At 47.3% G+C, this 72,089-nt stretch overlaps 1 protein-coding gene across 1 annotated transcript; it reads left to right on the forward strand.

Moving 5' to 3' along the window:
* The first annotated feature begins 18,760 nt into the window (after window positions 1-18,760).
* On the forward strand, window positions 18,761-59,581 carry msraa (methionine sulfoxide reductase Aa). The gene is made up of 6 exons (XM_056294504.1): window positions 18,761-19,159; window positions 24,454-24,522; window positions 41,192-41,311; window positions 44,780-44,884; window positions 49,054-49,160; window positions 58,983-59,581. The coding sequence occupies exons 1-6, from the start codon at window positions 19,006-19,008 to the stop codon at window positions 59,145-59,147; spliced, it is 720 nt and encodes a 239-aa protein (XP_056150479.1). The 5' UTR covers window positions 18,761-19,005; the 3' UTR covers window positions 59,148-59,581.
* Window positions 59,582-72,089: the final 12,508 nt, after the last annotated feature.

Below are 72,089 nucleotides of genomic sequence, written 5' to 3' on the forward strand. Positions count from 1 at the left end.
CAGCTCATGTTGTTTCCTCTGGTACAGCTCTGGTGCGACTGACACGCCAAAAGGGAGCTTCAGCCATCGCTTTCTACCCCACGGCGTCCAGAACGTTGTCATCAGGCTGCTCTCCTCATCAAGGCGACACTGCAAGAATGCGTCGCGCGCATCCACCAGGGTGAAGATACGTGCCTTAGGCAGCTTGTACAGCACGTCTCTAAAGTGGGCATGAGGTAATGGGACCTTTTCAGGGCTCGGTTAAGTGGCTTGGGGTCGATGCAAAGCCTCAGTTTGTCCGGCTTCTTCACTATGACCAGATTGCTAATCCAGTCTGTGGGCTGAGTGACTGTGGTTAAGTGTCCATCCTTTTCATATTGGTCCAGCTGCGCCTTAACAGCTGCCTTGAGGGCCACCGGGACATTTCTTGGTGCGCACTGGACAGGGGCCACAGTGCTATCCAACTCGAAGTGAACATCACCCGGCAGTGACTCGACTGGGCTGGTGAACACGTCATTGTAAGTGTTAATGAGACAGCCTTTGGTTAGCTCACCTGTCTTGCAGTGCTCCACTTTATTCAGCTCTTCGGGAATGGTGAAGCGTATCAAGCCAAGTCTCTCGCATGTCTCCCCTGAAAGCAAGGGCTTCTGGCTGGTGCGCATGACCTCAAAGTCCAGTCTGTGCGTCTTGCCCCTGATGACACACTGTGTGCTGTACACGCCCATTGAGCTCATCCACTCACTGTTGTAGAGTCTCAGCCTGGTGAGACTTTTCTGAAGAGGCACTCTAGGCGCCAGTCTCATCTTGTCTTTCAAGCTCATCACGTTGCAGGTGGCTCTAGAGTCAAGCTGGCACCTCTGGACCCCTCTGTGCAGTGGCAGGTTTACAAACCACTTTTTCCTTTGAGTGTTCACAGCCCCCACGTTCTCAGCCGTGTACACATCCCTCTCATCGCGGTCGCTGTCCTCCGGGTCCCCTAGCGGCGGGTCATCCACAGCGTTCAACTGACGTGCTTGCTGGCCTCTTTTCATGCATACTTTGGCAAAGTGATTAGCAGTGCCACACAAGCGACATGACTTTCCAAATGCGGGGCACAGGTCTCGCCCCCGTCTGCGCGGTGTGCCACAGTACTTGCATTCACCTGTGCCTCTCTGTGGCTGTGCAGATGTGTTGGTGGGCTCGGATGGCCTGCTGGTAGGTCTCCGTCCTGGTCGCTGTCCATGTGCTACATCGATGCTCTCCGCAGTCACAGAGCTGCTAAGTGACATGGATTTTAACTTATTGTCCAACACCTCCGCTGCACGGCAAATGTCAATAGCTCCCTCCAACTTCACCTCCTTTTCTCCTAGCATGCGTCGTCTGGCGCCCTCATCAGTTGTTCCCAGAACAAGCCTGTCCCTTATAAACTCGTCTCTTATAGCTCCATATTCACACGTGGCAGCCTTTTCTCTCAGTCTCGTGACAAAAGCATCCACAGGTTCTCCTTCCTCTTGTTTAAGGTTGCCAAAAACATACCTCTCAAAGATGACGTTTTTGGTAGGTGTGAAGTAGCTTGTCGAGTATCGCTCCGGCGTCTTTCTGCTCTTCCGCTGTGAGTCCCAGGTTATGCACGTAAACATGGAGGCTTCCTTCCCCATTAGCCTCCGGAGCGTCGCTGCCTGCACCGGCTTCTCTGCCTTGTCGATCCCGGTCGCAAGCACATAATCCTCAGACTCTGATGGAAAGCTAGCCCCGTTGCTGGGAAGATCCCCAGTCATCTTCATGGGCTCCGGCGGCGGAATATTGGAAGCCATCGTCTTGGCTCGATGCTAATGCTAGCAGGCTAACTGAAACTTCTAGCTACGCTTAGCAAACAAATAAACGCACACTGTTCAAGCAACAGGCAACGTAAGACTCACGTTGGGTTCCAATACAGCTTCTGACACCATGTTGCAAGTGTAGGTGCATATAAATAACAGACAGAGTCGGGCTGTGTCGCTTAGTAACATGTATTCACCGGCTGTGCCCATAACGCAACTGAGCCATGTTACACAAGGCAAGTATACATCAATCCGTGCCCCCAGGGGGCGCTGTTGGCTGCATAACATTACCCTACAACAATCCACGCTGGCCTCACGCCGTGTCTTCAACGTGTCAGTTGAAGCCGTTCCTAACACGCAGCACACGGGGGCTATCTCTTCCACGTGTGAGACCAGCGCGTCGTTGTTGCTCGTGGTAGACAGAAGGTTATAGTCATTGCGCAGCAGCTGGAATGGCTGAATTTGTTGGAAAGAGGGTGTGAGAGCTGTGCAGTGTGTGGGCACCTTTAGAGCCATGTCCCAGAATTCGAACTTGTTACCTGTGACGGTCTTTAACAACTGGAGGCTCTCTAGTCCCGGGACAAACAGTACCTCTTGCACAAAGTATGACTTAACAATACTTTTCGTGGTTGTTGGGATACCAACGGTATATGTTCCGATCAGAGACCTGCTGCTGTCGTAGTAGACAAAGTTGTGTTTTTCAGAGTACTGCGTGATCACCGGAATCACTTTCTTACCATTAGTGCTTATCAGCCCTTTATTTGGTATGTAAAAGGTATTGTAGTTCACGTAAGCTAGCAGCACGTGTTTAACACCGGCCCTGTCAACACTTGCCACCGACTCAAAGTCGTTCCCACCTTCAGTGTCCATCAGTGCAAGCAGTAGTGAACGGGAAGGTTGTTGGTGTATAGTCTCCGTGTCCTGAATCACCATGCTTCGGATGGTCTTGTAGATGGTTTTCGGTTTGTACATTTTCTGTCTGTCAGACAGTTCCTCTTGCTTACATATCATCAGCTGGACCACTTTATCAAACAAGCCATCTGTGGTGGCACAGCTGAAAACATCCTTACATTCAGAGATCGAATACCACGGAGGGTGTTCTGTTACAATGTATGTCACTTCAGGTTCCGCCATAGCACAGTGTAGAGAATGACTCTCCCCCCTCCACTGATGGTTACACAGCGTTGTGTGGCAGGTCACAGCTGATACAGCACCTCTTGAAGCCTTGCAGACTGCGCTGTCCCTGTGGTCCGTGTATGGGCTTTTATACACCAGTTTCAGCAGCTTGACATTGGTTGGCTGAAATGGAGATGGTGACCTCAGATGTAACACTGGGATTGTCCAACCGTGGCTGTTTGTCCAACCACCTCTGTATCTGTCAGACGAAACCCTCCCCGTCAGACGAAACCCTTCCCGTCGGACAAAAAACCTCACGGACGAAACCCTCCCCGTTGGCTGAAACCCTCCCCGTCGGACGAATCTGATTCGGTCGGACAAAAACGTCACAGTCGGACGAATCTGATTGGTCGGACAAAAACGTCACAGTCGAACGAATCTGATTGGTCGGACAAAAACGTCACAGTCGAACGAATCTGATTGGTCAGACAAAAAAAACGTAACAGTCGAACGAATCTGATTGGTCGGACAAAAACGTCACAGTCGGACGAATCTGAATCAGGCGGACAAAAAAAACGTTTAACCTCACAGTCGGACGAAACCCTCCCCGTCGGACAAAAAAACCTCACGGACGAAACCCTCCCCGTCGGACGAATCTGATTGGTCGGAAAAAACGTCACAGTCGGACGAATCTGATTAGTCGGACAAAAACGTCACAGTCGGACGAATCTGACTGGTCGGACAAAAACGTCACAGTCGAACGAATCTGATTGGTCAAAGACGTCACAGTCGAACGAATCTGATTGGTCGGACTAAAACGTCACAGTCGAACGAAGCTGATTGGTCGGACAAAAACGTCACAGTCGGACGAATCTGATTGGTCGGACAAAAACGTCACAGTCGAACGAATCTGATTGGTCGGACGAATCCGACTCGGTGGGATGAACAGGCTCCCCTCCCCGTCGGACGAACACTGCTCCCTCTGACTTGACGTCAGCCGGATGTTACGGCTGCGGGCGGGCGGACGGTTGCTAGAGCCGCCACGGTTGGCTAATCCCCAGGGCTGCTGCTTCTTCAGCTCTAGAAGCAGCACACCCAGCACTGCTACATGCCGTTCTGTGATTGTCTACCTCAAACAACACGTCTCATAGTCTGGTCTCTTGCAAACAGTTGGCATGATGGAGTCCATACATGTCAGAGGCTATTAGATGGCGCTGCACACCGCAGCCACACATCGGCTTCTTAACCGACGACGTCACGCACCGGTACGTCAGCAGGTGTACATATGAGGACTCGGATATTCAACATTTGACACTCATCTGTGTTCGTATAGCGTGTACAAATAGTACAAAGTATATACAGCGGCTTTTATGTGTTCTGCAAAGTCTATGGGTAGACCCAGGACATAATCACATGACAAAGGGAGCCTTTGATGCTGCGTTGGACCGTAGACACGCGTCGACTGCCCTTATCGACAAATACAGCATCACGCACACAGCCCTTAGGCCAACAGTCCGCTTTTACGCTCATGTCAGTGCCATGGTAGCATTAGCGAAAGGTACAGGTGGATTCTACAACGGCACTGTCAACGCGGTCGCCTTGTGCAGTGTAATGATCTGTGCCCTCTGGCTACGTTAACTTATAACATTAATAAAGCAAGGACGACTTCTCTCGTGCTGGGTGTTTCTTCACCGACCGGATTCCCACTGACGTTGTTACGTACATCACGTGACTTTGTTGTGGCGCTACGGAAAGCCGTAAGGGACATTAGCAAATCAAATATTACTAGCAAATATTACATCTCCCTTTTTCTGAAAAGTGCTGCTTTCTCTGCAGAGATACAGACCACGTTGAGCACGTTTATAAGCGAATACAATCTTAATAAGAAAGAATATGAAAGTGGAACTCATATAACTGGACTGCAACAAAGTAGTGTAAAACATTTCCTTCACTGTCTAAATGTGACACCGTAATAACATTTCATCTTTTTTTTTCCATTTCATTACTGGTAACTGCAAACAGCAGGTAGCTACACAAGGTAAGTGAACGCTGTAAATATTTCTTTTCAAAACATAGCAGGTATAGTACAGGTTGGTGTAAAATTCTCACTTTTTTAACATTCATAAGTCAAGGATTTGTCTTGGTTTGATCGTGCGACCTGACCTCGTGGTGTAACCAGGCTGTGTGTCTGGTTGTCGCTGATTGTTCGTGTCTGGAGGTTCAGCATGCTCTTGCTGATGGGCTTGTGTGTTGTTGTTAGCGCTGGTAACAGTCTGCTGTGAAGTGTGTGTGTGTGTAGTGTGAGTGTTCACTCTGCTTTGTCGCAGGTGTTGACGGTTGCGTTGGTAGATCTGACCTTCTTTGGTTTGGATGTGGTAGCTCCTGTCTGTGTTCGCTGGTCTTTCCACAGTTGCAGGTCTCCAGGATCCATCCTCCTGCCGGAAGCGGATTGGTGTGCCTGCGGGCAGGTGGGGCAGAGGTTTGGCTGTTCGGTTGTAGTACGCCTGCTGGCGCTGTTGACATACCTCTCTCCTTTTGTGAACATCCTCCTGACTGGCGATCTGTGGCTGCAGGTGTTTTGCTGTTGATGGGAGAATGGACCGCAGCCTCCGACTCATCAGTAGCTGTGCCGGTGATTTCAGGTTGTCCACCGGTGTGTTGCGATACTCCAGTAAGCTCATGTAGGGGTCTTTGTTCTCAGCTTTGGCTTTGTCCAGGATGCGTTTGGCCGTCTGGACAGTCTTCTCGGAGAGGCCGTTGCTCTGTGGGTAGTGGGGGCTTGTGGTGGTGTGTGAGAAACCCCATGTCTGTGAGAAGTTGCGGAACTCACCAGAGCTGTAGCACGGACCGTTGTCGCTGATGATAGGCTCGGGGATTCCGTGTCGAGCCATTGCTGCTTTCAGCTTCATGATGACGGCAGATGAGGGGCAGCTGTAAAGTCTCTCTAGCTCGAAGAATCTGGAGTAGTAGTCCACAGTGACTATGAAGTCCTGTGAGTTCCATGTGAATAGGTCTGTGCCTATCACTTGCCACGGCCGCTCGGGTATGGCGTGTGACATCATTGGTTCCTTTGCATTTGCGCTGCGCCGTTCTTGGCATATGCTGCAGTCTGCTACCGCATCCTCGATCTGTTTCCCCATGCCAGGCCAGAACAGTAAGTCTCTTGCTCGGCATTTGCTTTTTTCCACGCCAAGGTGGCCGGCATGGATGCGCTGTATCATGTCCTTGCGAAGCTTTTGGGGGACAATGATTCTCTCACCTTTGAACAGGATACCGTCCATTTCTGAGATTTCTGCTCTGTGGTTCCAGTATTCCTGGATGCTGGGCGGGCACTTTTTCTTTGTGTCTGGCCAGCCAGTGAGTGTGGCTCGTCTGAGTGCGGTGAGCTGTGGATCTTGCGCTGTTTCCTGCTTGATTTCTGTGAGTCTTGTATCGCTCACAGGGATGTTGCTGAGGACTGTGTGCACTTGGGCCTCCATCCCTTCCTGTAGGTCACTGTCGTGGTGTTCTATTGACTTGCGTGACAGTGTGTCGGCCACCGGTATGTCCTTACCGGGGCGGTGGATGATTTGGATGTCGTATTTTTGGAGCGCCAGGATCATCCGTTGCAGCCGGGGTGGTTCTGCTGCCAGTGGCTTTTTTAGTATTGCCTCCAGAGGCTTGTGGTCTGACTCCACAATCACTTTTCGTCCGTAAATGTACTCGTGGAACCTCTTGCAGCCGAAGACCACAGCGTAGAGCTCCTTCTCTATCTGTGCGTAGTTTTCTTCAGTGCTGTTGAGTGACTTGGACGCATAGGCAATTGGTTTGCCATCTTGGAGCATGACAGCCCCAAGGCCACTTTTGGATGCATCCACTTGGAGTCGCAGCTCTTTCTGCGGGTCGAAATATGAGAGTACTGGACCTGGGTGCTGTGTAATGAGATTCTTCATCTCTTGGAACGCCTTGTCGTGGACTGCATCCCACACAAACTCACTGTCCTGTTTCAGAAGCTGTCTGAGGGGTGAGTTTATCTGTGAGAGGTGTGGAGCGAATCTGGCGAGGTAGTTGATCATGCCGAGGACTGTCTCCAGCTCTGCATTGTTCTGTGGGGGTTGCATGTCCTTGACCGCCTTCACCTTGTGTGGGTCTGGTTTGATGCCTTCGTGTGAGAGCGTGTGGCCGAAGTAGCTTACCTCAGACACGCATATGTGACACTTGTCGGGGTTGAGCCTCACCCCTCGCTCCCTTGTGCGCTTCAGCATCGCTCTGAGACGCTGGTCATGTTCCTCTTTAGTCTTGCCGAACACTAGTATGTCGTCCACTATGGCCGTCACACCGTCCAATCCTTCATATGTTTCATCCACGCGTCTCTGGAACTCGTCTTGAGCGGACACGATTCCGAATGGCAGTCTGAGGAAAGGATACCTGCCAAACACTGTGTTAAATGTCGTCAACATTGAGGATTCAGTGCTCAGTTTGATGGCCCAATAGCCTGACCGCGCGTCTAACACGCTAAAGTACTCAGCTCCAGTGAGCTTTGTGGTGGCGTCCTCCAGCGTGGGGAGGGGGTAGTGAGGTCGTTGTATCACTTTGTTAAGAGCTCTGGGGTCTAAACACACTCTAAGTTTGCCTGTCTTTGGCTTCTCAACAATGACGAGTGCGTTCACCCATTCTGTGGGTTCTGTTACCTTACAGATTATGCCGCCTTTCTCCATGCTGTCAAGCTCGTCCCTCAGTTTGCTGCGTAGGGCGATGGGGATTCTGCGTGGCGGGCAGACGACCGGCGTTGCATCTGGTGTGACGCGGAAGGTGCACTCGCCTGGGAACTCTCCTATTCCCTGGAAAATATCTGCATACTCATCGATTGTGCTCTGTGATGTGACATTGTTTTCCTCGCTCACAGCCATCACTATTTTTACCAAGTTTAGGTCACGGCACGTTTTCATTGCCATGACTGGTGGGGCGTTTGTGTCAATGACGTAAAAGTCCAGCATCATTGCATTGTCTCTGTACTTACATTTGAGTTTGCATGTGCCTTTCACGCTCAGCGCGCCTCCTCCATATTCAGTGAGTCTGTGTATTGCTGGTTTCAGTGTCACATTTTTGAACAGCGCCTGGAACAGGTTGGTGGGAATAGTATTGGCCTGTGCCCCAGTGTCTAGTTTAAACTTTACCTTCTGTGGAGGTGTGCCAATTCCAACCTCTACGTAAGCCTGCTCGTTGCTTTTTCCGTTGTTCTCTATTGAGATGCAGTCTATGTACAGCTCTGTCTGTTCTCCCACAGCGGCGCTCTCCACTGTAATGTTGTCGAAGTACAGTTCTTCCTGCTCTCTGTCAGTGGTGTACTCTTCTGGGTTCTCTCCGACGGCATGTACTGTGCCGCGGTAGTACTTTGTCTGTCCCTGGGAGCTAGACTTGCATACTTTAGCAAAATGATTGAGCTTCTTGCATTTAATGCATTGTTTACCCTTAGCTGGGCAAGTGGCTTTAGCGCCGTGTAGCCCTCCACAATAGCTACACGCCCTGGCGGCGGTGCTAACGTTACCCTCCCTTTGTCTGAAGTTAGCGTTAGCTGCTTTGGGTGCGTTCGGTTTGTAAGTCTTTCTGCCTATTGCGTGCAATGTTTCATGTGTGCTGCCCTGGCCCATAAACTTTAGCGGTTGCCTTGCTAGCTCGTGTGAGCGGGCTACATCTATGGCTTTTGCTAGCGTTAGCTCAGCTCCCTGGCTAAGTAGCTTTTCTCTCACTCTGGGTGAGTTGGTGGCAAACACGATGCGGTCCCTGACCATCTCGTCGGCATTTGGGTAGCCACAGTCTTTGACCAGGAGCTTTAGCTCAGTTACAAATTGTTCGAAGGATTCACTCTCTCCCTGCATCTTTTCATGAAATTTATATCTGGCATAAATCGGGTTTGCTTTGGGGGTGATGTACTCAGTGTACTTATCGTAGTACGTTTCTAGCTTCTTGGCTTGTTCTCCGCTGAGTGTCCAAGTGTTGTGCACATCGCGCCCTTTTCCCCCTATCCAGAGCAGGAGGTAGCTGCATTTCTCCTCTTCGTTCTTCCCGCGCAGGGGGCCCTTGAACATTAGCTCCGTTGTTTGTCGAAATCGTCTCCATGCTTCAGGTAAGTTCGCCGATTCCCAGTCCGTCCGTGGAGCTGGAACGCCGTACGAATCCATATTGGGTATTTAAACTCCGCTACTCTGACACCATGTAATGTTCTGTGCCCTCTGGCTATGTTAACTTATAACATTAATAAAGCAAGGACGCCTTCTCTCGTGCTGGGTGTTTATTCACGGACCGGATCCCGACTCCGTTGTTACGTACATCACGTGACTTTGTTGTGGCGCTACGGAAAGCCGTAAGGGACATTAGCAAATCAAATAGTACTAGCAAATATTACATACAGCACTGTGTGACCGCAGCATGACGATAGTTACTGTCAACAGGCTCAACTTCAGGGAAAGAGCCCGATGTATCCACATTCTACCACAACATGTGTGGGGCCCGGGGTAATATTGGAACTGTTATGGACACGGGCACCCCGTTTTCATTAGTTTGCATTGTTGGTCACATTAATTGGTTTGTTTATTTATCACAACTTTAATATTTGGCTCTATGAACGTGGGTTACATGTGAGGAGTTAATACAGGCACTTTGGGGCAGCTAGGGGTCCTCAGGGGTCCTCAGGAAAAGGCGGGGCGCGTCAGTAAACAGATCGCCTGCAGTGAAATGACCGAGTGACCGATGTGTCTGTGTGTCTGAATTATCAGATTAAAAAGAGTGAAAACCCATGCACGCCTGGAAGTCCCTCTTTGTCCAAGTGTGCAACAAATATTGGCGGCATCGCTGGGATGATTAACGTTGCGTAGTGTGAGAAGGACGCTTTTACAACGGGACCAGCTCAAAGAGGTTTGTGCTGAGGCAAAAATCCCGAGTGGAGATGTCATGACAAGACGAGCGTTAATCAGACTAATTACAGAATCTATGGACAGTATGATGGATGATGAAGAACAGGATGTTGCAACACATCATCTAAGGTCAATGTTGAAGCTGGTGAACCAGATGAATATGACTGGAGATTCATCACCACTCGGCCATCAGAACCATTCAACCGGGTCAGAACCCAGCTGAGAGTGGAAGCAGAGGAATTCCAGCCACGAGCAGCTGACAGAGAAGTGGAGCAAGGTGGAGAGAGAGAGAGAGGAACACCCAGAGGAGGATGAGGACGGCAGGATGGAGCCAGTGGTGGAGAGTGGAGAAGCAGTAGGGGCAGAGCGGGAGGCGTCATCTGATGAAGCAGTGGAGCCACACGCTGAGCAGGAGTCGTCATCTGATGAAGCAGACGAGAGGGACCCTGGGCCACAATCTGCTCCCACAAGAAAGTATCCTTTGAGACTCAGAAACCCACCCAGGACACTCACATACAACACATTAGGTCAACCATCAGTTACACACAGACACAAATGATGTTTACAGTAGAAGACACAAGTTCATAGTTACAGGTTGAGTTCATTGTTGTGACTATTTAAAAGAGAGTTCATAATAGTATCTAAGATTGGAAAAAAAAGAAAATTCATGTAGTATAGTAAGTGATTTTGTTAGGGCTCGGTCTGTTGACCAACCTGGCAACCAGCAATGAGAGCGGGGGAAGGGCGCGTCTGAAACACCTGCAGCCTACCTACTCGTTAACCACTCTAGTATAAGTTTGTTTGCTTTCCAGAACTCGTCGCGAGTTCGTCCTGAACAGTCCCGTGAGTAAATTCTTCGTCTCGGGTTTTGTGACATTTCTGTGTCTCCCGGTGGAGTACAGATTGTAGTATTCTCCGTGTTTTTGCTTGTTTGATTATTCCCTTGTGTCAGTTCTCCTTGAGAGCTTGTTCGGAGAAGAACTCTCTTTGTGTTTTCCCCATTGGATTTTCCCATCGTGATTTTCTAGTTGAGATCAAGTTTTTGATATTCTAATTTCTCCTCTCTCACTGTGGATCTTATTACTCGGTTGGACTTCTACCTTAAAGGAGCAGTTTGTGTTTTTTTTCCCTTTCGGACTTTAAAGGAGCAGTTTGTGTTTTTTTCCCTTTCGGACTTTAAAGGAGCAGTTTACGTTTTTTCCCTTTCGGACTTTAAAGGAGCAGTTTACGTTTTTTCCCTTTCGGACTTTAAGGGAGCAGTTTACGTTTTTTCCTTTTCGGATTAAGGGGGCAGTTTACGGTTTCCCATTTTTTAAGAAGCTATTCTCAAGTTCCGCCTGAATTGCCTCCCCCTTCTGTCCAGGCCCGGCCGGCTCTCCTCTACGAGTCCTGCCAGGTTGGTGCTTTACTTTGTCTTGTGTTGTCGCTATTGGGTTCGTTCTACAAACCCTAACAGTACGAACTCGCCCTCACTATGAACCCTGACAACCTAGACGCCAATCCTGTCCAGGCTGCTCTCTATAAGCAGATTCAGCTTACAGCCTCCCACGGCCAGCAACTACAAGAGGCCGCTGTTGCCATGCAGGGCCTCCGGGCTCAGGTGCAACCCCTCCAGGCTTCGGTGGATTCTCTTTCGGCCCAGCAAGCGGCGCTCGCGAGCCAACAAGAGGAGGTTCTTAAGCAGTTGCAAACTCTCACAGCGGCTATCACCATCCAGCCAGCTGTCCCACCAGTTCCGGCCGCCCCTCCTCCAGCAGTGCCCGCAGCCGTTGCCTTAGACAATCCTACCGTTTATGTTTCGGATTTCCCGGAGCCCAGTATCTCCAATCCCAAGCCTTTTGATGGCAACTTTGAGACCTGTGCCACGTTCATCATGCAGTGTGAGCTTGTCTTCGCCCACCATTCCAGGGGGTTCACCACAGATGCTGCAAGAGTTGCTTACGTGACTAACCTGCTGACTGGCCGCGCTGCTCAGTGGGCCACTGCTTCCTGGTCCATGGGGGCCAGTTTCTGCTCTTCCTACGATGATTTGTGGCTGAGCTTCGGAAGGTATTCCATCATCCAGTGTACGGTCAGGATCCGGGTGTCCGATTGAGCAGGATCCAGCAGGGCAGTGGCAGTGTCACTGACTACTCAGTCGAGTTCAGGCTGGCTGCGGCTGAGAGTGGCTGGAACGACCAGTCACTTCGGGTAACCTTCCGTAGGGGCCTCAGCGATGCCGTCAAGGATCAGCTAGCCACCCGGGAGGATCCTACCTCTCTCGACGACCTTATCAGCCTTGCCATCCGCATCGATGGACGTCTCCGCGAGAGAAGGCGCGAGCGAGGTCTACGGGGAACCGTTTCTACCTCTCAGCCATCCAGAGCTTCCGAAGGGGGCTCTTCTTCGTCGCACTCCACTTCCCCTGTGGCAAGCCTCTCCTCCTCCCAGACAGTGACAGAGGAGGAACCTATGCAGCTTGGGCGTACACGACTGACTCCCGCTGAACGTGAGGCCCGGTTCAAGGCAGGTCTCTGTCTTTACTGCGGTCTTAAGGGACACCGGATCAGCGAGTGTCCTACGCGGCCAAAAGATTAGGCTCACTGGGACCCCGGGAGATCCTAGTGAGCCGTCTTTCCTGTTCCCGCCATCCTGCTCCGGCTAACCATCTTGTGAGCGTTACCCTGGCTTGGGCAGACCAGCGGCTCACTGTAGGCGCACTCATCGATTCGGGAGCTGATGGGTGTTTCTTGGACTCTACGTTTGCTGCTCAAGCTAACATTCCATGTGAGGAATTGGAGAGGCCAATAGAGGCCTTTGCTCTGGATGAGCGCCGCCTGGCCAGTGTTACCCGACAGTCCTGTCCCGTGTCTCTCACTATTGCTGGTAACCATGTGGAGAGCCTTCAGTTCTTCGTCATCCAGTCTCCCTTAGTTCCTGTGATCTTGGGGCGTCCCTGGTTGGCTCAGCATGAGCCACACATTGCTTGGTCGTCTGGTAACATTTTGGAGTGGAGCTCCTCCTGTCACGCCCGGTGTCTTCAGGCCGCACCTGGTCCAGCAGTCCAGACTGTTCCGATTGCCCCTCCTCCCGATCTTTCCTCTGTTCCTCCCGAGTATCATGATCTCGGGGAGGTCTTCAGCAAGACGCGGGCTCAGTCTCTCCCTCCGCATCGGCCATATGATTGTGCTATCAACCTCCGTCCTGGGGCCTCTCTCCCTAGCAGTCGTCTTTACAGCCTTTCCATTCCCAAGAAGGCTGCTATGGACGATTACATTTCAGAATCGTTGGCGGCAGGGCTCATCGGACCCTCATCCTCCCAGGTGGCAGCTGGTTTCTTTTTCGTTAAGAAGAAGGATGGTGGTCTCCGACCCTGCATTGATTATCGCCAACTCAACGACATCACCATCAAGAATAAATACCCCCTGCCTCTGATGAGCTCCACCCTCGAACCCCTGACCCAGGCGACTGTCTTCACTAAGCTGGATCTCCGGAACGCCTACCATCTCGTTCGGATCCGGAAAGGGGACGAGTGGAAGACAGCCTTTAAGACTCCCCGTGGTCATTATGAGTACCTGGTAATGCCGTTCGGCCTCACCAACGCCCCGGCGGTGTTCCAGGCACTCATGAATGACATCCTTCGCGACATGCTCGACCAATTCGTTGTCGTCTACCTTGATGACATCCTCATCTTCTCCAGGTCCCTCGAGGAGCATGTCCAGCACGTGCGGCAGGTTCTCGAACGCCTCCTTCGTAACCGGCTGTTCGTCAAGGCTGAGAAATGCCTGTTCCATTCTGAGTCAGTGGACTACTTAGGTTTTATCGTGGAGGGAGGCAAGACTCGAGCTGATCCTCGCAAGATCAAAGCGGTGGTGGAATGGCCGGATCCTAAGTCACGTAAGGAACTGCAGAGCTTCCTCGGGTTCGCGAACTTTTACAGGAGGTTCGTCCGAAACTACAGCTCTGTAGCAGAACCCCTCACCCGTCTAACCTCCCCCTCTCAGCCGTTCGTCTGGTCCCCAGCTGCTCGCTCTGCATTTCTGTCGCTCAAGGAGAGGTTCACCAGTGCCCCCGTCCTACTCCATCCCGATCCCAAGAGGCAGTTCATAGTTGAGGTGGACGCTTCGGACACCGGATTAGGGGCTGTGCTCTCCCAACGATCAGAGACCGACCAGAAGGTTCATCCTTGCGCGTTCTTCTCCCGCCGGTTCCTTCCCGCCGAGGAGAACTACGATGTTGGTAATCGGGAGCTTCTCGCTGTAGTGGCTGCACTTGAGGAATGGCGCCATTGGCTGGAGGGGGCAGAGCATCCATTTACCATCTGGACTGATCATAAGAACCTGACGTTCATCCGGGCAACCAGACGTCTCAATGGTCGGCAGGCACGGTGGGCCAGTTTCCTCAGTCGGTTCGACTTCACACTGACTTATCGTCCTGGCTCCCGCAACACCAAGGCAGATGCTCTGTCTCGTCAACACCTTAAGGAACCTGTAACGGTGGAGCCAAGTCCCGTCCTCCCTGAGACCAAGGTCGTTGGCGTGGTGACCTGGGGCCTTGAAACGGTGGTCAAGCGCGCCTTGCGCTCCAGTCCAGCCCCGAGCAACGTGCCGCCTCGCCGACTGTTTGTTCCGGACTCAGTGAGGTCTCGGGTCCTCAAATGGGGCCACACCAGTCAGCTCGCTTGCCACCCTGGAGTCCACCGCACTTTCACTTTCATAGCTCGACGGTTCTGGTGGCCCACTATGAGGAGGGACGTCAAGGAGTTCGTCATGGCCTGCACCATCTGTGCCCGCAGCAAGGCCTCTCACCAGGCACCGGCTGGTCTGCTGCAGCCCCTTCCTATTCCCAGTCGGCCCTGGTCCCATGTGGCGTTGGATTTTGTCTCTGGACTTCCTCCATCTCAGGGCAACACAGTGATCCTGACGGTGGTGGATCGCTTCAGCAAGGGTGTTCACCTGGTGGCTTTGCCTAAGCTTCCTTCTGCTTCAGAAACCGCTGACCTCCTGATGAGCCACGTCTTCCGTTTGCATGGACTTCCCAAGGACATTGTGTCAGACAGAGGGCCCCAGTTTGTTTCCCGTGTGTGGCGTGCTTTCTGCAAGGGGTTGGGCGCCTCGGTCAGCCTTTCGTCGGGATAGCATCCGCAGACTAACGGACAGACTGAGAGGATGAACCAGAGTGTGGAATCTGCTCTCCGTTGCGTCGCTGCCAAGAAGCCAACCTCCTGGAGTCAGTTTCTCCCCTGGGTCGAGTATGCGGTCAACTCCCTGGTCAGCTCCGCCACCGGCCTCTCGCCCTTTGAGGCATCCCTGGGTTACCAGCCGCCCGTCTTCTCTGCACAGGAGTCCGAAGTGGAGGTTCCCTCCGTGCAGACTCATCTGGACCGCTGTCGTCATGTCTGGGAGATCACCAGGGCTGCGCTGCTCCGTGCTACGGAACGTGCCAGACGAGGAGCTAACCGTCGCCGATCCACAGCACCAGCTTACCAACCCGGACAGAGAGTCTGGCTGTCCACCAAGGATCTCCCCCTTCAGTCCTCTGCCAAGAAGCTGAATCCCCAGTTCGTTGGACCCTTCGAGATCCAGGAAGTACCCAGTCCTGCAGTTGTGCGTCTTAAGCTCCCGGCCTCCATGAAGATCCATCCGGTTTTTCATGTGTCCCGAGTAAAGCCTGTCTCCGAGAGCCCCCTTATGCCTCCGGCCCCAGCTCCGCCTCCCCCTGAGATTGTGGATGGGCATCCACAGTGGAAGGTCCGTCGGCTGATGGACGTCCGACGCAGGGGACGGGGGTTCCAGTATTTGGTTGACTGGGAGGGCTATGGGGTGGAGGAACGAAGCTGGGTATCCCGCCAGCTCATCATGGACCCTGGTCTGCTCGCTGGGTTCTATCGCCGTCACCCTGACAAGCCTGGCAGGTCGCCTGGTGGCTCCCGTAGAGGGGGGGGGTACTGTTAGGGCTCGGTCTGTTGACCAACCTGGCAACCAGCAATGAGAGCGGGGGAAGGGCGCGTCTGAAACACCTGCAGCCTACCTACTCGTTAACCACTGTAGTATAAGTTTGTTTGCTTTCCAGAACTCGTCGCGAGTTCGTCCTGAACAGTCCCGTGAGTAAATTCTTCGTCTCGAGTTTTGTGACATTTCTGTGTCTCCCGGTGGAGTACAGATTGTAGTATTCTCCGTGTTTTTGCTTGTTTGATTATTCCCTTGTGTCAGTTCTCCTTGAGAGCTTGTTCGGAGAAGAACTCTCTTTGTGTTTTCCCCATTGGATTTTCCCATCGTGATTTTCTAGTTGAGATCAAGTTTTTGATATTCTAATTTCTCCTCTCTCACTGTGGATCTTATTACTCGGTTGGACTTCTACCTTAAAGGAGCAGTTTGTGTTTTTTTCCCTTTCGGACTTTAAAGGAGCAGTTTGTGTTTTTTTTCCCTTTCGGACTTTAAAGGAGCAGTTTGTGTTTTTTCCCTTTCGGACTTTAAAGGAGCAGTTTACGTTTTTTCCCTTTCGGACTTTAAAGGAGCAGTTTACGTTTTTTCCCTTTCGGACTTTAAGGGAGCAGTTTACGTTTTTTCCTTTTCGGATTAAGGGGGCAGTTTACGTTTTCCCATTTTTTAAGAAGCTATTCTCAAGTTCCGCCTGAATTGCCTCCCCCTTCTGTCCAGGCCCGGCCGGCTCTCCTCTACGAGTCCTGCCAGGTTGGTGCTTTACTTTGTCTTGTGTTGTCGCTATTGGGTTCGTTCTACAAACCCTAACAGATTTTTGTTTGTTTAAAAAGTAAACTACCAGAGTTCAGACCACTAACACATAGAAGATACTCAAACATGTGTGAGGCATATAACAGTACATGTGGGTCTGTGTAATGGGTTATGGGGTAGAAAAAGGATTAAAATCTTTCAGTCAGAGATATATAGCCCGCCTAAAGAGCGGAGTAGCACTTCGGATATCACCTGGCCAGTGGTGTCTGTAGCTGACCCATGACTTAAAGAGGGAGATGCATGTCGGGTCAAAGACTGTTGTTGTACAGAGTGTATCCTTAAAGGCTGACTCCCACAAGCTACCACTACAACTCACCTGTTGAGAACATGAGACTCTGGGAGATGTATAATGTCGAGACGACATTCATTTTGCAGGGGAGAGTGTGAGGCCCGGGGTAATATTGGAACTGTTATGGACACGGGGCACCCCGTTTTCATTAGTTTGCAGTGTTGGTCACATTAATTGGTTTGTTTATTTATCACAACTTTAATATTTGGCTCTATGAATGTGGGTTACATGTGAGGAGTTAATACAAGCACTTTAAGGTAGCTAGGGGTCCTCAGGGGTCCTCAGGAAAAGGCGGGGCGCGTCAGTAAACAGATCGCCTGCAGTGAAATGACCGAGTGACTGATGTGTCTGTGTCTCTGAATTATCAGATTAAAAAGAGTGAAAACCCATGCACGCCTGGAAGTCCCTCTTTGTCAAAGTGTGCAACACATGAAACATGTTCAGATACAAACTCGGCGAAACGCACTGAGATATAAACCATACACAACGCCTCGCCGTCCAGTAGATGTACCACTTCTACCAATGTTGAGGATCCCGGGAACAAACCCCACCGATACAGAGGTGGAGTGTACACCGGTTGCCCTGTACTACGATGATCGCATGTCCACGCTGGGCAATGTCATCAAAGCGGACGGTCGCTTCGTCCCATCTGCCCAGTATGTGGATCCCGGCGAGGGGGTGGAGGATACCTACATTGTAGAGGTGGAACCTACCAACAACCTCATGATTACAGGTATGTGCATCATACATCACATACATAGCAACCGTTACGCACATTGCGCATTGATGTACTTGTATCAGAAAGTGATTGTGTGTCTCCGTAGGTGCTGGTAGTGCTGACAGTGCGGACAGTGCAGATGGGACAGATGATGAAGTGGAGCCCATCAACCCCTTTGCTTGCTACTGCTGTTATAACACTGCCAATGCATACCTTAACTGTGGACACCTGTGTTGTACAGCATGTTTGGCACAACTGAAAAGAGAAGGTCGTATGGCATGTGGTATTTGCAGAGAGGACGCCTGTTATTACAGACCTCTTGAGATATCCTCAGACACGGATTTCATGTGCTATGCATGCTGCAAGCAGAAGGACTGGATCGCAGATTGCGGCCATGTAACATGTAACATGTACATGTACATGTAACAACACAAGATGTCCTGCTTGTGGTAAAGTGATCACCACGCTACGAAAAGCGTTTCCATCGACATCATAAAGACACAAAATAACTGTCAGATACTTTATTAGAATAGTTGCATGATACTATGCTGACACAGTATGACTTGTGTTGTACTACACCCACCCTATTATATATAGGCATATTTACATTATTTGACAAAGTACACAGGACATATTTGGCACTTAGAGTGCGGTTAGTGCACAGAGCACGGTCTTTTCGTTTACATTATTAAGGTAAAGAAGGGCCTTTTTTTGTTGTTTATTTCCAGGTGAACCCCAGTAAGCCAAATTCGAGTGGGGGTTTTAACATGTATAAAAACTCTGTACTCTGTGGTGCGAATTCCCCTTACGGGTGTTTTGTATATTGTACTGTTTGTACCTTATGAGCCACCGTAGGTTCAGCGGTGATGTAACCACGGAGTCTGGCGCGTGCGCGTGTACAGTGCGCGCATGACATTAACAACAAAAGCGCAGTGGTCCCATCTGATGTGAGCTCTGTATAAAAGTGAATGCAAATGCCTTGTGAAGAAAGGCAATAAATTCACCATCGCTGTTGAAAACAAGTCTGTTTATTTGTAAGTACGCAAAGTATAATCCGCTGAAGAAAGACACCTCAACAACCACACTTTAACTTTAGCTTTAATTTTCTCAAAAACGGGACAGTAAATCACATGAAACTTGTCATGGACATAGCCAGGGTCTTCCACTACATGAAGACCCTGGCTATGTTCTCACTCTTGCTATCTCAGCAAAGAATAGTCCATGAAATATTCTTTGCTGAGATTGCTGAAATGTGAAATACGAGACTTTCCTCGTCCTTTCTGTCCGCGCCAAGCACGCCTACCGTAACACCGCCAGTAGATGCGCATCAACATCCGACGAGCGGCTATTTGACCGGGCTTTCGTAAGTGACGGCTCAGTTGACCGTAGTCATCCTCAGGCCTGGGCGTTACCAAGCCGTGCTAGGCTGTGTGGCCGTAGCCGTGTCCAGGAGGGCTTGATCAATGCTGGGTCTGGGTCAATGCTGGGTCTGAGCTCCATGGTCGCCAAAACCCGGCCGCGTTTGATTTGGCGCCACTTCGTCCACAGTAGAATGGGAGACATGTCTTCCAAAACTCAAATGCCAGCGCCCGAGACAGCTTTGCCCGGCAGGAGCGACAGCGTCACAGTATCCGGTAAGAGCATTAGCACGTTAGCATAGCATGTGGCGTTGTGGACTATTTTGTGACACTGTTCGTGAACAGGAGACTTAACTGACCAACGCAATGGACTGGACAGAGACGGTTATACCGAGTTATCAAGCGGCTAACATCTGCGAAGCGTCCATTAGCTGCTGCCAACGGACCCTTTTCGAGTCCGCGTAGTGATTACGCCAGCCGGAGGCAAGGCAAAGCCAGAAGCGGTAACGTTAAATACCAATCACGTCCTCCGGCAGCGGACGTCATCTAGCTAGCTAACGTTAGCCAGCATGGCTCCACGCTGTGTTTTGGGGGGCCAGAGTCGAAGAAGTAATAAGCTAAACTTGACGTTTTATCGCACACCAGCTGCCACTCCCCGTCTAACAGATCGGTGACAGCTGTGGTTAAACGCCATAAGACGAAAGGACTGGACTGAGGAGATCATCAGAAATGCTCGTGTTTGTAGCGCACACGTCATATCAGGTACATATCGGGTAAGTAAGGTAACGTTAAACTACGCTTTTGTCTATTGTAGCTATGGATATTTGCCTCCAGCTAAGCTCCGCCCACAAAAACGTCATTATGTTTACTAACAGAAAAGGGGTCTAGCAAAACGCAGTTCTGGGCTGCTCACTGCGCATGCGTTTACCAAACTACGGTAAACTTGACGGAAAAGACTGTAGAGGCGAGGGAACAGTTCGCGGTGGGTCACTTTCCCATTTGTCACCAAGACACGAAAGACGTTTAATTTCTACTTGAATATACTAAAATGCGCTACAGACTGCTCCCGCGTTATTATTATATTGCATTGAAGTCAATGTTAAGGTGAACTGGAAAACAATGCAAAACAAGTAATACCAAAGACAATATGGACATGTTATTGAATAAAAACACGATAATGAGACTTCAAAATCATGACATGCCTGAGGAGTGGAGAAGAAGCATACGGGTACCGATTTTCAAGAACAAGGGCGGTGTGCAGAACTGTAGCAACTACAGAGGTTTAAAGTTGATCAGCCACAGCATGAAGATATGGGAAAGAGTAATAGAAGCTAGGTTAAGAGGAGAGGTGATGATCAGCGAGCAGCAGTATGGTTTCATGCCAGGAAAGAGCACCACAGATGTGATGTTTGCTTTGAGAATGTTGATGGAGAAGTATAGAGACGGTCAGGAGGAGTTACATGGTGTCTTTGTAGATTTAGAGAAAGCATACGACAGACAGGGTGCCGAGAGAGGAGGTGTGGTATTGTATGAGGAAGTCAGGAGTTGCAGAGAAGTATGTAGGAGTGGTGCAGGATATGTATGAGGGAAGTGTGACAGTGGTGAGGTGTGTGGCTGGAATGACAGATGGGTTCAAGGTGGAGGTGGGATTACATCAAGGATCGGCTCTGAGCCCTTTCTTGTTTGCAATGGTGATGGACAGGTTGGCAGACGAGATCAGGTAGGAGTCTCCGTAGACTATGATGTTCACGGATGACATTGTGATCAGTAATGAGAGTAGGGTGCAGGTGGAGGAGAGCCTGGAGAGGTGGAGGTATGCACTGGAGAGAAGAGGAATGAAAGTCAGTAGAAGCAAGACAGAATACATATGTGTGAATGAGAGGGAGGACAGTTGAATGGTGAGGATGCAAGGAGTAGAGGTTATGAAGGTGGATGAGTTTAAATACTTGGGTTCAACTGTTTAAATTAACGGGGAGCGCAGTAGAGAGGTGAAGAAGAGAGTGCAGGCAGGGTGGAGTGGGTGGAGAAGAGTGTCAGAAGTGATGTGCGACAGAAGGGTAACAGCAAGAGTTAAAGGGAAGGTTTACAAGATGGTTGTGAGACCAGCTATGTTATATGGTCTGGAGACAGTGGCACTGATGAAAAGACCCGAGGTGGAGCTAGAGCTTATCTATTCTGTCTTTATGCATGCTCAATAATCCAGGTAAGAAAATCAAAGAAGGTTGAATCAGTTCATCTGGACACAACATTTGTTGACAGATACGTTTCATCACCCAACTAAGTGACATCTTCAGTTTAAACTGACTGCAGGTGTCCCCACCCTTATATACAATACGGTGACTGCAGGTGTCCTCACCCTTATAAACAATATAGTGACTGCAGGTGTCCCCACCTTTATAAACAATACAGTGACTGCAGATGTCCCCACCCTTATAAACAATACAGTGACTGCAGGTGGCCCCACCTTTATAAACAATACAGTGACTGTAGGTGTCCCACGCTTATAAACAATACAGTGACTGCACGTGTCCCCACCCTTATAAACAATACAGTGGCATAACGACTGTAAACAATGACCGGTTTCATATGCAAATTGCTGTGACCATTAACTAGAGTTACAATGGTCATGTGTACTATTAACAGAAGACTGGGGAATCACAGCATTGTAAGATGGTGACAGATGCACTCTTAGGCCCCCCCTCGGTTCAGGGATGGTCGTTCCCTCTTTATATAGATGGCCTCTTTGACTCCCTGTTCAAACCAGCGTTCCTCCCTATCAAGGATGTGCACATCCTCATCCTTGAAGGAGTGGCCACTGGCTTGTAGATGGTGTAGACTGGAGTCCTGGTCTGAAGATGGTGTAGACTGTGGAGTCCTGGTCTGTAGATGGTGTAGACTGTGGAGTCCTGGTCTGTAGATGGTGTAGACCGTGGAGTCCTGGTCTGTAGATGGTGTAGACTGTGGAGTCCTGGTCTGTAGATGGTGTGGACCGTGGGTTCCTGGTCTGTAGATGGTGTAGACTGTGGAGTCCTGGTCTGTAGATGGTGTAGACTGTGGAGTCCTGGTCTGTAGATGGTGTAGACCGTGGATTCCTGGTCTGTAGATGGTGTAGACCGTGGATTCCTGGTCTGTAGATGGTGTAGACTGTGGAGTCCTGGTCTGTAGATGGTGTAGACCGTGGGTTCCTGGTCTGTAGATGGTGTAGACTGTGGAGTCCTGGTCTGACATGTTAGCTCTCCTGTGTTGTGTGACACATGGAACCAAGGAATTTCTTTTTTCAAAAGCAAAATCTTCCCAAGACTGATCTTGAAGTGATTTTTTTAAAATTCCAGTGAAACATGTTTTGAACCCAGATATCTTGATGTACATTTGTTTAATGTCCCGCTTGTTCTTTCTGTCTCTCACTCTCTCTTTCTGTCTCTCACTCTGTCTATCTCTCACTTTTTCTATCTCTTTCTATCTCTCACGCTTTCGGTCTCTCACTCTTTCGGTCTCTCACTCTTTATGTCTCTCACTCTTGCTGTCACTATTTCCACCTCTCACTCTTTGGCTCTCTCACTCTTTCTGTATTAACTCTCTCACTCTTCTGTCTCCCTCTCATGCTCACTGTTTCTATATCTCTCACTCTTTCCGTCTCTCACTCTTTCCGTCTCTCACTCGTTCTATCTCATGCTTTGTCTCCACTCTCTCATTCTTTCTATCTCTCACTCTTTATGTCTCGCACTCTTGCTGTCACTCTTTCTACCACTTACTCCTTGTCTCTCTCACTATTTACCTCTCACTCTTTCTGTATATCACTCTCTCACTCTTCTGTCTCTCTCATGCTCACTGCTTCTATCTCTCACTCTTTCTGTATATCAATCTTTCTATCTCTCTCACTCTCGTTCTATCTCATGCTTTCTGTCTCTCACTCTCTCTTTCTTTCTATCTCTCTCACTCTTTCTATATCTCACTCTTTCTATCAATTCAATTTAAATGTGCTTTATTGGCATGACAGGCATTCTCATATTGGCAAAGCATTAATAACACATGATACACAATACCTAATGTCATAACAAACAATACAAACAAGACAGTCGAAAACAAACAAACAGACATATATTGATGAAGTGATTTTAGTCACTCATTGTCCCTCACTTTGTGGCAGCTGCTACACACTTTGCTGCCACCATGAACCTTGGGCTTTCTCACCTAAGAAGTAGGGGATTGCCTGGGCAGAGTCAACATGTATTTGTGTTTTTGTTATTTTTACGAATTTGGGGTGGTGTTCTTTTCTTATATGTTTGTGTTTGTCACATGTGGTCAGGAAGTGGAGCTGTGTCTCCACCACTGCTTGACCACAGTGAGACACAGCCTGTCTGTCCTCTCTGGGCAGCAGGTTTGTGTGTGTGGGTCTGTCTCCATGCCAGGCTGTGCTCACTGAGTGTGGACATTGTCAAGGTGTTTCTCGGTGTGTTACCAGTCAGGTGGTCACATGTTCTGCCGTGGTGTACTGTCTGTTTAGAACCACACAGCCCTGGAGTTTACTTTGGGGTTTTGTTGTTCTGGTCCAACAGGTTTCATCATCGTGTTTGTGTTGATTGACAGGTTGGTTGGGTGGAATGTGTTGAGGAATGACGTCACTGTCCTGAGGCTGGTTATTATTAGTGGTGTTAGAAGGTCTAGTGTTAGCCTGTTGAGCGTCGGGACCAGTTGACTCAGGGGACTCTTCTCTATGTTCATCTCTTGGCTTTTGAGGGATTTATAATGTCAGGATTTGGGGTCACTCATTTTTAGGTGTTTCCAGAATTGAATGGCTCTTTTTTCAGTGTGAATTATTCAAGGGTATTGGCCTAATTCTGCTCTGCATGTGTAGTTGGGAGACTTCCTCTGGACCCGGAGGATTCTCTTACAAAATTCTGCATGCAGGCTTTTGATTGGATGTTTTCCCCATTTTCCAAATTCGTGTTTTGTGAGAGGACTCCAAACCTCCCTGCCATATAGTGCAGTTGGCTCAATCACTGATTGGAATATTTTGAGCCGGGTCCTAACTGGGATGTCAGCATGTGTTGACTTTTTGATGGCATGGAAAGCCCTTCTTGCCTTCTTTCAGTTCATTAAGGACCAAGTTAAAATGACCAGTGGACCTGATCTTCAACCCTAGGTGTGTGTAGTTAGTTGGTTGTTGGATTTTAGTTGTTCCCAGGGTGAAGTTGTACTTTGGGCAGGTGTGCCAGAGTGAAGGAGGGGTGAGCAGGTGTCAAGGGAGAGGAGGTGATTGCTTGATGGCCAGCAGGTGTGTAGATTGAAACCATGGGCAGGTGTGCCAGAGTGAAGGAGGGGTGAGCAGGTATCAAGGAAAAGGGGTTGTGACCTCTTTCTATTTCTCTCACTCTCTTTCTGTCTTTCACTCTTTCTGTCTTTCACTCTTTCTATCTATCTCTGTCTTTCTATCTGTCTTTCTATCGCTCTACCTCTCTCTCTCACTCTCTTTCTATCTCTCTCTCAGTCTTTCTATCTCCGTCTTTCTATCTCTCTCTCACTCTTTCTCCATCAGTCACTCTTGTTCCATCTCTTGTCCCTTTTTACAGCTAAGCATGATGTGAATGGCAACAGGACTACTCCACCCTTTCCGGAAAGGACAGAGATGGTCATGTTTGGTAAGAAACTGTTCCTTAAACTTCAAAATTAAAAAAAAAGCTGACTGATAAATACAGTAGATCATTTTTATGAATAAGAATTTTTCAAATAACCAAGGTCAGAAGTTTAACATAAAAAAAGGTAAATTACAACATAAGTAACATATCAGTATTGCAGCTGTGACCCTGGCATCTTTATTGAATAAGAGCTCATCTAACGTTACATGGTATTTCGTCTATATGAGCAAACTGCAAAGTATGATATAACTTTAATAATCTATTGCCAATGTAATTATTAATTAATTAAGATGTAATGTAATTACATGTGCATGTAAATACATTCTTTCTTGGCTTTGTACCTGAATGTTTGACCTCTTAGCTAGTCACCAGGTTTTTCCAGCCAGTTTAAGAGGGAAGGAGTGAAGGCGTGCTGCATGCTGTGGTGCCCTAACCCTAACTTAACCATGCCACATGTAATTGCCCTAACTTCATCATACCACATGTAATTACTCTAACTCAACCATGCCACATGTAATTACCCAACTTCACCATGCCACATGTAATTATCCAACGTAACCATACCACATGTAATACCCAGCTTAACCATGCCACATGTAATTACCCAACTTAACCATGCCACATGTAATTACCCAACTTCATCATGCCACATGTAATTACCCATCTTCACCATGCCACATGTAATTACCCAACTTAACCATGCCACATGTAATTATCCAACGTAACCATGCCACATGTAATTACCCAACTTCACCATACCACATGTAATTACCCAACTTAACCATGCCACAACACTGCTGTCAGTCTTTCACAGTCCAATTAGTAAGACTGTGTATTGGTCTAAGCCAGCGTTTCTCAAAGTGTGTGGGGCGTGATGCATGCCTCTGTGCCGGCACAGAGGCATGGTCTAGTTTAGTGTAGTGCGGAACTACTGATTTGATGTCGCAATCTTTTTCATGGTGGAACAATCAACAAAATGCTTTCATGAGCCAGAGAGTGTGTAGGTTGACAGGATGGAGAGATATTTTACAGGGACGAAAAGAAAGACGGGCAATGCTCCCGGGACAAACAAGACAAAGTGCTTAGCTGACGGTAATCACCCAAAAACCAAGTTAACCCTCCTGTTATCTTCAAATTTTACTAGCATCTTTAACCTTGGGGTCAATTGGACCCTTGCAGTTTTAACCTCCAGAAAATGGTTATAATTGAAAGTGTTACCCAAGTTTATGTGTCAGGTACTTTATGTTTCTTTGCTGACTACCTAAATAGCTCTTTAAATAAAACATAACCGCCCCCCACCCCCTTCTACAGCCAGAATACCTATTACGTGACGATGGAAAAATATGCAGATCACTATAAAATCTCTTTGATTGACCTCAGATTGGAAAGAAAGATCTTTTTGATGTTTTATATATTATTATAAGTACAGATTTTTGTTGTTAATAACATTTGGAAAGAAAAAAATTCTCTTGTAACATGTATTATGTTCGGGGTCAATTTGGCCCCAGGAAAACAAACACAATTTCAAACATTTAGAAGGATTTGGGGAGTTTGGGAACTACACCAGCAAAGCGCAAGAGAGGCCGGCCAAAAGCAGTATCATGATGATGTCAGAGAGTGGCTTAGTCTGGAAATATCGGAGGCAACAAGATCAGCTCAGGACAGAGAGAACTGGAGGAGACTTGCATGGCAAGCATGTCATCCTGATGGTGCTGGCAACCCTCGCTAATGAGGAAGCCTTGAAGAAGAAGAAGGATTTTACTTGTATAACCCAACATCATCGTCAGAACATCAGTAAGGAATACATAACCACTCTTTATTTACAAAAACAAAAACAAAAAAACAACTCCATAAAAAGGAGATGTGAGCATTTTGTCAGGGATTGTTCTATGCTACTATAAGTGTATACTATGTAGTTTGGCAGAATACAAACAGCATAGACAGAATATGAACAGCATATTATTTTTCCTACAGGCCACCAGAAGGTACAGTCCAGCCTTTTGTCTGCACTGCTGTGCACATGATGTGCAGAGAGTGTGTGCATGCTCCTTGCAGACATATTTCTTGCATTTCACACAGGTGTTGCTGGTCTTGGAGTCATTTCCGGTGGGACAGACCTGGCACCTGCCATGTTTCCTGCCAGCCGTTTGAACCACTGGAGGAGTTGGGGAGTGTGTCTCTGTTGTTCTGCTCTGGATGTCTTTCACAACAGTTGCAGCAGCTGTTGATGCTCTTGGAAGGCACCATCTTCTCTCGATATGAGGTTTCACCAGCGCGCAACCCAGCTGCTCCAGGAAAATCCTCCTTCAACTCAGTTTTCCGCTGTTCAAATCCTTGTTTATTTTGCTCCATATTACAAAGGCATTGTAATCGTCACATCAATGATGTTGACGAAAATGACAAGGAGCCAACACGCAGTCATGTGTCGGCAGCTGTATGTGGCTGTGACCTAGTCCAGGTTATCAACCCCTCCCTTTGTCTCGTTGTAGTCCAAGACCATTTGTGGTTTTCTGTCTTCTCTGGTGGTCAGGGCAGCATCTTTGTGCATGGTGCTCATCAGTAGGACACTTTTCCCTTTCTTGGGGCAATAGGAGACGACAGTGGCTCTGTCAGTCAAGGCCAACATTGAAGATGTTACCTTGCTGTTCTTCATCGCAAGAAGCTCAGAGGGAAGCTCTGGCTTGTTCTTTCTCACTGTCCCCAGCATGGTAACCTTTCTTTTCAGCAGTTCCTCACCCAGGGCATACGATGTGAAAGAATGATCACACGTAATGTTATGACCATTCAGTCCTTCAGCCATGTCTAGTACCACCCTCGTGCCCAGATTGTTTTTCAGGTGCTTCGCCAGGGGATCTGCCAGTGTAGACCTGCATATTTCAAGCATAGCTGGACTGTGCATCACACGCTGCCCATATTTTGATACCGTATTTGGCCGGTTTGCTTGGTATGTATTGTCTGAAGGGACAGCGCCCATGAAATACAACCAGACATTCATCCACAGTCACGTGGGGGCCTAGATTGTAAAGTTAGGGTAATTGCCGAACCCACTTGTCCCATACATCCCATATTGCTGCAAGTTTGTCACGCTCTCATAGGGCCTGCCTTGTTTCTCTGTCATCAAAGCGTATGACACGGGAGAAAACATGGAACGTCTTTACAGACGCGGTGGCTGCAAATATTGCCCTTCCAGTGTCAGCAGCCCAAAGCCTCCCTGTTGCTTCACCTTTTTACTTGTGCACTCCTGCCAAAGTGAGCAACCCAATGTAGGCTTGCAAGTGGGTCACATCCAAGTCTTTCCAACTGTCCCCATACACACGCCTCCCGTCTAAGTTTGGCATCCCAAGCATATAATTTTCAATTGGTGGCGTGACAAAGAGCTCAGATGAGGATTTGATGTCTTCGACATAGTTGACAGTGTATCTGGTGGGGCCTGGGACCATTTTCATGTCCTTAGCAGCACTAAGTCTACCGTGTCCTTGAAGTGGAGAGAGGGCCCATAATACCGTTCCATTATGGGAAGGTAACGTGTCTGCTAGTGGTTGAGAGTCAACAGGAGGGTCCACACTGTGATTCTCATCAGAGGAGGATACCTCATAATCAGGGTCCTCCTCAACATCCTCCTCTGTCTCAGACACATTCTCCTCTATGTCACGTTCAGCGTCAGAGAGCTGTGCCATAACCTCATGGAGAGGAAACCTTTGCTTAGAGGTCATTCTCAGTTGAGAGAGAGCACAGAGAGAGAGAGCACACACACACACACACACACACACACACACACACACACACACACACACACACAGTCCAGAGCGGGAAATATAAAAGTTCTCGTGAGAATTGTGTTGTCCCTTCCCTCATATGAATTGTCAGTTCTACTAATACAGGTGTGTGTCTGTTAGGTCTCACACACACACACACACACAGACACACTTTTTTTTGCTTTAGGTTGTCCGTCGTGTCCGATGATGACAATCCTGGCTCTGTCACTTGTGAGTCTTCTTATGGCTGTAAAGCCCAATCCGCGATCCACAATGTCTGCCGCAGACAGAACAGGTGAAATCACTGACTGGGGGTGTAGGTGTGGTACTGGCTTCATGTCTCTTCAGACGCCTTCTGGTCCGTCGATCACCGTGGTCCTTCTCGAGGTTTTGCACCCCTTGTTGACAGAGCTGCCGCCAGATGGAGCGTTGGGCGGCAGTGTCTTCCAGCTGGCTCAGGTTCAGGCCGCACTTTTTTATGATGGTCTTAAGCTGGTCTTTGTACCGTTTTTCTGGCCCCCTGCCAAGCGGCGGCCAAGATGTAGCTGGCCATACAGCACTTTACGCGGTAAGCGCTCCTTTGGCATACTGATGACGTGACCGAGCCATCGAAGTTGGTGCTGGGTGACGGTAGCCTCCATGCTGATGCAGTTGGTCTTGCGGAGTATTTCAGTATGGGGCACTCGGTCACGCCAGGTTATCCTCAGGATGCATTGTAGGCATCTGGTGTGGAAGACCTCAAGCATCCTGAGGTGGTGGCTGTACAGGGTCCACGCCTCACAGCTGTAGAGGAGAGTCGTGATGACAACTGCCAAGTACAGATATTTTGGTGTGGAGGTTGAGGCCTTTGTTTTGAAAGACCCTTCTCCTAAGTCTGCCAAAAGAGGATGACGCTTGTTTAATCCGGTTTTGTATCTCCCTGTCGATGCTGCAGTCGTCAGAGAGGAAGCTGCCCAGGTATTTGAAGGATTCCACTGTTGCAAGTGGTTTGTCGGAGATGTTGAAGGTTGGTGAATGAGATGGAGGAGTAGATGCCCACTGGCATACTACTTCAGTCTTTGCCACATTTATAGAGAGCCCCAGCCTACCATACGCCCTTGCAGCAGCTGCAAGGGTAGCTTGTAGTGCCTCGGGTGTGTGGGCCACAACTGCACAGTCATCTGCGTACTGTAACTCGATGATGTGCTCCGATGTCATTTTTGTGACCGCTTGGAGCCTACGGATGTTAAATAGGTTTCCATCTAGTCTGAAGTCCACAGGAACCCCACTGTCCTTCCTGATTTCCTTGTGGAGCAGCAATGTCACACACAGGAGGAATATGTTGAAGAGAACTGGAGCAAGGATGCACCCCTGACGTACCCCGGTGCACACCCTGAAGGGCTCGGATTCCTGGCCTCCAATGGTCACACGTGCCATCATCCCCACGTGAAATCTTTGAAGGATGTTGACAAACTTTCATGGACAGCCAAACTTCAGGAGGATGTTCCATAGGATGTCCCTGTTGACTGTGTCGAAAGCCTTTGACAGGTCGATGAAGGCTATGAAGAGGTTCTGATTTTGCTCCCTACACTTCTCTTGGAGTTGCGGTGCTGTGAACACCATGTCCACAGTACTCCTATTCCTCCTAAACCCACACTGTGACTCAGGCAACAGCTCCTCTGAGATGTGTTTTACCAGCCTGTGTAACATGAGTTTGGCCAGGACTTTTCCAGCAACAGCCAGTAGTGAAATGCCACAGCTGTTGCCACAGAGGGACTTGTCTCCTTTGCCTTTATATATAGAGATGATGTTAGCATCCCTCCACTGCTGAGGGACAGTTTCGTTCTTCCATACGTGTGAGATGAACAGGAAAAGTGCACGGGTGCAGAGGTAGCCTCCCTGTTTAAAAATCTCTGCAGGGATACTGTCAGGGCCAGGGGTCTTGTTATTTTTCAGCGACCTAACTGCACAATGAACCTCTTCAAAGGTTGGTGGAAGGTCAAGGTCTTGGATGGTGGGGCGGACAGGTAGTTCATCCAAGATCGAGGGATCTGTTGGGGAGGGCTGGTTCAAAAGAGTCTCAAAATGTTCTGCCCATCTTTTTGTGATGAGTTTCTGGTCCTTTATTAGGGTGGTACCATCATCAGACTTCAGGGGGGAGATAGAGCAGTTTCTTGGGCCGTAGATGGTTTTCACTGCATCATAAAAGTTGTGCATATCATTTCTATCGACATGGGATTGTATTTCATTTGCCTTCGATATCCACCACTCATTCTGCAGGGCACGCAATTTTGACTGCACCTCTCTCCTGGATGCTTGCCATTGTTGCCGGAGTGTAGCTGATGTGGGATTGTTGAGGACAGCACTGTGTGCTTTATGCATGCCTTTGAGTATGGAAGTTATTGTGCCTGTGTTGTCATTGAACCAGTCCTGGTGTTTTCTGCTCTTGTAACCGATGGATTGGGATGCTGCCTTGTAGAGTCTGGAGCTCATGGAAGACCATTTCCTGTCAATGGAATCATCCGTGCTCAAGAGAAGCTCAATGTCTTCTAGGTTTTCAGCCAGAGAGAGGCGGAGATTGTTCTGGACCTCAGCCTTTTCTAGCCGGGTACAGTCAAGCCTCTTCTTTCCTGACCTTTGGAGACGAACAGCAGGGCCTACCTCCACCTGGAGGTAGGTCCTGCTGTGTGTAGGTCTCACGCACACACACACACAGACACACACACACACATACACACAGACACACACACACGCACACACATACAGACACACACACCCGCACACACACACACACGCTCCAGCGCGGGAAATATGAAAGTTCTCGTGAGAATTGTGTTGTCCCTTCCCTCATATGAACTGTCAGTTCTACTAATACAGGTGTGTGTCTGTTAGGTCTCACGCACACACACACGCACACACACAAGCATGCGCACACACACACACACGCGCGCGAGCACACACACACACACACACTGATATACAATGCACACAGATACATTGATTGTGCCCGTGTTCAGTGTTAAGTTTATGTACGTTTCTTGTGTTGTTATCTTAATGTCTTGTTTGTTCTTTGTCGTTCATTAAAATAACCAAATAAACAAATTAACATAAAACAGCTTGCTCAGCTATTAGACGAGATCTGTACAAGTGAACCCACCACGAGTCAGACAGAGACACAAAACAGCCACACTTCTGTTATATGAGAAAGCTTAGCAGTGTCATACTCGGACATTTTTCTGACAAATAACGGTCGCCTTGTATTTCTGAGTTATTTCACCGATTACTGCCCCAGTGAAGAACGAGGGATAAGTGAACGAACTGTAATAACTAGAAGAAGGTAGCACGTTTATGATCATAACTGCGGCACAGCGGAGCTCTTCGGCGTTGTGTCTGCCGGCCAAGCGGGACTGACGCGTGACGTCACCGCCGTGCGTTAGAAGGGTGTCACGTGACCCGACTGACCCGGGATTTATTTCCACATTTTAACAGCGGGATTACAAAGTGTGCATGTAGTACAAGAATGTGCCCACAATATGTATTTATGCACTTCACCGGTATTGATAGCCTACATTTAACAAACAAATAAAAAAAATAGCCAAGCACCCGAATCCCAAAACTGAAAACCGAATACTTACCTAATGAACGAATATCCAGATAGTCGAATATTCGGGTCCAGCCCTACTACATTGTAGCCCGAAGATCACTTTTAATACGTTTTAGTTTGCTGAAAGACCTTTTGTTTGCTCTTTCTTTTTGTATTTAGCACCAGACCTTTTCTTCTTGCCCCTGCTTTTTGTGCCCTGGTGGCATCACTGACGAGCGACCGTAGGGGGGCACAGTCTAGTTTTCTAGATGTTTGTAGCTGTTGCTCAGCAAATGATTAAAAATGTAATAATAGAAATTTGAAATAAAAAAATGAAAGTTTGCCTTTTTTTGTTTGGCTGGGACTAACGGGTCAGACCCTTTAGTCGACTGGTTAACGTAGTCGCCCGTGGTGCGGGAGCCACGGGTTCGCGTCCTGGCTGTGGCGGTCCCCTCCATCGAAAGCGCTTCCTGAAGGAGGGGGGTAGTGTAACATGCATGGGTAAATAGACTCACTAGCCCTTGGCTAACGGGTCGGACCCTTTAGTCGATTGGTTATCATTGTTGCCCGTAGCGAATGGACTCTGGCAAGTGCTGGCGTAGCGAATTCAGGGGCTAGTCGGGAACCGCTACATCCGGGATGCGAACCCGGATCTCCCACACCACGTGTGACAACGTTAACCAGTCAACTAAAGGGTCCGACCCTTAAGCGGTTTGGATGAAGGATGGAGAAGGTCTTTCTCGGTAACACTGTTCGAAATCGTGCTTAAGGATATTGGGTACAGTGTATGTGTTTTTGAAGCAATACGCTTAAGGATATTTGTAGGCTATATTTAATGTTTATTGATTTATATTTTTTTATTTTTTAGTGCCCTGTGGTGTCTGGCGCCCCCCATGCATCACTTATACTACACACCTCTCATTTGCGCAGCTGTTCTGCGGACAAGATGGCAGAAAGTGACTCAGACCTTAGTGCGTGTAAATCATACTGTGTCTTTTAGTGCTGGAACATGATGTGAAAATGTTGATGTAGTGGCCTGTGTTCCTCATGCTCTACATGGTTACTCGTTGTGTACTGAGGTAACATGGCCTCAGAGCTGTAGCGAATTCAGGGGGAAGCCCAGGAACTGCCACAGCCGGGACGCGGACCCAGGTCTGCCGCACTACGGGCGACTACGTTAACCAGTCGACTAATGGGTCGGACTCTTTAAACAACAGGTTAACATAGTCGCCTGTGGTGCGGGAGACCCGGCTTTGCATCCCAGTGTGGCGGTTCCCAGGCTGCCCCCTGAATTCACTACAGAGCATTTATGCAAGTGATCTGAGGGCTTTCTTTGAGTGGTTTAAATAGCTTCAGTGGCAGTATTCATGAAATTGTCCTTGATGAAGGACTTCTTTTTCAAAACTGATTTCCGGGAACAGTTATCTTAGTTGTATGTGCTTCTTATTTTCAGTGGTTCACATCAATGTTCCACCCTCAGTATAAAACCATATACTTTTCAATTTTGCATTGCCACAATAGTTTACAATTTTACAAGTTTACAGTGTAACAGCAATGGCAAAGCTAGCCCTTAACAGAATGTTGCTTAACTCAACTGAGCAGCAGTCAGTAAACGGCAATAACTCACACATGAAAATGATGAAAATATTTATTTTAGAATCAAACAAATATTCATGTTAAACGTATTACACCACAAGGCCAAATCCGGACATTTTCATGTACATTTTCAGACTTGTTTATGGAAAATGACCTTTCTAGAAATCATCAGAGTGGTAAGCTAGTTATACTGCAGGAAGTACAAACGTTACCAGTGAAAACACAACCAACACATCTCGTAACTAGATGAGTTCATATGTTTCATTTGTCCCCTGCTGCATGTTGAAGAGCATGTGCTGTGGTGCTTTCAGTGGGGTCCCTCCTCTTTACTGCAGCTCTGACCATGAAATAAAACATAACATTTATAGCTACAATGACCGCCTTGTCATGTCATAACCACGACAAACTTTTGGAAAATTCCTCCCATTTAACGATCATATCCTACATATCATCACCTACAGTATAAGTAAGCAATCTCTGAGATAGTAGATATGGTTATATGCACTTAACTCCAGTAGTCTGTAGCACCTACTGGAGAAGACCTACAGAAGAAGACCTACTGGAGATGACCTACTGGAGATGACCTACAGGAGAAGACCTACTGCAGATGACCTACTGGACAAGACCTACTGGAGAAGATGCGAGAACTCCGTTTTATTGAAGCTTTCCCAGCTACTCGCAATATTCTGAGCTTTGAGTTGAGGCCGTACTTTAAAAGAATTCAATTCAATTCAATGTATTGTCATTAAAAACAATGTGCAGGCACATGTTAAAAATGAAATGAGGGCTGTGGCTTCACCAAACAGTGCAAGACAGACACAGACAAACACAGCAAACACAATATAAGATATACACAGGCCAAAAGCTAAAAATAAGTTAAAAGAGAGCTGGAGTACAAAATATTTAAAAATATCTACAGACATTCAGTGGGTAGCCAGGTTCAGGTGGGCAACAGCTTGTGGAAAGAAGCTGTTTTTGAGCCTGGTAAGTGCGGGCTCTGAGGCTCCTGTAGCGCCTTCCAGAGTGCAGGGGGGGAGAACAGTCCATGGTTGGGGTGGGTGGGATCTCTGCTGATGCTCAGACCCCTTCGAAGGCAGCGTTTGTGATAAATGTCTTTTATGGCTGGGAGCTGGGTACCGGTGATATGCTGGGCCACCTTGACGATCCGCTGCAGAGCTTTCTGATCTACTGAGGTGCAGCTGCCGTACCACACTGAGATGCAGCTGGTCAGGATGCTCTCTATGGTGCAGTGGTAGAAGTTGGTGAGAATTTTGGGGGGTAGACAGGCGCTGCTCAGCCTCCTCAGGAAATGCAGGCGTTGTTGGGCCTTTTTCACAAGAGCCTGGGTGTTTAATGTCCAGGAGAGTTCCTCGCTGATGTGGACTCCAAGAAATGTAAAGCTGGAAACACGCTCCACTTCCACCCCATTGATGTGTATGGGGGAGTCGCTGCAGCTTCTAGACTTCCTGAAGTCCACAATCAGCTCCTTCGTCTTCTGCACATTAAGAACAAGATTGTTGGTAGTACACCATGATGTGAGGTGCTCAATCTTGTCCCTGTAGGCCGTCTCGTCATTGTTGGTGATACGGCCAATGACTGTGGTGTCATCTGCAAAGTTTCCTATAACATTAGAGGGGTGAGTTGGCAGGCAGTCGTGGGTAAAGAGGGAGAAAAGGAGGGGGCTCAGAACACAGCCTTGAGGGGCACCTGTGCTGAGGGTCAGGGTGTAGGAGGTGTGACAACCACGGGGGAATTTAGCGCAGGACCCAACAACGAAACAGAGACCGTCGGCAAGTTGAGCCCGCTGTGGGCATTTATTCAAAACACACAAGGGAAAAACGCCCAACAGGAGTCCTGCTCCTCGTCTGTGCCGGCTGGCTCCCCTCTTTGTTGGCTCGTACACGGGGCAGCCATCATAACTATAGCTTTCTCTCTCGCTCCGAGCGGTTGTGTCTGGCTCCCTTTTATCCTGGGGCTCCTCATCAGCCTCCGATTGGGGCCAGGTGTGTCGCTCAGTCTCCCTCTCGCGATTGGGGCCAGGTGCGTTTCTGGGCTGTGCTGGGTTGCTGGCCATGGTGCTGAAGCTGGGCTGACCCCGGGGTTGTCACAACTCCCCCTCCCACGAAGGAAGCCCGGGTCAGGGATCTCAGGCGGGTGGCTCGAGGGCTGGGAACGGTTGGGCGGGCGCCCAGGACGCTGGAGGCAGAACATCTCCAGTGGGGGACCTGAGGGCTGGGACCGATCGGGAGGGCGCCCAGGCTTCAGAGGCGGCGGGATGGCCGCGGGGCAAGCTGGACTCGAAGGCGGCCTGCCAGCCGCGGGACTCGAAGGCGGCCTGGCAGCCGCGGGGCTCAAAGGCAACCTGCCAGCCGTGGGACCTGAAGGCGGCGTGGCCGCCGCGGGGCTAGCGGAACTCACAGGCGGCGTAGCAGCCGCAGGGCTAGCGGAACTCACAGGCGGCGTCTCGGGGACGCTGGGCATCCAAGCCCGACTGGTCGGGGGGAGGCCGGTGACGGCAGCCATTATCTGCTTGAGAGTGGCCATGCCCTCAGCCTGCCTGGCTTGGTCTTGGATCAGCAACTGCATTGCTGCCTCCATGCTTCGGCTGTTCACGGTCTGCTTTACTGAATCGGGTGTTCTGGTAATGGTTTCACGTTGCCCGCATTCTCCACCAACTGTGACAACCACGGGGGAACTTAGCACCCGACCCAACAACGAAGCAGAGGCCGTCGGCAAGTTGAGCCTGCTGTGGGCATTTATTCAAAGCACAAAAGGAAAAGCCCTCAACAGGAGTCCTGCTCCTCGTCTGTGCCGGCTGGCTCCCCTCTTCGTATAGCTTTCTCTCTCCCCCCGGGCAGCTGTGTCTGGCTCCCTTTTATCCTGGGGCTCCTCATCAGCCTCCGATTGGGGCCAGGTGTGTCGCTCAGTCTCCCTCTCGTGATTGGGGCCAGGTGCGTTTCTGGGCTGTGCCGGGTCGCTGGTCATGGTGCTGAAGCTGGGCTGACCCCGGGGTTGTCACAGAGGTGTGGTCACCTAACCTTACAGACTGAGGTCTGTTGGTCAGGAAGTCCAGGATCCAGTTACAGAGGGAGGGTTTGAGGCCAAGGGAGAGGAGTTTGGTGGTTAGTTTGGCGGGGATGATAGTGTTGAAGGCAGAGCTGTAATCTATAAACAGCATCCGGATGTATGTGTTGTTAAGAAGTGAAGAATGTTACATTTGATGGTTTATCCATCCATCCATCCATTATCCAATCTGCTTATCCTGCTTTCAGGGTCGCGGGGATGCTGGAGCCTATCCCAGCAGTCATTGGGCAGCGGCGGCGGGGGGGGGGGGCACCCGGGGGGGGCACCCTGAGCAGGCTGCCAGGCCATCACAGGGCCGAATGGTGATTTTTGATTGTGTTCAAATTCAAAATACTTATTCTGCATTACTACCATGTCATCATTACAAATAGGGATATATGTCTCAAAAATATACAAAAACTAGAGCTGAACATAATGAGAACTAGATTAAGTTCGAATGTTTAGGGAAAAAAATAACCAAAACCTAGACAATGCATTAAGAACTAATTCAATTCAATTTTGTCATTAAAAACAATGTGCAGGCACATGTTAAAAATGAAATGAGGGCAAATTAAGGGTAAATTAATATAATTTTATATTAGTGTAAAACATTATAAAAATATAATTATAGTTATAAAAGACACCAGCCAATATTTCAGTGTGTGATTTCTTTAGAATATTTGAAGGCTCACTGAGTGTATGGCCACAGTCACACACACATCATCTGATGAGGCTGCAGGACTGAAACTTTATGTATCTTTTGCACCGTCTCTCATCGCTCATGTTTCTCTTGTGATGTCTGAGCCACTCTGCAGAGGCAGGCTGACATGTCTCAGATGACGTCATGATGGTATGAGGGATTCTGACATGTCTCAGATGACGTCATGATGGTATGAACGATTCTGACATGTCTCAGATGAGGTCATGATGGTATGAGTGATTCTGAAATGTCTCAGATAATGTCATGATGGTATGAGTGATTCTGACATGTCTCAGATGACGTCATGGTGGTATGAGGGATTCTGACATGTCTCAGATAATGTCTTGATGGTATGAATGATTCTGACATGTCTCAGATAATGTCATGATGGTATGAGTAATTCTGACATGTCTCAGATAATGTCATTATGGTATGAGTAATTCTGACATGTCTCAGATAATGTCATGATGGTATGAGTAATTCTGACATGTCTCAGATAATTTCATGATGGTATGAGTAATTCTGACATGTCTCAGATAATGTCATGATGGTATGAATGATTCTGACATGTCTAAGATAATATCTTGATGGTATGAATGATTCTGACATGTCTCAGATAATGTCATGATGGTATGAATGATTCTGACATGTCTCAGATGACGTCATGATGGTATGAATGATTCTGACATGTCTCAGATGATGTCATAATGGTATGAGGGATTCTGACATGTCTCATAATGTCTTGATGGTATGAGTAATTCTGACATGTCTCAGATAATGTCATGATGGTATGAGTAATTCTGACATGCCTCAGATAATGTCATGATGGTATGAGTAATTCTGACATGTCTCAGATAATGTCATGATGGTATGAGTAATTCTGACATGTCTCAGATAATGTCATGATGGTATGAATGATTCTGACATGTCTCAGATGACGTCATGATGGTATGAATGATTCTGACATGTCTCAGACAATGTCATGATGGTATGAATGATTCTGACATGTCTCAGATAATGTCATGATGGTATGAGTAATTCTGACATGTCTCAGATAATGTCATGATGGTATGAGTGATTCTGACATGTCTCAGATAATGTCATGATGGTATGAGTAATTCTGACATGTCTCAGATAATGTCATTATGGTATGAGTAATTCTGACATGTCTCAGATAATGTCATGATGGTATGAGTAATTCTGACATGTCTCAGATAATGTCATGATGGTATGAATGATTCTGACATGTCTCAGATAATGTCATGATGGTATGAATGATTCTGACATGTCTCAGATAATGTCATTATGGTATGAGTAATTCTGACATGTCTCAGATAATGTCATGATGGTATGAGTAATTCTGACATGTCTCAGATAATTTCATGATGGTATGAGTAATTCTGACATGTCTCAGATAATGTCATGATGGTATGAATGATTCTGACATGTCTAAGATAATATCTTGATGGTATGAATGATTCTGACATGTCTCAGATAATGTCATGATGGTATGAATGATTCTGACATGTCTCAGATGACGTCATGATGGTATGAATGATTCTGACATGTCTCAGATGATGTCATAATGGTATGAGGGATTCTGACATGTCTCATAATGTCTTGATGGTATGAGTAATTCTGACATGTCTCAGATAATGTCATGATGGTATGAGTAATTCTGACATGTCTCAGGTAATGTCATGATGGTATGAGTAATTCTGACATGCCTCAGATAATGTCATGATGGTATGAGTAATTCTGACATGTCTCAGATAATGTCATGATGGTATGAGTAATTCTGACATGTCTCAGATAATGTCATGATGGTATGAATGATTCTGACATGTCTCAGATGACGTCATGATGGTATGAATGATTCTGACATGTCTCAGACAATGTCATGATGGTATGAATGATTCTGACATGTCTCAGATAATGTCATGATGGTATGAGTAATTCTGACATGTCTCAGATAATGTCATGATGGTATGAGTAATTCTGACATGTCTCAGATAATGTCTTGATGGTATGAGTAATTCTGACATGTCTCAGATAATGTCATGATGGTATGAGTAATTCTGACATGTCTCAGATAATGTCATGATGGTATGAGTAATTCTGACATGTCTCAGATAATGTCATGATGGTATGAATGATTCTGACATGTCTCAGATAATGTCATGATGGTATGAGTAATTCTGACATGTCTCAGATAATGTCATTATGGTATGAGTAATTCTGACATGTCTCAGATAATGTCATGATGGTATGAGTAATTCTGACATGTCTCAGATAATGTCATGATGGTATGAATGATTCTGACATGTCTCAGACAATGTCATGATGGTATGAATGATTCTGACATGTCTCAGATAATGTCATGATGGTATGAGTAATTCTGACATGTCTCAGATAATGTCATGATGGTATGAATGATTCTGACATGTCTCAGATAATGTCATGATGGTATGAATGATTCTGACATGTCTCAGATAATGTCATGATGGTATGAATGATTCTGACATGTCTCAGATAATGTCATTATGGTATGAGTAATTCTGACATGTCTCAGATAATGTCATGATGGTATGAGTAATTCTGACATGTCTCAGATAATTTCATGATGGTATGAGTAATTCTGACATGTCTCAGATAATGTCATGATGGTATGAATGATTCTGACATGTCTAAGATAATATCTTGATGGTATGAATGATTCTGACATGTCTCAGATAATGTCATGATGGTATGAATGATTCTGACATGTCTCAGATGACGTCATGATGGTATGAATGATTCTGACATGTCTCAGATGATGTCATAATGGTATGAGGGATTCTGACATGTCTCATAATGTCTTGATGGTATGAGTAATTCTGACATGTCTCAGATAATGTCATGATGGTATGAGTAATTCTGACATGTCTCAGGTAATGTCATGATGGTATGAGTAATTCTGACATGCCTCAGATAATGTCATGATGGTATGAGTAATTCTGACATGTCTCAGATAATGTCATGATGGTATGAGTAATTCTGACATGTCTCAGATAATGTCATGATGGTATGAATGATTCTGACATGTCTCAGATGACGTCATGATGGTATGAATGATTCTGACATGTCTCAGACAATGTCATGATGGTATGAATGATTCTGACATGTCTCAGATAATGTCATGATGGTATGAGTAATTCTGACATGTCTCAGATAATGTCATGATGGTATGAGTGATTCTGACATGTCTCAGATAATGTCATGATGGTATGAGTAATTCTGACATGTCTCAGATAATGTCATTATGGTATGAGTAATTCTGACATGTCTCAGATAATGTCATGATGGTATGAGTAATTCTGACATGTCTCAGATAATGTCATGATGGTATGAATGATTCTGACATGTCTCAGATAATGTCATGATGGTATGAATGATTCTGACATGTCTCAGATAATGTCATGATGGTATGAGTGATTCTGACATGTCTCAGGTAATGTCATGATGGTATGAGCTATTCTGACATGTCTCAGGTAATGTCATGATGGTATGAGTAATTCTGACATGTCTCAGATAATTTCATGATGGTATGAGTAATTCTGACATGCCTCAGATAATCTCATGATGGTATGAGTAATTCTGACATGCCTCAGATAATGTCATGATGGTATGAGTAATTCTGACATGTCTCAGATAATGTCATGATGGTATGAATGATTCTGACATGTCTCAGATGACGTCATGATGGTATGAATGATTCTGACATGTCTCAGATGACATCATGATGGTATGAATGATTCTGGAGAACAAAAGAGAAATCTTTCAGTGGGGTTATGAAGGACAATGTTTCTCCATGATGATGATGGCTGGACAGTCTCACTTGTAGTGAGTTGTGAAGGGACTTTTCCTCATCACAGACATTGTCAATCAATGCATTTGATAGTGGTCATCTCTACTAACGAGAGGGGCGTTTCTCATTACTGTATGTTATTTCTACAGGAATGGGCTGTTTCTGGGGTGCAGAGAGGAAGTTTTGGAGACAGAAAGGTGTGTATTCCACCCAGGTGGGCTACTCTGGAGGATACACACCTAACCCATCTTATGAGGAGGTCTGCACAGGTACTGCAAGTGTACACACGATCATACATTCAACCCCCCCCCACACACACACACATGAACACAGAAGTACTTAATGTAGTGAATGGATTCCCTTAGGTCCTGTTATAGTTCCATCACTGATGCCTGACCACTGTGTGTTTGTGTGTGTGTGTATGTGTTGGTGTATGTGTGTTGGTGTGTGCCTCCCGGTGGTTGCAGCAGCTTTTGGTGAACAGTAAATCTGTCTTCAGACCTACACTGCTAGTTGTTAATGGGACAATCTACTACTACTACTACTACTACTACTACTTTCGACTGTTCCCATTGCTGATGACTACAGTAATCCGCAATGTCATCAGCAAACCTCATCGCCCACGAAGACTCCTGCCTGATCTTGTCCGTCAACCTGTCCATCATCATTGCAAACAAGAAAGGGCTCAGAGCCGATAATTGATGTAATCCTACCTCCACCTTGAACCCATCGGTCATTCCAGCCACACACCTCACCACTGTCACACTTCCCTCATACTACATATCCTGCACCACTCCTACATACTTCTCTGCAACTCCCGACTTCCTCTTATAATACCACACCTCCTCTCGGCATCCTGTCATATGCTTTCTCTAAATACACAAAGACACCATGTAACTCCTCTTGGCCTTCTCTATACTTCTCCATCAACATTCTCAAAGCAAACATCACATCTGTGGTGCTCTTTCATGGCATGAAACCATACTGCTGCTCGCTGATCATCACCTCTCCTCTTAACCTAGCTTCTATTACTCTTTCCCAAATCTTCATGCTGTGGCTGATCAACTTTATACCTCTGTAGTTGTTACAGTTCTGCACATCACCCTTGTTCCTGAAAATCGGTACCAGTATGCTTCTTCTCCACTCCTCAGGCATCCTCTCACTTTCCAAGATTGTGTTAAACAATCTAGTTAAAAACTCCACTGCCATCTCTCCTAAACATCTCCATGCCTCCACAGGTATGTCATCAGGACCAACTGCCTTTCCACTCTTCATCCTCTTCATAGCTGCCCTCACTTCCTCCTTGCTAATCCACTGAACTTCCTGATTCAATATCCCCACATCATCAAACCTGCTCTCTTCATTCATCAGCCCCTCAAAGTACTCCTTCCACCTTCTTAGCACACTCTCCTCGCTTGTCAGCACATTTCCATCTCTATCCTTGATCGCCCTAACCTGCTGCACTTCCTTCCCAGTTCAGTCCCTCTGTCTAGCCAATCGGTACAAGTCCTTTTCTCCTTCCTTAGTGTCTAACCTCTTATACAACTCACCATACGCCTTTTCCTTTTCCTTTGCCACCTCTCTTTGCTTTACACTGCATCTCCTTGTACTTCTGTCTACTTTCTTCATCTCTCTGACTATCTCACTTCTTTTTTGCCAACCTCTTCCTCTGTATACTTTGCTGTACTTCCTCATTCCACCACCAAGTCTCCTTGTCTTCCTTCCTCTGTCCTGATGACACACCAAGTACCTTCCTAGCTGTCTCCCTCACTATTTCTGCAGTGGTTGCCCAGCCACCTGGCAACTCTTCACTACCACCCAGTTCCTGTCTTAACTCCTGCCTGAACTCCACACAACAGTCTTCCTTCTTCAACTTCCACGATTTGATCTTCGGCTGTGTCTTCACTCACTTCCTCTTCTTGGTCTCCAAAGTCATCCTACAGACCATCCGATGCTGCCAAGCTACATTCTCCCCTGTCACCACCTTGCAGTCGTCAGTCCCTTTCAGATCGCGCCTTCTACATAAGATATAGTCCACCTGTGTGCACTTTCCTCCCCTCTTGTACGTCACCCTGTGTTCCTCTCTCTTCTTGAAATATGTATTCACCACAGCCATTTCCATCCTTTTCACAAAATCGACCACCATCAATCCTTCCACATTTCTCTCCTTGACTCCATACCTTCCCATCACCTCCTCATCACCTCTGTTCCCTTCACCAACATGCCCATTGAAGTCCGCTCCAATCACAACTCTCTCCTCCTTGGGTACCCTCTCCACCACGTCGTCCAACTCACTCCAGAATTCTTCTTTCTCTTCCATCTCACACCCAACTTGTGGGGCATATGGGCTGATAACATTCAGCAATACACCTTTGATTTCCAGCTGCATACTCATCACTCTGTCTGACACTCTCTTCACCTCCAGCACGCTCTTGACATACTCTTCCTTCAGAATGACCCCTACCCCATTTCTCCTCCCATTCACACCATGGTAGAAGAGTTTGAACCCACCTCCGATGTTTCTGGCCTTACTCCCCTTCCACCTGGTGTCTTGCACACACAGTATGCCTACCTTTCTTCTTTCCATCATATCAGCCAGCTCTCTCCCTTTACCAGTCATTGTGCTAACATTCAAAATTCCTACTCTCATCTCCACACTCCTACCCTTCCTCCTTTCCCACTGCCTTTGGACATGCCTTCCCTCTCTCCTTCTCCTTCGCCCAACAGTAGTATTGTTTCCGCCAGCCCCCTGCTGGCCAACAGTACCAGTGGCGGTTGTTGGTAGTCCGGGCTTCGACCGATCCGGTATGGAAAGCTGATTTATGATCCACATATTTGATTTGGCCCTGTCATGGCCTGGTGGCCTGTCCAGGGTGTCTCCCTGCCTGCCGCCCAATGACTGCTGGGATAGGCCTTCAGCTTCCCCGCGACCCTGACAGTAAGATAAGCGGTTTGGGTAATGGATGGATGGATGGATATTTGATTTGGCAAAGAATTTACGCCAGATGCCCTTCCTGATTCAACCCTCCCCATTTATCCGGACTTGGGACCGGCACTAAGAATGCACTGGCTTGTGCATCCTCAGTGGCTGGGTTTTATATACATATAATCCAGTGAGTCAAGTAAATTCTGTATGAGACAGTACAAGCCTGTTTCATGCTATAAGCATCATCAGTTGTCAACAAAGCGCCTCGAGAAAGAACATACCATTTACTGCCTCGTCATGCACGTCATGTGCACAACGTCCAATGGGGAAGGGAGAGGTGCAACATACAAACATTAAAAAACACGTGATCACTAATGGTCCAACGGGGGGGGGGGGTATTTATCTATTGTCATGATTTATTTATAATTACAAAATAGGCGCTTATATCTATGTGTGCACCTGCTGGCCAGTTCATTGCTGTTATTCAGTGTGGACATTTGTGGTTTGCAGATGATGAAATATTGCTCAATTAGACACAGATTACACATTTTACAACTAGTTGGATATGCTTTGTTCTTTGAGAGGATTTTCCAGGTGGTTGAATTATTAATGTTTCTGTCCACCAATGACCAAATACAAGGACTTAAACATGTGACATTCTTTAAACGGTTGTTTGTAAAGCTACACATGTGAGCATTAAACCTCTTTTTGAATGTTTCCTTTGTTAGACCCACATACATAGGTCTCTATTTTGTCGTTGTATAGCATCTAATACAGTGTGTTTCTTTCTTTCTGCTCACCTTGTGTACAGGTAGAACAGGTCACACCGAGGTGGTGAGAGTGGTCTTTTATCCAGAACACATCAGCTTTGCCAAACTGCTTAAAGTTTTCTGGGAAAGCCATAACCCCACTCAAGGTACCAACACACACACACACACACACACAGAAATGCATACGCATTACATTCAGCTACAGGTGTATTCCAGACAGTGGCTTATTGAAACACGTGTGTGCGATGGTGAGGGCACCCCTGGTGAAAAGAAATGAACACAACTACCTGAGTTCCTCAAACTTAACAGAACAAGCATTTCTGCACACCATGATATAAAATTAAAAGTTATTGTAGTTGGGCCAGAGGGTTTTACTGTCCTGTTGCAGTTCTCCAACTCGTTAAACGGACGACATCCCCTCCCGTCACACTAGGTAGCTCATGAAACAGCCAACACAAATGTTGGCACTTGTTTGGCTGGACCAGCCAGTGGGCCAGCCCTGTAAATGCAAATGTCCCTGTCTGTCTGACTGACTTACCATCTGTCTGTCTGTCTGACTGAATGTCTGTCTGTCAGACTGACTGACTGACTGTCTGTCTGACTGACTGACTGTCTGTCTGACTGACTGACTGACTGACTGATTATCTGACTGACTCACTGACTGACTGTCTGTCTGTCTGTCTGACTGACTGACTGACTGACTGTCTGTCTGTCTGACTCACTCACTGACTGTCTGACTGACTGACTGAGCAGCCACATTAGCATGACTGACTGGGTGACCATGTTTGACACGACAGAACATTTTGGAACAAGAACCTGTCAACAAACAAAACACAAACTGACATTTTGGGCTACAAACACATAAGATACATTTGGGAAAAAAAGCACATGAAGCATTTAAAAAAATTAAGACAAGGGCATCTAGGTGGTGTACCGGTCTATTCCGTTGCCTACCAACACGAGGATTGCCAGTTCAAATCCCCGTGTTACCTCCGGCTTGGTCGGGTGTCCTGACTGACACAATTGGCCATGTCTGCAGGTGGGAAGCCGGATGTGGGTATGTGTCCTGGTCGCTGCACTAGCGCCTCCTCTGGTCGGTCGGGGCGCCTGTTTGGGGGTTAGGAGGAACTGGGGGAATAGCGTGATCCTCCCTCATGCTACGTCCCCCTGGTGAAACTCCTCACTGTCAGGTGAAAAGAAGCAGCTGGTGACTCCACATGTATGGGCGGAGGCGTGTGGTAGTCTGCAGCCCTCCCCGGATCAGCAGAGGGGGTGGAGCAGAGACCGGGGTGGCTCAAAAGAGTGGGGTAATTGGCCAGATACAATTGGGGAGAAAAGGGGGGGGGAAATCCCCCCCCCCCAAAAAAAAGTAGCTGTTTTGACATTGCCTGCATGCACAGGCCCTGACCCACCAGGCCATCAGCCGTCGGTGAGCGTCTGTGACCCTAGTTTTTGCAGTGTGTTCCGCACCGTCGGCACTAGTCGGACCCCTGTCGGCAGCTTTTCAGCAGATTCAGCATGTTGAAATGGTGGAGCCCGTCAGTGACAGACACCAGTCTGATTGGCTGTTCAACTTAGCAAATTAGTGCTAAGGCTGCAAATCGGGGCCATTGGCGGTAGTCTTTGCGGTGTGTTCAAGTGTTGCTTTTTGGCCCAGACGGCAGGCGATGTGAGGCGACACAACAGCCATCCTTCATTGCCACTAGTCTGTTCATGCCTATTCATTTTGAAAGAGCAATGGCCAATAGTGAAACTCCAACACTCAGTCACGGACAACCGCCTGTGTGGGGCTGGCCCCACTTTTGTGGTCCAGCCAGAAAACCATCAGTTGTTCAGCCTGGTGTTGGATCTAGTATGATATGCAGTTCTGCACCAGCCAGCAGCACTGAAATATTGTGTCTGTGAAAGTAGGAATGGCTTAAAGTCAGTGTTGACAAATCTTGCAGGTAATGTTAGGAATGACACTACTACTACTACTACTACTACTACTACTACTTTCAGCTGCTCCCGTTAGGGGGCGCCACAATGGATCATCGTTTCCATAAACCTCCTCTTTGGCCTTCCTCTTCTCCTCTTCCCTGGCAGCTCCATATTCAGCATCCTTCTCCCAATATACCCAGCATCTCTCCTCCACACATGTCCAAACCATCTCAAACTTGCCTCTCTTGCTTTGTCTCCAAACCGTCCAACCTGAGCTGTCCCTCTGATATACTCGTTCCTAATGCTGTCCTTCTTCATCACACCCAGTGAAAATCTTATCATCTTCAACTCTGCCACCTCCAGCTCCTCCTCCTGTCTTTTCATCAGTGCCGCTGTCTCCAAACCATACAACATAGCTGGTCTCACTACCATCTTGTAAACCTTCCCTTTAACTCTTGCTGATACCCTTCTGTCACAAATCACTCCCGACACTCTTCTCCACCCACTCCACCCTGCCTGAACTCTCTTCTTCACCTCTCTTCTGCACTCCCCACTACTTTGGACAGCTGACCCCAAGATTTAAACCAAGTTAGGAATGACACTGAAGCTGAAAAATATGTAGTGAAACAATGAGCTAAAACATATCTCAGAATGAACTACGAATTACTTTCAGGAACAGTTGGATTAAGGTTTGGATTACTTTCAGGAACAGTGGAGTTAAGGTTTGGATTTCTTTCAGGAACAGTGGGATTAAGGTTTGGATTACTTTCAGGAACAATGGCGTTAAGGTTTGGATTACTTTCAGGAACAGCGGCGTTAAGGCTTGGATTACTTTCAGGAACAGTGGCATTAAGGTTTGGATTACTTTCAGTAACAGTGGCATTAAGGTTTGGATTACATTCAGTAACAGTGGCATTAAGGTTTGGATTACTGTCAGTGACAGTGGCGTTAAGGTTTGGATTACTTTCAGGAACAGTGGCATTAAGGTTTGGATTACTTTCAGTAACAGTGGCGTTAAGGTTTGGATTACATTCAGTAACAGTGGTGTTAAGGTTTGGATTACGTTCAGTGACAGTGGCGTTAAGGTTTGGATTACTTTCAGGAACAGTGGCGTTAAGGTTTGGATTACATTCAGTAACAGTGGCGTTAAGGTTTGGATTACATTCAGTAACAGTGGCGTTAAGGTTTTGATTACATTCAGTAACAGTGGCGTTAAGGTTTGGATTACATTCAGTAACAGTGGCATTAAGGTTTGGATTACATTCAGTAACAGTGGCATTAAGGTTTGGATTACTGTCAGAGACAGTGGCATTAAGGTTTGGATTACTTTCAGGCACATTGGCGTTAAGGTTTAGATTACTTTCAGTAACAGTGGCGTTAAGGTTTGGATTACATTCAGTAACAGTGGTGTTAAGGTTTGGATTACTTTCAGTGACAGTGGCGTTAAGGTTTGGATTACTTTCAGGAACAGTGGCGTTAAGGTTTGGATTACATTCAGTAACAGTGGCATTAAGTTTGGATTACATTCAGTAACAGTGGCGTTAAAGTTTGGATTACATTCAGTAACAGTGGCGTTAAGGTTTGGATTACATTCAGTAACAGTAGCGTTAAGGTTTGTATTTCTTTCAGGAACAGTGGCGTTAAGGTTTGGATTACTTTCAGGAACAGTGGCGTTAAGGTTTGGATTTGCCTTCATACTTCCCAGGAAACAACCTGTGGGGAGATCTCAAACATTCAGTAAATACAAGAAGACCTGAGAATATTTTTTGATTTTGATTTTGAGATACTTTATTGAGCCCCGTAGGGACATTCTGCTCTGCATTTAACCCATCCTAGCTGTGTAGCTAGGAGCAGTGGGCAGCTGCCGTGCAGCACCTGGGGACCAACTCCAGTTGGTCTTGCTATGCCTCGGTCAGGGCACAGACAGGAGTATTAACCCTACCATGCATGTCTTTTTGATGGTGGGGGAAACCAGAGCACCCGGAGGAAACCCACTGCAGACACGGAGAGAACATGCAGACTCCACACAGAGGATGACCTGGGATGACCCCCAATGTTGGCCACCCCAGGGTTCGAACCCAGGATCTTGTTGCTGTGAGACAACAGTGCTAACCAATGCGCCACCGTGTCACCCTTGGTTTAAAAGTCACAAGATCAAGAATTGATCAACAACTTTTTTACCACTTCTCTTGCCGGCTTTTCAGTCCAGGGTAGTAACCCTGGTGTGAGAGTGACTGAGGGAGAGTTAAAAGTTTCTGAGTGACAGAAGCTCTGCGACCCCAAAACAAGAACAGAAGGACAGCGAGTCAAGAGTCAGTGTGTGTTGGGCTAGATGATCAAACGTTGATTTATCTTGTGTGTGTGTGTGTGTGTGTGTGTCCGTCCGTGTTCCCAGGGATGCGTCAAGGAAATGATATTGGGACAACCTATCGTTCAGCCATCTACACCTACTCCAGCCAGCAGCTGGAACAAGCGCTGGCCTCTATGGAAGAGTATCAGAAGGTAAAAGAAAACTCTTCATGTGCCTTTCTCCTCCTACCTACCCACCCTTCACTATCTCTCTCCTTTTACCTTGTCCCTGCCATTTCTACCCCCACATGTACCATTCCTCATCAATCCATCCATCTGCCCAAACAAATCTTCTCTCTAGATATAGATGAGCACACAGTATGAACAAAATGAAGAAAACTCCTTTTCTGACCTTTCTCCCCAGCCAGTTTCTCCTCTATCTGTAGTGTAGATCTCTTTTTAGCACCACCCCTCTATCCTGCTCCCTCCCTCTGTCCTTCCATCTTTCCTGCTGACACATTTACTCTGCACTCCAAACACGGCAGCAGAGCTTGTTGTCATGGTAACAGGAAACAAGGGGATGAAGGGTGAGCACAGGTAATGGTATGAAGGTCCTCCAGCAGTCACTTCAACCCTGTTACCACACTGCAGCAAGTATTACTGGTCCCTTTCATGACAACACAAGTTCTCCAGGCTTTCTAGTCCTATTGTGTTCTATTGTGTTTCAAAAATACAGTTTACAGGCCTACCCAAATGGATCCATGTCAGGGGTCAACCAGAGCACAGTTCATACCTGTATGCCTATAAGCCTGCACTCCTTTTTTTTATTTTTGTCCCCTTTTCCTCCCCAGTTGTACTTGGCCAATTACCCTATTCTTCTGAGCCATCCTGATCGCTGCTCCTCCCCCTCTGCCAATCCGGGGAGGGCTGCAGACTACCACATGCCTCCTCTGATACATGTGGAGTCACCAGCCGCTTCTTTTCACCTGACAGTGAGGAGTTTCACCAGTGCGATGTAGCATGTGGGAGGATCACGCTATTCCCCCGAGTTCCCCCTCCCCCAAACAGTTGCCCCAACCGACCAGAGGAGGCGCTAGTGCAGCGACCAGGACACATACCCACATCTGGCTTCCCACCTGCAGACACGGCCAATTGTGTCTATATGGATGCCTGACCAAGCTGGAGGTAACACAGGGATTTGAACTAGCAATCCCTGTGAGGGTAGTCAACAGAATAGACTGCTCTACTACGTGGACACCCCTAAGTGTGCAGTCCTGCAACACACACACACACACACACACACACACACACACACACACACCTGGTGACCTCTCAGTCTCTCTGCAAATGGAAAATAAACCTGGCGAGGAACATGTTGGAGCAGGAAGCCTTGTGAGCAACATGTTGGAGCAGGAAACCTTGGGAGTAACATGTTGGAGCAGGGGGCCTTGTGAGCAACATGTGGGAGCAGGAAACCTTGGGAGTAACATGTTGGAGCAGGGGGCCTTGTGAGCAACATGTTGGAGCAGGAAACCTTGGGAGGAACATGTTGGAGCAGGAAACCTTGCGAGTAACATGTTGGAGCAGGGAACCTTGCGAGTAACATGTTGGAGCAGGAAACCTTGGGAGTAACATGTTGGAGCAGGAAGCCTTGTGAGCAACATGTTGGAGTAGGAAACCTTGGGAGTAACATGTTGGAGCAGGAAGCCTCGTGAGCAACATGTAGGAGCAGGAAACCTTGGGAGGAACATGTTGGAGCAGGAAACCTTGCGAGTAACATGTTGGAGCAGGGAACCTTGGGAGTAACATGTTGGAGCAGGAAACCTTGGGAGTAACATGTTGGAGCAGGGGGCCTTGTGAGCAACGTGTTGGAGCAGGAAACCTTGGGAGTAACATGTTGGAGCAGGAAGCCTTGTGATCAACATGTTGGAGCAGGAGGCCTTGTGAGCAACATGTTGGAGTATGAAACCTTGTGAGGAACATGTTGGAGCAGGAAGCCTTGTGAGCAACATGTTGGAGCAGGAAACCTTGGGAGTAACATGTTGGAGCAGGGGGCCTTGTGAGCAACATGTGGGAGCAGGAAACCTTGGGAGTAACATGTTGGAGCAGGGGGCCTTGTGAGCAACATGTTGGAGCAGGAAACCTTGGGAGGAACATGTTGGAGCAGGAAACCTTGCGAGTAACATGTTGGAGCAGGGAACCTTGCGAGTAACATGTTGGAGCAGGAAACCTTGGGAGTAACATGTTGGAGCAGGAAGCCTTGTGAGCAACATGTTGGAGTAGGAAACCTTGGGAGTAACATGTTGGAGCAGGAAGCCTCGTGAGCAACATGTAGGAGCAGGAAACCTTGGGAGGAACATGTTGGAGCAGGAAACCTTGCGAGTAACATGTTGGAGCAGGGAACCTTGGGAGTAACATGTTGGAGCAGGAAACCTTGGGAGTAACATGTTGGAGCAGGGGGCCTTGTGAGCAACGTGTTGGAGCAGGAAACCTTGGGAGTAACATGTTGGAGCAGGAAGCCTTGTGATCAACATGTTGGAGCAGGAGGCCTTGTGAGCAACATGTTGGAGTATGAAACCTTGTGAGGAACATGTTGGAGCAGGAAGCCTTGTGAGCAACATGTTGGAGCAGGAAACCTTGGGAGTAACATGTTGGAGCAGGGGGCCTTGTGATCAACATGTTGGAGCAGGAAACCTCGTGAGCAACATGTAGGAGCAGGAAACCTTGGGAGTAACATGTTGGAGCAGGGAACCTTGGGAGTAACATGTTGGAGCAGGAAACCTTGGGAGTAACATGTTGGAGCAGGGGGCCTTGTGAGCAACGTGTTGGAGCAGGAAACCTTGGGAGTAACATGTTGGAGCAGGAAGCCTTGTGATCAACATGTTGGAGCAGGAGGCCTTGTGAGCAACATGTTGGAGCATGAAACCTTGTGAGGAACATGTTGGAGCAGGAAGCCTTGTGAGCAACATGTTGGAGCAGGAAACCTTGGGAGTAACATGTTGGAGCAGGGGACCTTGTGATCAACATGTTGGAGCAGGAGGCCTTGTGAGCAACATGTTGGAGCATGAAACCTTGTGAGGAACATGTCTGAGCAGGAGGCCTTGTGAGCAACATGTTTGAGCAGGAAACCTTGGGAGTAACATGTTGGAGCAGGGGGCCTTGTGAGCAACATGGAGCAGGAAACCTTGGCAGTAACATGTTGGAGCAGGGGGCCTTGCGAGCAACATGTTGGAGCAGGAAACCTTGGGAGTAACATGTTGGAGCAGGGGGCCTTGGGAGTAACATGTTGGAGCAGGGGGCCTTGGGAATAACATGTTGGAGCAGGAAGCAGGGAGTACAGGAGAGAATGTGAAGGTTATAATTGCATCTTGACAGAGGATGCAGTTCACAGTGTAGGGATGGACAGATAAGTCATGGGAGGCAGTAACTGCAGGGAGCAGTGACTAAAGTCAAGGTTGGAGAGGGTGTGGGTCGGCGAAAAAGGGTGTTTAATAGGGATAATATTTGCATTGCATTTATATTAATTTATTTCCTCAAACAAAACTTCTCAGTATATCGCTTATGTTATGAGCCACAATGATGGCACCAAAGTACTGCAAAATATTAACCTTTGTCCTTTTAAATATTAGACATGGGACCGCACTGCAATATGCATACCCCTCTGAGAAGTTCAGTTACTAGTGAGACTTTAGTAACGCTAGGTACAACAACACATTTGACATTTTGTCCAATTTATTGGCTGTTTATGTTCCAAAGAGTCTCTTTAAAGATCCATCCATCCCTCCCTCCATCATCCATGATCTTATCCACCCGCTTATCCTGCTCTCAGGGTCGCAGGGATGCTAGAGCCTATCCAAGCAGTCACTGCGCAGCAGGCAGGGAGACACCCTGGACAGGCCGCCAGGCCATCACACAGGCCCCCCCCCCCCCCCACACACACACACACACACACACGCACATATACTCCAGGCATGCTAGCTTGCTGTTAAGAGGCTACAGAACAGATAAGCAGTAGAATTAATATACAGTGCTGCTTGAAAGTTTGTGAACTCTCCAGACATGGTCACTGTTTTTGTAAAAAACATTAAAATAAGCTTATTACACATACATCCAAATCCCAATTTGTAAAGCACACCTTCCAAATAATGGACACACACACAAAAAGAGATATATTTTCATTATGTAATTCAACAAAGGTAGTTTATTTCACAAAAACTGAAAAATTAACATGTGCAAAAGTATGTGAACCCTTGTATTAGTAGCTTGTGGCTCCTCCTTTTGCAGCCATTACTTCAACCAAACGTCTTCTGTAACCACTAACCAGTCTCTCGCATCTGCTTATGGGGCTTTTTGCCTGCTCCTCCTTGCAGAACTCAGCCAGTTGAGAGAGGTTGGAGGGACATCTGGTATGTACCAACTTTTTCAGGTCTCGCCACAACATTTCAATTGGATTAAGATCCGGACTTTGACTGGGCCTATCCAGAGTACGAATCCTCTTTCTCTGAAGCCATTCCTTTGTAGTTTTGCTGGAATGCTTTGGGTCATTGTCTTATTGCATAATCCATTTTCGTCCCAGCTTCAACTCCCTGACTGATGGCAGGAGATTCTGGTCAAGAATTTGTTGATATGCCGGAGAATTCATGGTTCATTGGATAATATGGAGTCGTCCAGGTCCAGAAGCAGAAAAGCAGCCCCAGACCTTCACATTTCCACCACCATGCTTCACTGTTGGGAGGAGGTTCTTTTCTTCATATGCAGTGTTGGCTTTTCTCCAAACATGTCGGTTTTGATTGTGACCAAATAATTTTATTTTGGACTCGTCTGTCCAGAGAATGGACTTCCAGAAGGCCTCTGGTTTGTCCAAGTGCTCTCTGGCAAAGTTGAAATGGGCAGCTTTGTTCTTTTTTGAGAGCAGAGGCTTCCTTCTAGCAACCCTCCCATGAATGTCATGGCTATTCAGTTTCCGTCTGATTGTAGACACATGCACATTTGTCCCAGATGCTACCAGAGAGGTCTGCAACTCTCTAGAGGAGATGTGTGGGTTGGCCTTTACCTGATTTATTATTTTTCTGATGCTTCTGGGTGATAGTTTTGATGGGCGTCCACTTCTAGGCAGAGTTGCTGTCATGTTGAAGGCCCTCCATTTGTAAATTATTTGTCTTACAGTGGATGGATGGAGCTGGAATCTTTTGGAGATGGTCTTATATCCCTCCCCAGACTGATGGACTATCACTACCCTCTTCTTCATGTCCCCGGATATCTCCTTTGCTCTCGGCATTGTTGATTTGTATGGGACCACAGTGGTTTGGTTGGTTTCCTCTCTCTTTTAATTAGTGCAGGCCAAACCCTTTCCCAAGGATGTCTCATTTCATTGGTCTGCTTAAATGATTAATTAAGCACCCAAATGTGTTTCACCACAGTCTGTTACCTGCTTGACTTAACCAATGCAGCTGGGGGCTCACTTACTTTTGCACATACACTAATTCCATGTTTCATGTAGTTTTTGGGCTACTTAAACAAGTCCCACTAAACAAGTACCTGCAACTGATAAACATATATCTGACATTTCATACATAAAAACTGGTGATGATAGAATAAGAAAATAATGGTAAAACAACAGAAACATCTAAACTGCTCAAGGGGTTCACATACTTTCAAGCAGCACTGTATGTGAGAAAGCTGCTGATTCTGTTTATTGTTTCAAACTATGTTGACTTCATTTTAACATGCACAAGGTTCACAAAAAAGTTCACCACACAGTATCTACACCGTACCTGCAGTTCACTACACGGTATCTACACCGTACCTGCAGTTCACTACACGGTATCTACACCGTACCTGCAGTTCACTACACGGTATCTACACCGTACCTGCAGTTCACTACACGGTATCTACACCGTACCTGCAGTTCACTACACGGTATCTACACCGTACCTGCAGTTCACTACACGGTATCTACACCGTACCTGCAGTTCACTACACGGTATCTACACCGTACCTGCAGTTCACTACACGGTATCTACACCGTACCTGCAGTTCACTACACGGTATCTACACCGTACCTGCAGTTCACTACATGGTATCTACACCGTACCTGCAGTTCACTACACGGTATCTACACCGTACCTGCAGTTCACTACACGGTATCTACACCGTACCTGCAGTTCACTACACGGTATCTACACCGTACCTGCAGTTCACTACACGGTATCTACACCGTACCTGCAGTTCACTACACGGTATCTACACAGTACCTGCAGTTCACTACACGGTATCTACACCGTACCTGCAGTTCACCACACGGTATCTACACCGTACCTGCAGTTCACTACACAGTATCTACACCGTACCTGCAGTTCACTACACAGTATCTACACCGTACCTGCAGTTCACCACACAGTATCTACACCGTACCTGCAGTTCACCACACAGTATCTACACCGTACCTGCAGTTCACCACACAGTATCTACACCGTACCTGCAGTTCACTACACAGTATCTACACCGTACCTGCAGTTCACCACACAGTATCTACACCGTACCTGCAGTTCACCACACAGTATCTACACCGTACCTGCAGTTCACCACACAGTATCTACACCGTACCTGCAGTTCACCACACGGTATCTACACCGTACCTGCAGTTCACCACACGGTATCTACACCGTACCTGCAGTTCACCACACGGTATCTACACCGTACCTGCAGTTCACCACACGGTATCTACACCGTACCTGCAGTTCACTACACGGTATCTACACCGTACCTGCAGTTCACTACACGGTATCTACACCGTACCTGCAGTTCACTACACGGTATCTACACCGTACCTGCAGTTCACTACACGGTATCTACACCGTACCTGCAGTTCACCACACGGTATCTACACCGTACCTGCAGTTCACTACACGGTATCTACACCGTACCTGCAGTTCACTACACAGTATCTACACCGTACCTGCAGTTCACTACACAGTATCTACACCGTACCTGCAGTTCACTACACAGTATCTACACCGTACCTGCAGTTCACCACACAGTATCTACACCGTACCTGCAGTTCACCACACAGTATCTACACCGTACCTGCAGTTCACCACACAGTATCTACACCGTACCTGCAGTTCACTACACAGTATCTACACCGTACCTGCAGTTCACCACACAGTATCTACACCGTACCTGCAGTTCACCACACAGTATCTACACCGTACCTGCAGTTCACCACACAGTATCTACACCGTACCTGCAGTTCACCACACAGTATCTACACCGTACCTGCAGTTCACCACACAGTATCTACACCGTACCTGCAGTTCACTACACAGTATCTACACCGTACCTGCAGTTCACTACACAGTATCTACACCGTACCTGCAGTTCACTACACAGTATCTACACCGTACCTGCAGTTCACCACACAGTATCTACACAGTACCTGCAGTTCACTACACAGTATCTACACCGTACCTGCAGTTCACCACACAGTATCTACACAGTACATGCATTCAGGCCACTGTGAAGACACTGTTGATTAAAATGTCCACTTTATGTAAATGTTATCCACTGTCTTTAAGCTGAACATAACATTTCCCCAAACGCTTCCGAAACTTCCCACCTGTGCCAAGATGCTTTAACTGCCCTGGACGTCTCTACGTCACCGCATGTCCTCTGACTGCCCTGGACGTCTCTACGTCACCGCATGTCCTCTGACTGCCCTGGACGTCTCTACGTCACCGCATGTCCTCTGACTGCCCTGGACGTCTCTACGTCGCCGCATGTCCTCTGACTGCTCTGGATGTCTCTACATCACCACATGTCCTCTAACTGACCTGGATGTCTCTACATCACCACATGTCCTCTAACTGCCCTAGATGTCTCTACATCACCACATGTTCTCTAACTGCCCTGGATGTCTCTACATCACCACATGTCCTCTAATTGCCCTGGATGTCTCTACTTCACCACATGTCCTCTAACTGCCCTGGATGTCTCTACATCACCACATGTCCTCTAACTGCCCTGGACGTTTCTACTTCATCACATGTCCTCTAACTGCCCAGGATGTCTCTACATCACCACATGTCCTCTAATTGCCCTGGATGTCTCTACATCACCACATGTCCTCTAACTGCCCTTGAAATCTCTACATCACCATATGTCCTCTAACTGACCTGGAGGTCTCTACATTGCCACATGTCCTCTAACTGCCCTGGATGTCTCTACATCGCCACATGTCCTCTAACTGCCCTGGATGTTTCTACATCACCACATGTCCTCTAACTGCCCTGGATGTCTCTACATCACCACATGTCCTCTAATTGCCCTGGATGTCTCTACATCACCACACGTTCGATAACTGCCCTGGATGTCTCTACATCGCCACATGTCCTCTAACTGCCCTGGATGTCTCTACATCACCACATATCCTCTAATTGCCCTGGATGTCTCTACATCACCACATGTTCTCTAACTGCCCTGGATGTCTCTACATCGCCACATGTCCTCTAACTGCCCTGGATGTCTCTACATCACCACATATCCTCTAATTGCCCTGGATGTCTCTACATCACCACATGTTCTCTAACTGCCCTGAATGTCTCTACATCGCCACATGTCCTCTAACTGCCCTGGATGTCTCTACATCGCCACATGTCCTCTAACTGCCCTGGACGTCTCTACATCGCCTCATGTCCTCTAACTGCCCTGGATGTCTCTACATCACCACATGTTCTCTAACTGCCCTGGACGTCTCTACATCACCAGCTGTCCTCTAACTGCCCTGGACGTCTCTACATCACCACAGATGCTGCTGGTGTCTCCTGGCTGCTGGCTTTGCTTCACACTAATGTCCACAGTGAGGTCAAGGTGTGTAGCCGGGTGACCTCTGAATCAGTACTAAAACAGTACTGAAACGGTAACTGAAACGGTACTAAAACAGTACTGAAACGGTAACTGAAACGGTACTAAAACAGTACTGAAACAGTAGTGAAATGGTACTAAAACCATATTGAAACAGTACTAAGACCGTACTGAAACAGTAATAAAACAGCAAAAAACAGTACTGAAAATACTGAAACAGCAGTCCTACCGCCTGTCAGTTACTGACCTGCACCGCCTTCCTGTTGGTGTTCTGGACTTCACTGTGGATCTTGTAGAGTCGGCTAGGCCAAATAACGTTCATCTTACTAATACGTAATCTTTAAGAACAAAAGTGCTTCACAACACCAGTGTTAGGGTGGCTAAGACTTGCTGAAAGAAATAGTTTTTACATGCCTAGAATAATAACTGCAGTACGTTTTATTGTCCGTGGCTTAAGGACGTTAGGCTGGTGCCTTGGACATGGTGTTATTTACAAATACTTAATGCACAAACACAAAAGGGCCTCACAAAATCCCTGTTATGGTAACGAAGAGCTTCTCTGAAATAAATGGTCAATATGAGCTTTGTCCGTTGAACAGCGAACTCAGGCATGTGTGTGAACCTGGTTTGGGGGGAGGGCTTATGGGAGGGATGGAGGAAGCAGAGCAGGAGGGGGAGTGGATTTTTTTTTTTTTGCGGCCGGGTGTTATGTCAGATGTTCTCACTTCTCCAAAGTTGCCTACTCCAGTTTTAAGTGTTGTGTGTTCAGTTGAGGTGGCGTTACATATGTGAATATTGTATTTCTTGGTATTGTGGTGTGTGGTGCAGTATTTAGTACTGTTGTTCCTCAGTTCAGTCCAGCAGTTTGCATGTTATCTGTGTTTGCTTGGGTTTCCTACAGGTATGTTACTTCCTCAGACATTCAGAGTCATGGCTGTGAGTGGTCATGTGTTTCCAGCCTGTCAAGGAGAAGTCCTTGCCTCCTCTCAAAAACTTGTTCTGATAGCCTCCATACCTCCTGCAACCTAAAATCAGTTCAAAGACTTGTTCTGATAGCCTCCATACCTCCTGCAACCTAAAATCAGTTCGAAAACTTGTTCTGATAGCCTCCACACCTCCTGCAACCTAAAACCACTTCAGCTAAATGTTTCTATTTTTCTTCCTGTTTTGCAGGTACTGACAGAACAGGACTTTAAGCAGATCACCACAGAGGTCACGAATGCCAAGCCATTCTACTACGCTGAGGACTACCATCAACAGTACCTCAGTAAAAACCCACATGGATACTGTGGTCTGGGAGGTACTGGAGTCACCTGTCCAATAGGAGTGAAGGAATAACCCAGCTGGCAGCTGGATCCATCCAGCTCTTCTCCATTTAACATGAGCACCGCGTGCAACTGATTCCACGACAATATGGAGGAAAACAAACCTTGTCAATATTATATTTGCGATATATATATATACATATATATATATAAAACTTTGTTTTAAGAAACACTTGATTTGCATCCAACCAAGTGTTTAAAGAACACTTGGTTGACAGCTGATGATTGCTTACAGCATGAAACAGGCTTGTACTGTCTCATAAAGAATTTGCTTGACTCACTGGATTATTTTGCTCTGTATTTGTTGAGCACTTTCCCTCCCGTTGAGTGTTTGTTTTAACAAAGTTATAAACTCATCAAAGGCAGCTGATGAGTGCACTGAGCACAAAACAAGCTTGGTCTGCCATTTAACAACTTTGAGCTATAAAATATATCTTTGCTCCTGAATTGTTGAGCTCTTTTTTCTACATTGAAGGTTTCATTGCAACATCCCGTGGACACACATGAAGGTTTCATTGCAACATCCCGTGGACACACATGAAGGTTTCATTGCAACATCCCGTGGACACACATGAAGGTTTCATTGCAACATCCCGTGGACACACATGAAGGTTTCATTGCAACATCCCGTGGACACACTCCGCTCCTCATTAGTTGAGCACTTACAACACCTTTGACGATTTCGGAAAAAAACCCGCTATATATATCTATACATACAGGAACCAATGGTGGTGTATATTAAAAGGTGCCGAAAACAAAGTATGATGATATAAATCCTCTTCATTTATTTTTTTTCTCTTTCCATTTATTTCAGCATCTTCGTGTGAAATGATAAAGTAAGCCTATAGCTGTTAGGTAAATTATGAATTTTTGAATAAAGTTTATTGTTCTATATTGTCTGTGTATTGTTCTGTGTCTTTCAGATCAGCAACTGTGAAGTGTCATCACTGTTAAATCACTGTAATCACTGTTAAATGAATGAATGATTTATTTCGGTCATACATTTGTGTTCATATGCGACAGACAGAAAAAATAAAACATCATGGTACATATTTACAGTGCACCCGGAAAGTATTCACACCCCTTCACTTTCCCCACATGTTATGTTACAGCCTTATTCCGAAATGGATTAAATCCCTTTTTTTTCTCATCAATCTACACACAATACCCCATAATGACAAAGCGAAAAAGGTTTTGTAGAAATGTTTGCAAATGTATTAAAAATAAAAACTGAAATATTGCATGTACATAAGTATTCACACCCTTTGCTATGACACTCAAAATGGAGCTCAGGTTCATCCTGTTTCCACTGATCATCCTTGAGATGTTTCTACATCTTGATTGGAGTCCACCCGTAGTAAATTCAATTGATCGGACATGATTTGGAAAGGCACACACCTGTCTATATAAGGTCCCACTGTTGACAGTGCATGTCAGAGCAGAAACCAAGCCATGAAGTCAAAGGAATTGTCTGTGGATCTCTGAGACAGGATTCTATCGAGGCACAGATCTGGGGAAGGGTCCAAAAAAATGTCTACAGCTTTGAAGGTCCCGAAGACCACAGTGGTCTCCATCATTCGTAAATGGAAGAAGTTTGGATCCACCAGGACTCTTCCTAGAGCTGGCCGCCCAGCCAAACTGAGCAGTCGGGGGAGAAGGGCCTTGGTCAGGGAGGTGACCAAGAACCCGATGGTCACTCTGACAGAGCTCCAGCGTTCCTCTGTGGAGATGGGAGAACCTTCCAGAAGGACAACCGTCTCTGCAGCACTCCACCAATCAGGCCTTTATGGCAGAGTGGCCAGACGGAAGCCTCTGCTCAGTAAAAGGCACATGACAGCCCGCTTGGAGTTTGCCAGAAAGCACCTAAAGGACTCTCAGACCATAAGAAACAAGATTCTCTGGTCTGATGAAACCAAGATTGAACTCTTTGAAAAACCGATCAAACGATAGTGAGAAAAGAAAGCCCGTGGTGAAACCAAACATTATCAGCAGTTTAAAGAGATTTGTCAGCAGAGCGCCTAAACTTTTTAGGACTTGTTGATCTACTACTACTACTACTACTACTACTACTACTGCTACTTTCGGCTGCTCCCGTTAGGGGGCGCCACAGCGGATCATCCGTTTCCATCTCTTTCTGTCTTCTGCATCTTCCTCTGTCACACCAGCCACCTGCATGTCCTCCCTCACCACATCCATACACCTCCTCTTTGGCCTTCCTCTTCTCCTGTTCCCTGGCAGCTCCATATTCAGCATCCTTCTCCCAGTATACCCAGCATCTCTCCTCCACACATGTCCACACCATCTCCATCTTGTCTCTCTTGCTTTGTCTCCAAACCGTCCAACCTGAGCTGTCCCTCTAATATACTCGTTCCTAACCCTGTCCTTCTTCTTCACTCCCAGTGAAAATCTTATCTTCCTCTCTGCCACCTCCACCTCCTCTTTTCATGAGTGCCACTGTCTCCAAGTGGCACCGATGAGAAGACAGAGCGCCTAAACTTTGTAGAACTCGTTGATCTAATTTATTTAAAATGTTCAGTAGTTGAGAAGCTGAAGTGCAATTTTGGTCTCAATCTGGATATAAAACAAATAGAAGTTTTTCACCTGGATGCAGTTTACATCATGCACGCGGTTTGTTGTGTGTCTGTGTGCATTTGTGTATGTGTTTAGATGACCTCCTGTCTTAAATCATTGCATTGGCTCAAGCCTTGTCGCAGCTCCACGTGCATCTCTGTTTGTGTGTCTGCTTTTGAGTAGACTGGTGTCACATCAGACAAAGACACACACACAACACAAAGTTCTCCGCCAACATATCTCACACCCACACTCACTGCAAGAGAGGGAGAGGTGGGAGGAATGTCAGGGAGAGAGGAAGGAGGTGAAGATGGAGAGAGGACACGGTTTCCTGCTCATGATGGACCGGTGTCCTTCTGCCCTGCTGGACATGACGTGTCTTGTTGTGTTGGGAAAGACCATGGGCTGCACACTGCAGATCTCTCCACCCACACCCACACCCACATCCTCCCATCTGGCCTGTCAGTCAAAACACCTTGTAAGTAGCAGCAGCCTTGTTTGCTCTAACGTCCTTTTACGAAGGCTTTCCCCTCGTCTGTCTTCTCACTTGAAACTGGGTGGAAATAATCTGCATTGCTCTTGGTTGAATACCTGACAAGCAGAAGTAGACAGGTGACACGAATATATCCAAGACACACGTTCCCAAGACACACGTTCTCAAGACACACGTTCCCAAGACACATGTTCTCAAGACACACGTTCCCAAGACACACGTTCTCAATACACAAGTTCCCAAGACACATGTTCCCAAGACACACGTTCCCAAGACACACGTTCTCAAGACACACGTTCCCAAGACACACGTTCTCAAGACACACGTTCCCAAGACACATGTTCTCAAGACACATGTTCTCAAGACACACGTTCTCAAAACACACGTTCCCAAGACACACGTTCCCAAGACACATTCTCAAGACACACGTTCCCAAGACACACGTTCCCAAGACACACGTTCTCAAGACACATGTTCTCAAGACACATGTTCCAAAGACACATGCTCCCAACACGTTCTCAAGAAACATGTTCCCAAGACACACGTTCCCAAGACACATGTTCCCAACACACGTTCTCAAGACACACGTTCCCAACACACGTTCTCAAGACACACGTTCTCAAGACACATGTTCCCAAGACACACGTTCCCAAGACACAAGTTCCCAAGACACACGTTCTCAAGACACACGTTCCCAAGACACACATTCCCAAGACACACGTTCTCAAGACACACGTTCCCAAGACACACGTTCTCGAGACACACGTTCCCAAGACACACGTTCTCAAGACACACGTTCCCAAGACACACATTCCCAAGACACATGTTCTCAAGACACACGTTCCCAAGACACATGTTCTCAAGACACATGTTCTCAAGACACACGTTCTCAAAACACACGTTCCCAAGACACACGTTCCCAAGACACATTCTCAAGACACACGTTCCCAAGACACACGTTCCCAAGACACACGTTCTCAAGACACATGTTCTCAAGACACATGTTCCAAAGACACATGCTCCCAACACGTTCTCAAGAAACATGTTCCCAAGACACACGTTCCCAAGACACATGTTCCCAACACACGTTCTCAAGACACACGTTCCCAACACACGTTCTCAAGACACACGTTCTCAAGACACATGTTCCCAAGACACACGTTCCCAAGACACAAGTTCCCAAGACACACGTTCTCAAGACACACGTTCCCAAGACACACATTCCCAAGACACACGTTCTCAAGACACACGTTCCCAAGACACACGTTCTCGAGACACACGTTCCCAAGACACACGTTCTCAAGACACACGTTCCCAAGACACACATTCCCAAGACACATGTTCTCAAGACACACGTTCCCAAGACACATGTTCTCAAGACACAAAGTTCCCAAGACACACGTTCCCAAGACACACGTTCTCAAGACACAGGTTCCCAAGACACATGTTCCCAACACACGTTCTCAAGACACACGTTCCCAACACACGTTCTCAAGACACACGTTCCCAAGACACATGTTCTCAAGACACATGTTCCCAAGACACATGTTCCCAAGACACATGTTCCCAACACATGTTCCCAAGACACATGTTCCCAAGACACATGTTCCCAACACACGTTCTCAAGACACACGTTCCCAACACACGTTCTCAAGACACACGTTCCCAAGACACATGTTCTCAAGACACATGTTCTCAAGACACACGTTCTCAAGACACATGTTCTCAAGACACATGTTCTCAAGACACATGTTCGTGTTCGAAAACTACGTATACTTCCAGTAGGCAGAAGTCCCTTCTGTGAGGAAAAACTAATGAGTCTTTTCCAGTAATGACACTTTCACTGATTATCAAGAAATACTTACCTCATACCGGCGGCACGGTGGCGCAGTGGTTAGCGCGTTTGCCTCACAGCAAGAGAGTCCCGGGTTCGAGCCCCGGGGTAGTCCAACCTTGGGGATCGTCCCGGGTGGAGTTTGCATGTTCTCCCTGTGTCCGCATGGGTTTCCTCCGGGTGCTCCGGTTTCTGTCCAAAGACCTGTAAGTCAGGCGAATCGGCCCTACACATTGTGTGTGTGTGTGTGTGTGTGTGTGTGTGTGTGTGTGTGTGTGTGTGTGTGTGTGTGTGTGTGTGTGTGTGTGTGTGTGTGTTACGTTCCCCGTTAAAGCTTCAGGGGATGAGAGGAAGCAACAAAGAAAATAAGAGGGGGGAGCGGAACTTGGTGTAAAAACAAAAATGTATTGACAAAAGTGAACCCTACGTTAAAGTATAGAAATGAAAAAGGCAACTGAAGATGCTGGCTCTTAACTAAGCAGGCTTAGCAAACAAAACAAACTCCGATCAAGCCGAAAACAATAACAAGTTTCACGCTCCGTCGCAAGGAGTAATGGGTACCGACACAAGAGCTCGCGCTCCGCTGACAACAACGGCCCACTGGCACCGTTGGCTGGCTCTCTCCAAGGTATATTATACCCAGCCGATGAGGAACTGGGGTCACCTGGGCTCAATCAGCAGTTCCACAGGAGGCGGGGCATCACCTGGAGAGGGACAATTACAGACACACGGCACTAGGGTCGTAACACCCCCTCCCATAAAAACAAACCCTAGGTTTGTATACAAGAGGGTAATTGCACACATAACACACGGCACTGGGGCCGTAACAGTGTGTGCGTGAGTGTGTGTGTGTGTGTGTGTGTGTGTGTGTGTGTGTGTGTGTGTGTTGGCCCTGTGTGATGGCCTGGCGGCCTGTCCAGGGTGTCTCCCCGCCTGCTGCCCAATGACTGCTGGGATAGGCTCCAGCATCCCCGCGACCCTGAACGCGGGATAAGCGGTTCGGATAATGGATGGATGGATGACCTCATACCAGAGTACATACCAGAAGTGTAAGACACTAAGATGGTACAGTAATTGATGTGTGGTGCTCTTTTACGTGGTTATTGACTCTGATTTGGACTGTCAAGACCTAACTGACTGGTCAAAAACTGGTAACATGATGTTTTATTAATTTGTTCTTTTGTCACATGTGTCAGCAAACACTGATGTGATTTTGACAAAACATGGGTGTACGAGGCAGTTGAGGCGCTTTGCTGCTCTAGTCCACTGAGCTCTGTCATGTCCACATCACAAGAGTGTAACTTGTTACGAGAGTGTAACTTGTCACAAGAGTGTAACTTGTTACAAGAGTGTAACTTGTTACGAGAGTGTAACTTGTTACAAGAGTGTAACTTGTCACAAGAGTGTAACACGATACAAGAGTATAACTTGTTACAAGAATAACTTGTTACAAGAATGTAACATGTCATAAGAGTGTAACTTGTTACGAGAGTGTAACATGTTACGAGAATGTAACTTGTTACGAGAGTGTAACATGTCACAAGAGCGTAACTTGTTACAAGAGTGTAACTTGTTATGAGAATGTAACTTGTTACAAGAGTGTAACATGTCACAAGAGTGTAACTTGTTACGAGAGTGTAACATGTCACAAGAGTGTAACTTGTTACGAGAGTGTAACTTGTTACGAGAATGTAACTTGTTACAAGAGTGTAACATGTCACAAGAGTGTAACTTGTTACGAGAGTGTAACATGTCACAAGAGCGTAACTTGTTACAAGAGTGTAACGTGGAATCCACGGGACTGGAAGATACACAAATATAAGGTGTTGGAGGGGATTGTCAGCTTTCCTTGCTGCTTGAAAGTCGTTATATAGAGGGTCTTTTCCTCCCACCTGTTAACTCTCTTCTGCTCTCATCTGTTCATTCATCCACCTGGTTTCTGTACTCCTTCCTCCCACTTTTACCTGCGATATGTTTCTCTCTCTTTCTATGACCCTGTCGCTGACTGGACTATTGAATGAACTGATGAAGGGATTGATACCTGTATTGCTTAAAATGATTAAAACAACAACCAGTATTCAAGACCGATGGTAAAAACAACAGATTTGTTTAATTGGCCAAGAATGTTACAAATTATCCTTCATTCTCTTTGTTGGAAGCTCAGTATCGTTTATTTTAATTTCAGACCATCTACTACTACTACTTTCGGCTGCTCCCATTAGGGGGCGCCACAGCGGATCATCCGTTTCCATGTCTTCCTGTCTTCTGCGTCTTCCTCTGTCACACCAGCCACCTGCATGTTCTCCCTCACCACATCCATAAACCTCCTCTTTGGCCTTCCTCTTCTCCTCTTCCCTGGCAGCTCCATATTCAGCATCCTTCTCCCAGTATACCCAGCATCTCTCCTCCACACATGTCCAAACCATCTCAATCTTGTCTCTCTTGCTTTGTCTCCAAACCGTCCAACCTGAGCTGTCCCTCTAATATAATCGTTCCTAATCCTGTCCTTCTTCATCACTCCCAATGAAAATCTTAGCATCTTCAACTCTGCCACCTCCAGCTCCACCTCCTGTCTTTTCGTCAGTGCCACTGTCTCCAAACCATATAACATAGCTGGTCTCACTACCATCTTGTAAACTTTCCCTTTAACTCTTGCTGGTACCCTTCTGTCGCAAATCACTCCTGACACACTTCTCCACCCACTCCACCCTGCCTGCACTCTCTTCTCCACCTCTCTTCTGCACTCCCCGTTACTTTGGACAGTTGACCCCAAGTATTTAAACTCAAATGCCTTCGTCACCTCCACTCCTTGCATCCTCACCATTCCACTGTCCTCCCTCTCCTTCACGCATCGGTATTCCGTCTTGCTCCTACTGACTTTCATTCCTCTTCTCTCCAGTGCATACCTCCACCTCTTCAGGCTCTCCTCTGTTGACTACTAAACTTGTTCTGAATAAACACGACGTTTATCTTCAGTGAAACCGACTTTATTCACTCCATTTCTTCACGATACCAAGCGACCAGCAACTTGCTCTCGGCATCCGCACCACCACAACTGCGCATGACAAGAGACTCCCGCCTAGAAGGGGCAATACACTGCACATGCATAACCTGACCAGAAGGGGAGCTGTCCTCCATTACATTAACTAAATAGGGATGCATAGAGATAACATGTTAACAATCTCATTCTCTTTTTTTAAAGAAATAAACAGAAAACAAAAAAAATGAAATTCACAGCGTGAATTATGGAACATACATTTCCAGAGAAATCAACATGTCATGGAAACATTTGAGAACAAAATCAATTGTCCATCCAACACCCTTTTAACCCGGGTCCCATTCTCCTTTCTTTGTGAGACAGTCAGCGAGTTGAGTTTTCGTGTCTGACCAAAGAAAATCATCTACATGACATGCAAGCACCCCAGTGACCTTACATTGCTCATCCAACCAATAAAATATTGCTGGATCCACCTGAGACACTCTACCACCAGTAGTCTGCATGATTTCCTTCACTTTGTTGTACCAATATAGTGATGCGTCTGCAAGTCCATAAACACATTTCTTAAGTTTCCATACAACATGTTCACAGCCTGCTTCTGTAGGGGGGCGGATATAAATATCCCTGGATAGCTCCATACCCTGTAAAAATGCCGATTTGATGTCCATAGAATGCACTTCCCACTGGTTTTGACATATCACTGATAACATAAGTCTAAGTGAATCAGTAGCACATGTAGGGGAATCCTTTTGTAGCTCTTGAATATTTATCTCTTCAAAACCTCTGGCAACCAGTCGTGCTTTAGGCACAATACCCTTAGGTGTTTCTTTAAGACTACAAACCCATCTAGTAGAGATACATTTCTGACCTGCATCTTTAACTACCTCGAAGACATTATTATTGTGCCAGTTCTTTATTTCTTCCTGTTTAGCTGCATCAAATGAGATGTCTTTCGTTATAAGTACATCAGCTTCTCTGTCTGTTTCTATGTGGAGATTATCAACTTCTGAGATATCAACTGATACCTTCTGCCCATCACTTCCATTATTCTCTAGATGTTGCATGTTATACCATGTTTTATATTTCCCTGTAGCTTTGCCTGCTCTCCCCAAGACTCTTGCTCTAAGTAGAGTATTGTCACCTCTGTTCATATATGTTACAGTCTGTCCTGTTTTTAAACTCATACCTGCAGAGGGGACAGGATTATCATGTGCATTAGGCTTGTGGGCCATTTCAGTTTGTGCAACATTACTTTCAGGTAACTCATTCTCTCTATTTTGTTCACTGGCTAAATCATCAGCTACATTGTTTATACCTTGTTCATCATTTCCTGTTTCTGTGTCTTGTTCATCATTTACTGTTTCAGCATCATTTTCATTTTGTACCATTTGTTCTTCGTTAACCCTTGTGTTCACCTTGGAAAGTCTAGAGTGATGTACTCGCACTAAGATTCCACCATGCCTTACAAAAACAACAGCTCCATCCTGACCAATAACAATTCCTGGTCCTTTCCACTCATTACATTCAGCTCGTTTGTAATACACCTTGTCACCCATGTCATATTTTTCATCTGTAGCTCTGAGCTGTTTACGTAGTGCTCGTCTTATCCTTTCTGAGCACTCTGCTTCAGTGAATGCTTTTCTAGCAGCATGTAGGGCCGAAATGTGCTCTCCTACTCTAGCACTCATAGTAGTACCCTCTAGTGCGGGTGGTTTATCAACCAGTACAGAAGGAAGGTTAGGATTCAAACCATACACAAGTTGACGTGGACTGTAGCCGTGCACATTATGCATACTGTTCTTAGCCATAAGAGCCCAGTCCAGGGCCGTTTCCCAGTCACAGCCACTTTCTCGCCTGACCTTCAGAATGATGTCGGTGAGGGTCTGATTATGCCTCTCCATTAGTCCGTTGCTCCAGGGACTGTATCCTGCTGTTGTTTTCGTCTCAATGTTAAAGTTCTCAGCCATATCACGGAACTCTGCATTATTGAATTCTCCTCCGTTATCGCTGTAGAGCCTCTGGGGGGCGCTGTGGATTCCTATCCATGTATGAAGAAATGACTTGACGATCTCTGAGGACTTCTTGGTTTTTACAATGCTTCCTGCGCTGAACCTTGTGAATTGATCAATGATGTGGAGGTACCATACCCCTGGTTCCAACTCATGCAAATCTACTGCCACCGTTTCATTAAACGTTGAAGCAAGAGGCAAGCCCACAGCAGGCTTTGGCTTCGTCTTGCTGTATCTCTGGCAAATGTCACAGTCCTGTACTATGTGCTGCAAAATCGTGTCACACTCTGTGTTGTTAGGGCTCGGTCTGTTGACCAACCTGGCAACCAGCAATGAGAGCGGGGGAAGGGCGCGTCTGAAACACCTGCAGCCTACCTACTCGTTAACCACTCTAGTATAAGTTTGTTTGCTTTCCAGAACTCGTCACGAGTTCGTCCTGAACAGTCCCGTGAGTAAATTCTTCGTCTCGAGTTTTGTGACATTTCTGTGTCTCCCGGTGGAGTACAGATTGTAGTATTCTCCGTGTTTTTGCTTGTTTGATTATTCCCTTGTGTCAGTTCTCCTTGAGAGCTTGTTCGGAGAAGAACTCTCTTTGTGTTTTCCCCATTGGATTTTCCCATCGTGATTTTCTAGTTGAGATCAAGTTTTTGATATTCTAATTTCTCCTCTCTCACTGTGGATCTTATTACTCGGTTGGACTTCTACCTTAAAGGAGCAGTTTGTGTTTTTTCCCCTTTCGGACTTTAAAGGAGCAGTTTGTGCTTTTTTCCCTTTCGGACTTTAAAGGAGCAGTTTGTGTTTTTTTTCCCTTTCGGACTTTAAAGGAGCAGTTTACGTTTTTTCCCTTTCGGACTTTAAAGGAGCAGTTTACGTTTTTTCCCTTTCGGACTTTAAGGGAGCAGTTTACGTTTTCCCATTTTTAAGAAGCTATTCTCAAGTTCCGCCTGAAGCGCCTCCCCCTTCTGTCCAGGCCCGGCCGGCTCTCCTCTACGAGTCCTGCCAGGTTGGTGCTTTACTTTGTCTTGTGTTGTCGCTATTGGGTTCGTTCTACAAACCTTAACAGTACGAACTCGCCCTCACTATGAACCCAGACAACCTAGACGCCAATCCTGTCCAGGCTGCTCTCTATAAGCAGATTCAGCTTACAACCTCCCACGGCCAGCAACTACAAGAGGCCGCTGTTGCCATGCAGGGCCTCCGGGCTCAGGTGCAACCCCTCCAGGCTTCGGTGGATTCTCTTTCGGCCCAGCAAGCGGCGCTCGCGAGCCAACAAGAGGAGGTTCTTAAGCAGTTGCAAACTCTCACAGCGGCTATCACTATCCAGCCAGCTGTCCCACCAGTTCCGGCCGCCCCTCCTCCAGCAGTGCCCGCAGCCGTTGCCTTAGACAATCCTACCGTTTATGTTTCGGATTTCCGGGAGCCCAGTATCTCCAATCCCAAGCCTTTTGATGGCAACTTTGAGACCTGTGCCACGTTCATCATGCAGTGTGAGCTTGTCTTCGCCCACCATTCCAGGGGGTTCACCACAGATGCTGCAAGAGTTGCTTACGTGACTAACCTGCTGACTGGCCGCGCTGCTCAGTGGGCCACTGCTTCCTGGTCCATGGGGGCCAGTTTCTGCTCTTCCTACGATGACTTTGTGGCTGAGCTTCGGAAGGTATTCCATCATCCAGTGTACGGTCAGGATCCGGGTGTCCGATTGAGCAGGATCCAGCAGGGCAGTGGCAGTGTCACTGACTACTCAGTCGAGTTCAGGCTGGCTGCGGCTGAGAGTGGCTGGAACGACCAGTCACTTCGGGTAACCTTCCGTAGGGGCCTCAGCGATGCCGTCAAGGATCAGCTAGCCACCCGGGAGGATCCTACCTCTCTCGACGACCTTATCAGCCTTGCCATCCGCATCGATGGACGTCTCCGCGAGAGAAGGCGCGAGCGAGGTCTACGGGGAACCGTTTCTACCTCTCAGCCATCCAGAGCTTCCGAAGGGGGCTCTTCTTCGTCGCACTCCACTTCCCCTGTGGCAAGCCTCTCCTCCTCCCAGACAGTGACAGAGGAGGAACCTATGCAGCTTGGGCGTACACGACTGACTCCCGCTGAATGTGAGGCCCGGTTCAAGGCAGGTCTCTGTCTTTACTGCGGTCTTAAGGGACACCGGATCAGCGAGTGTCCTACGCGGCCAAAAGATTAGGCTCACTGGGACCACGGGAGATCCTAGTGAGCCGTCTTTTCTGTTCCCGCCATCCTGCTCCGGCTAACCATCTTGTGAGCGTTACCCTGGCTTGGGCAGACCAGCGGCTCACTGTAGGCGCACTCATCGATTCGGGAGCTGATGGGTGTTTCTTGGACTCTACGTTTGCTGCTCAAGCTAACATTCCATGTGAGGAATTGGAGAGGCCAATAGAGGCCTTTGCTCTGGATGAGCGCCGCCTGGCCAGTGTTACCCGACAGTCCTGTCCCGTGTCTCTCACTATTGCTGGAAACCATGTGGAGAGCCTTCAGTTCTTCGTCATCCAGTCTCCCTTAGTTCCTGTGATCTTGGGGCGTCCCTGGTTGGCTCAGCATGAGCCACACATTGCTTGGTCGTCTGGTAACATTTTGGAGTGGAGCTCCTCCTGTCACGCCCGGTGTCTTCAGGCCGCACCTGGTCCAGCAGTCCAGACTGTTCCGATTGCCCCTCCTCCCGATCTTTCCTCTGTTCCTCCCGAGTATCATGATCTCGGGGAGGTCTTCAGCAAGACGCGGGCTCAGTCTCTCCCTCCGCATCGGCCATATGATTGTGCTATCAACCTCCGTCCTGGGGCCTCTCTCCCTAGCAGTCGTCTTTACAGCCTTTCCATTCCCGAGAAGGCTGCTATGGACGATTACATTTCAGAATCGTTGGCGGCAGGGCTCATCGGACCCTCATCCTCCCAGGTGGCAGCTGGTTTCTTTTTCGTTAAGAAGAAGGATGGTGGTCTCCGACCCTGCATTGATTATCGCCAACTCAACGACATCACCATCAAGAATAAATACCCCCTGCCTCTGATGAGCTCCACCCTCGAACCCCTGACCCA

Source organism: Lampris incognitus, chromosome 15, assembly GCF_029633865.1.
Source record: "Lampris incognitus isolate fLamInc1 chromosome 15, fLamInc1.hap2, whole genome shotgun sequence".
Lineage (NCBI taxonomy): Eukaryota > Metazoa > Chordata > Actinopteri > Lampriformes > Lampridae > Lampris > Lampris incognitus.

Excerpts from the sequence above, each read along its gene's own strand:
- msraa (XM_056294504.1), top strand. The coding sequence starts at position 19,006 with ATGCTGGGTCTGAGCTCCATGGTCGCCAAAACCCGGCCGCGTTTGATT. Across the intron at positions 41,312-44,779 it reads TTATGAGGAGGTCTGCACAG|GTAGAACAGGTCACACCGAG; the intron begins GTACTGCAAGTG and ends CCTTGTGTACAG. Across the intron at positions 49,161-58,982 it reads CTATGGAAGAGTATCAGAAG|GTACTGACAGAACAGGACTT; the intron begins GTAAAAGAAAAC and ends CCTGTTTTGCAG.